This window comes from Struthio camelus, chromosome 5 (genome assembly GCF_040807025.1).
Source record: "Struthio camelus isolate bStrCam1 chromosome 5, bStrCam1.hap1, whole genome shotgun sequence".
NCBI classification, from domain to species: domain Eukaryota; kingdom Metazoa; phylum Chordata; class Aves; order Struthioniformes; family Struthionidae; genus Struthio; species Struthio camelus.
In genome coordinates this window covers 77,241,253-77,302,200 of record NC_090946.1, presented here as the reverse complement: position 1 = coordinate 77,302,200, position 60,948 = coordinate 77,241,253, and the positions used below count along the sequence as shown (strand labels likewise).

The following is a 60,948-nucleotide window of genomic DNA, read 5'->3' as shown; positions in this document are numbered from 1 at the left end:
CTTTAGATACCAATTAGCATGTGAGTAATGATTATTTGAAGGTGCCTGTCTCTCTCCACTGGTTCAAGTGGACAATTAGCCTGGACAATTAGCTTGACTATATGTCTTACATTTAGATGAGTATTGCTAGGTGATACAAATCACAGTCCAAAGCAATTGCTCATATGTTTCACGAGACTGTCTACCGCAGAAAATGTACATGGGAAATTTCTAGCAGCATCCTGTGATGGAAACTTACAATTAACCAGGTCCTCGGATAGCTCAGAGTGACACAGAATTATCACAGATGCTGATTTGAAAGGTTCACTAGTCTCGCACAGAGAGGGATTCAAATGGTTTCCAGTGATGGTACACAACCACAGACGGTATCCAAGTTCACGTGACAGAGCTGGCTCAGTTACCAGAGGGGCCACTCAGTCTGTGACTTCATGCGCTGGAACAGGGGTCTCCAGAGGTACAACTCTTGAGTGCCAGAGATAAACTACAGCCTTGGGGAACTGAAACGTTGATAGGGGCATACGTGGCCCTGTGACTCTAGGTGCAGGCATTGTGGAGCCATACAAATATTTCTATGTAACTTGAAGATACGCTCAAAACCCCTTATGCTCAAACCCTTTCCCCTCCTGAGCTGGAGAAAGATTATTTCTAGGGCTACATGAAAGAAGGCAAATCCTTTACTGCTAGCCACTTTCTAGTCTTAAACTGTACATAAATATTCCTCACTAGACTGATGGATCTTCCAGGACCCAAGATGCTTTTTGTCTTATTACAGGATCTAGAACAAACCACCAGTCTACCAGCTTTTTAGGCTACAGAGTAACTTGACATATATTATTTCCCACCTACATCAAATATTAGTGGAAGACAGTAAGAGAAACGGGGAAGATAACTAAGGGAACCTGAAACAAAAAGGTCCTGCTTTTACTGACCTTTTGCATAGACTGCATGTGAAACACTGAAGGAAGTAGAGCTTTTTCACTTATGGATCAAGAAATCTAAATCATGCAACATGATAGTTAATATTTGTACTAAATGTTCCCTCTTAAAGGAGGTACAAAGTTATGATACCTCAGGCTCCACTTCTGCGGAAAGTTTCACCAGAACACCAATTTTATAAAAGCTGAAAGAATTAAAAGGAACAGTGGGTAATATCAATGCACAGAGATTACAGCTGACTCGTACAGAATGAAATAGCCTTTACGATGGAAAGTGGTTCCAAAATGCAGTTAAATTGCCATGGGATCCTAGTAACAACTGCAGTCTCCTACTCTATTTTTATAGGAAATTATGTCATTGGGAACATTGTCCTAAGCTTAACTGACAAAATAGGGGATTTTTTAAATTGAGAGTTTTAATGAACACATTGGACAAAATACACCTCCCTGAAAAAAACAAGTGTGGATAGGTGGTAAATATCTACTTATTTGATACATAGATATATACTATCCACCTAAATACTTTTTAAGAGCTGTAGCAGGAAGCAGAATTTGGAAAGAAAAGGCTCTAAATAGAAAACATCTTTTCTCTAAAAAATATACAGTAAAACAGCATGTCTTTTAAATGCGATTTCTTATGCTAATCAAAATTCCTTGTTCCAGATAAATAAATATGATTCTTCTCAATAATTCAGACATGGTTTATGATGCAGTGATGAAAGAGTTTCACAATGATTCCTATTACGTCCTCCTTTACTGCGGAGCTAGTGTCTCTAGTGACTACAGGTCCCAATCATCTGCATCCCATCTCGATCTAGAGCTAAAGGGAAAAGAGAGAGTTGTATGCTGGGATATGTAGTCTAAACAGCTACAAATAAAAGAGCTATATGTTTCATGCAACTCTGTTTTATACTACTTAAATGCGATGTGATGCTTGAATTTCTGGTAAATGTTTATTACCAGTGTCAGTACAACAGGCTAGGCAAAATTAGAGAACTAAATAAAAGTTACACTTTAAGAAAATATGGTGGTAATTTGACTCCATCCAATTTCCCAAGAAAAACATATAAATAGAAAATGACAGCAGCAAACTCTCTGCTGTCATTACATTCCTGCAGCTTAAATCTAGGGCATCACACGAAAGCTAGACCATGTTTTTGCTCACTTGTATTTTAAAAAATACAAAAACCTAGACATAAATACTAAATAGAATCTAAACATACTCCACAATTGTGTATAATTCAAAGTGCTAGATTTATTACAGTATTTTGTGTGTTTATGTGTGTTAGAGAAATGGAAAAGGAGGGTGAAAACTTAAATTTTCGTTTAAGCGCTGAGCTTGAAGCGTGGCTGTTTATGTGTACATAAGCACATGCCTGCAAGAACTATTCTGTACAGCCTCTCCCTTGTTTGTATATTCTAGAAAGTTTGAAAACAAGAAATGCAGTTTCTAAAATCTGAACTGCATCGAAATTGCAACTGATTTTCTTTGGATACCACGAGCAAATTCAAAATCTCATTGATGAAGACTATGGGAATTATGCCATGACCTTCCAAAATCTCCTCTTCCATTGTGGAATACACTGCACTGCTTCCCCCCTCCCTCCCAATAGTTTCTCCAAATAATTTGTCTTTAAATTTCCCTATAGGTTTGTTTCCACTAACAAATTCGGTTGCATTGCACTACCGTTCAAAGGTCTGAAATAGTTAACACAGCACTGAGCACAACTGAGTGGTGTCAGCGTCACGCTAACAAGCATGATTTGACTGAAAACAGTTGAGATCGGGTCCAAACATACCATTCAGTCGCAGTCAGCGATGGGAGCAGGAGATTTTGTAATCATACTTAAACACAGTGAGTTTCTCTGTTACTGGAAAGCCCTACCACGATGAGCTTTTGTTATATTTGTTAACAGCGTTTCTAGTCGACTCCAGGTAGGGCTTTGCTGTTTGTATAGGTCTTCTCTGTGCAAGAGCCCGCAAAGAGCTGACTTCAGTTGTTGGCACGCTCAGGTTGAAGCTGTGCTGATTGTATCTACAATGGCTACAGGAACGTAACCAGCAATTTGAGGGCTTTCCAAGCATTCAGTTTAGTGAAACCTTAACATACGGCTGCTTGCTCTGATTACTGTCAAAGACAAGATGGAAACTAACTCCAGTAGACAACCTTCCTGATCCTTTAGCTAAGTACCCTCTTCACCTTTCCCGAGCACCCTGTCTTCCCCTCTGTAACCAGTTTCTTCTCCAAAGTGCCCAAACTACTGTACGTCCCTCATCTTCTCCTTGAAAGCAACCCTTTTTACATCCACTCCGCCTCAAAAATCCTCAGCTTGTGATTTAACGGTGGCTCGCTAGAAGCGGCTGCACACAACGCTCCCTCCACGCAGTCATCGCTTTCCCCGCCAGGCCCTATTCCTGCAGCAGCCTCCTTGAAAATCCTCCCCCACAGCCCTGCCACAGCCACCTCCCTTCCCCCTTCCCGGCTCCAGCCTTGGCAACTGGGAGACGTTTCAGCATGGCTGGCTAGCTGCACGCCATGATCCAGGAGGGCTGACAACAAACTGCTCCTCCGAGGTGGGCACCCACTCGTCAGCGAAAACAAGATGGGCAGAGGCTGGAGAGCAGCGTCCGTGCAGGAGGTAACGGCCTACGGGGGAAAGGGGGTGGGGGGAAGAGGTTTGCCTCACAACTTGTCCTCTAAAATAGGTTCCCTGTGCAGGACCGTGGGGGATTGCTCCCTGAATGCGCTCCCATCCCTTTTGTCAACAAGCCAGCCTTCATCAAAGGGGAGCTGCAAATCAATGGGATTATTAAGCCCATTATGCGTTCATTACCGGTAATCCACTGCTGGTTTTGCCAGCAGTGGTGCTTTCAGCAGGGCGAAGCTTGCGGGGCTCTGCTCTAGCCGGGTAAGAGGCTATCGCAGCATGTCCCTGCACCCGGGCGCCTGCCCCGCGCTCCGGGGACGCCACACGAGCAGGGTGGCTTTTCCACGGCCCGTCCCCCACCTCCCGCTTTGCCATCGCCTCCCCGGGCAGCTGAGGCACGTTACTCAGCCGGGCAGCCAGCGGGAGCCGCCAGCCCCAGAGCAGCGTGTCCAAACACCCTCCTCTCCCCCCCCCCCCCCGCCGCGATGGCGGCGCTGCTGAGGGACCGTTGCCGTTACCCTCCCCCTCCTCCTCAGGGGCCGCGCGCGAAGGGGGCGGGCGCACATGACGTGCCCGCCCGAGCTCGTGCCGCCCCGACGCGCTGCGCGCATGCGCACAGCATGCCCGGGCGGCAGAGGGTGATGTAATAGCTTTAGCGGCCTCGCTCCCCGCCCGCCGCCCGCCTTGGCAGCGCTCGCAGCCCCAACATCCGGGTATCCCGCCCGCTACGCCAGGGGCGGGCTCTCGCCCCGAAAAGCCGTTGTTGTCGTCGCCGCTTCAGCTCCACCACCCCCCACCCCCGCCCGCACTCCGCGCGCATACACACACACACGCACCGCCGGGGGTGGGGGAAGGCTGTGCGCACGCGCGCGCGCACGGGCTCCCGCCTCCCCTCCGGCGCGCGCGGCCGCCGCGGCGGGGTGGGGGAAGGGCAGCGGCGGCGGCCGCGGCGGGTCGCTTTCCAAGGCGGGGACGCGAGCGCGGCGGCGGCGGTGGTGCTCGGCGCGCCTGCGCAGAGGGGGCGGCGGCGCGGTGTGCGCGCGCGCGCGCGAGAGAGAGAGAGAGAGAGAGCCGGGGGGGGCACACGGTCCACGGCGGTGCGCGAGTGGGCGCGGAGCTCGGGTGGGGGGGGGGGCGGCGGCGGCGGCGAGGAGGAGAGAGGAGCAGGGGCGACATGAGCGCTGGGCTCCCTCTAGGCACAGAGCCGCCCTCCGCAGCCGCCGCCTGTGAATGAACTGAGGCGAGGCCGCCAGCCGGGTGTCCCCCCCCCCAACCCCTCCTCCTCCTTTCTCCCCCCCCCCCACTCCTTCCCCTTCTCCCCTGGCCCGCCCGCCGCCGGCCCCACCGCGGACGTCCCCGCCTGCCCCCGGCCTCCCTGCCCCCACGCGCCTTCGGGAGCGCGGCCCTGCCCGCCACAGCCGGTGCCGTCCGCCGCGGCCGGGGGGTAAGTGGAGCTGCGCAGTGCGGGGAGCTCCGGCGGGCCGGGCTGAGGTGAGGGGCGGGGGGTGGCGGCGGCGCCGGGCTGCGCCAGGGCCGCGGCCGCCTGGGCCCAGGGGCCTGTAAACAAGCGGCGGCGGCGGCCTGCGCGGGGGTAGCGCTGCCTCCGCGGCGGAGCGCAGGGTTTGGGGGGGGGTGTTCGGCTTGGGGGGGGGGGTTCTTCCCTCATGCAGCCCGGGTGAGGAGCGCGGCGGCAGCTGGTAGCGGGTCGGGGCGGAAAGAGAGAGGGAAATGGGAAGGGGTATTGGGGGGGGGGACGGCGACGGTGGTGCGAGCCTGCTTGGGATGCTGCTGCGAGGAGCCCCGAGGGCCGAAGGTGGCCACGGGGCTCTGCTGCAGCCGCTGCATTGCAGGCGGCATTGCAAAAGGTTGTGGGGGGGGGGTGGCACGGGAGCCCCTTGAGGTTGGGCAGGGGGAGCGGAGGGAGGAGGAGGGCGAGCAGAGGGTGTTGGGCCTGGTTCAGGTAGTAGCAGCTTTCCTTCCTCCCTCCCTCCCCCCCGGGCGATTCAGAGTTCATTTAATAATGGCTATAAACAGCCTCCTCTCCCATCGCCACCCAAACGCTTGGGGCACGGCACTGGGGGGGGGGGGAACGCATCTATTTATAAAGCACCCCACCCTAGCGAGGGTCAGAGCATCAAGCACTCCCCAAATAGTGACATTATTATGCAGCAGGCAGTTTTCTCTTGCCGGCGCCTGAAAGGCATTTAAAGTTTGAGTGAGATTTCGATGCCTTTGAAAACAATGTCAAGTGAGCAAAGGTTACACCAATGATCTGTAATCTGTCATAGTGCGCATGTTAAAAGTGGATACAAGAAAACTGTCTCCTTGAGTTAAAAACTTGTCTGATGATGCAGTGGATAATTGGGTCTGCGTGTTAAATGTCATCGATTCTGAGACTGTATCTAACTTTTTTGTCCCGTTAATCTGTATAACAGTAGGTACGATGCAGCTTTAAGACTGGCTGCAGGTTAATTCTTTTGGAAGAACTGATTTCATAGGCATCTGTTGAATATGTATTTGTATTTATTTTGTGCAACTAAAGGATTGCAGTGTCTTAATATGTATGACAAAACTTTGTTGTTACAAAACTAACATTTAAGTTTACTGTAGTATTTGTAAGGAAGTAACTTACTTTTGATTTGTACCTTTTGTCAAATGAGAAAGTGTTGGTCATTACGGTGACCTGTGCGGTAACCTTAAGGTTTAAGATTCTGTATGTCATTCAAAGGATTTTTATTAGTAGTAGTAGTATTATTGTTATTAGCAGGCGGCTGTCTTAAAACAGATACTGAGAGCAGTAGGTTTGAAGGTCTGCCTTCTTCAGTGGTAGGTGATATGTTTCTTTAGATTGTGGTGTTTAACAGTAGAGCATGTAGAATCTTTTCATAAAATACAAGTTCTAACTCTTGTGATTCTAGCAGATGACTCTCCAAATACGAGATAGTGGAGCATTTTTCCTGCCTGTACTACTTTTACTGGTTAGGTGGATTACTGAGGATTTGTGAAGCACTAGTGAAATTACAGATGACTACTGTTTCATAGTTGTTACTCAGGACCCTGTGTGAATTGCCAAATTATGAAGAATTGTGAAAGTTTTACCCGCATTTCTTCTCTGATAGCTTTTCTTCTGGTAATATTCATAGTTTTTTCTGTCGATAATATCAGAGAAGGGATGGCAGAAAAGATGTGCATTGAGGAAGTTTTACTTCTTCCCTATCCAGCATCTGTGTGAGTAGCAACCAGAGGTATTGAAGAAAAACAATTTTGGTAGGCATATCAGCATTTCTCACTGCGGTAGTGACAGGGCTGCTCCTAAAGCTGTCCCTTCTGGGCCTTTCCTTGTGGGCCTTACATCTTGTCTATGAGACTGGTCTAAAAGTAAAAGACTTGCTGATATATCATGCCAAACATTAATGTTTTCTTCACAGACATAGATACCTGATAAATATAGCTTATACTGGAGAGAGCTGATTTATATACTGTCATGCTCTTCTGGCATAGCCATGTTTTTCTAGTGTATAGACAAGGCCTGCGTATGGTTAATAGGTTTAGTCCTCTGGTTGGTGGTTGCCTAGTAAATCTTTCCCCTTGAGGTATAGTATACCTGTTTGCCAAGTATTTACTTAGCTGTCTATAGTTAAGCTTGAGATACTTTGTTGAAACTGAGGAGGAGAGCTGGAGATGCCAAAGGACTGATGAAGTTTGCAGGTCTAAACAAGCAGAACTCACTAGGTGCAATTTGAATTAAAGCAGAATACAAAAAGACTTTTTCTATCAAATCAAGCCGGTTGCTTCTTATCTAGAGTGCAGCTTACATAGTTAAATTGAGTCATTCTTGCTGAGATAGCGTTTTAAGAACTATCGTTTAAATGCTTAGATAGTTAACTTTGGCACAGTATAATTTGCAAACTTATGTAACTGGTATGTTTTTGAATGCAGCTGTCAATAAAAGATCTTCTTGCCCTTTTCCATTTTAGGGGAATTAGCAGTGTAAAGCAGCTGCTTTCACAAGACGACCTAAATATAAGTCATTTAACAATAGCATTTCTTACTAAAATATTAATGTTAATGTAGACTTAATTTTACATGTTCAAGTCTATTCTAACTTTTTTTTTTTTTTACATAATTGGCTAAGCAGAACTGCATTGCAATTAAGTAATTGAGTAACGCAGGTTATGCTAGTAAATAAGCAAGTTCTGGAATGGGCGATACTGTAAAATAATTGTATTCATTTTGTCTCTGCAGACCTACAACTCATTTTAAAGACGTGGATAATAAGTGTTTAATGTCAACATAATAGTGTCTTAGTAGGGTTACACCTGAGCCATACAGCATTTATTCTTAGTATTGAATGTGGTCCTTTGTAATTGCTGCTGCTCTTCTCTCTGAAATGATACCTCAATTCTTTGAAATCTTTTGAAACATTGATTTATTTGTATCACTTGTAACTGTGCTTTAAATGAGGCAATATGCAGTCTCATGAAAATTAAGCTAATTTTGTGTATTACCTTATTACAGATACCAGTAAGAATTCAGCAGTTTTGCTTACAGTCCCCTGTTTTATATCCTAGTGCTGTTCACTTAGTCTTGGATCAGAAATACGCTTCAGTAAAATTTAAATACTTAAGTACAGTGCTCTTCGTTGAAGGAATACCAAGTTGCAGAGTCCATGTAAATGATATGTAGTGCCTAATGTTACAATGTTTGAAAGATCCAGGGGTTGTACATAAAAATGTAGTTTGAGAGCTGGTGTGTAAATACATAAGTTCCTTCTTAAATTATGTTTTAGGTCACTGGTGTGGATCACAGTGGAGATGGCATATATCCTTGTTGCTTCTTCATGTTTCTCCTGTTATCTCTCTGTGAAGGAACAATATAAGATTTATATTGCTGGATGAAATCACTTAAATCTTAAGACTAGCAAGAATGTTTAGACCGGGGAAGCTGATCGGGACAGGAGAAGAAAGTAGGATACCATGCTAACTGAGGGAGTAGACTGGCTTTTTTTTTTTCCTGGTTAGAGATAATACCCTGCTGAGTGTTATAGGTGTTAAACCAGTACTATAAGGTCTGCTCTTCTATATTTATCTTGTGCTGGACTGTACTCCTTATTAAATGACGTACTAAGTTACAGATGTTTATCAAGCCCCTATCTTATTTCTTTTTATTTTTCTTTCAGTGTTTAAACTGAGCAGGCCTTTGTTTTACTGGGTGTTGATTTCAATTTTTGTTTTCACATACCAGGAAAATTAACTAATGGATATTTCAGCTTGCTACTGAAGTCTACAGAACACAGAGTGTTTATAAATATATCAAACAGTTGCTCAGATTTTTTTTTTTTTTAAGAGCCCTTCTGAAAAGGTGTTTGTAACGTGAGCAAAACAATAGAAACATGTCCTTCAACTACATGTAATTCAAATGAAGTATACTTTTATTGCTTGGAGTATGAACTCTGCAGCAGTGTTCTAGCAAAGGAGCATCTGAAAGGGACGTAAAGGGAAAACAAAGTTGGCTAATCAGGCTTCAGTACTCAAATTTAGAGAACTGGTAGAAGTTTATGCATAGAAGAGGAAGTAAATTAGCGTCTTTATTGCGAACATCTTAGTTTTCAGTGCAGGTAAGAATAGCTTAATACATATTAAAAAAGACCTCTGAAGTCTGCTAAAATAATAGTTTACAAGTCTGAGAAACTCAAGTGTAAAGTGACTTGTGTTCTGATAGCTGCAGTTTAAGTTAAGCAAAGCACTTAAATGTGCGTACACTGATATGCAGTGTACTACTGAATTATGTGGGACCGCTCAAATGTACAGTGCATAAATGCCTTGCTGGATTGTGACCTAGAGGGTGAAATGTGCTTCCATGTTTGTGTCTCACATGTAGGACTTTCTTTATCTGTACACACTATTCATTCTAACTACTGACTGCGCTTTTGATCTGGAACGTGAGTGACAGTCTGTATTCTTCTTGGCCATATATCATAACTATTTGCTTGTGCACAGAATTCAGCTATATTGTTGACTTGTGAAATACCTTAAGGAGGCAGTAGTCACTAGAACTGTGTAAACTGTGCCCTAGCATTGTGTATTGGAGATGCTTTTGAGGAATTCTCCGGTTATTTGATTAGTTCAAGTAAAACCCAATCTTTGGAAAGGGGCAGAATGCAGAGAAATGTGGGCATGTTAGTAGTGAGTATTAGGATTAAACTGCAGGAACATTTCATGAAGAAAGAATCAGTTTCTATCAGCAAATAATTTTCTGGTTCCCCTAATCAAATATAGTATGTGTTTAGACTAGTCCCTTCTTACAAATCTGTCACTCTTTCTGTGTTAAAGAACCCTTCCAAGACTGCAGAATGAGGTACTCTAAGCTTAACAAATGCTGGCATTAAGACTGCTTATACTTTAGAAGAACAGTTGAATGCCACAAAGTCCTGATTTCGTGGCCAGAATATTTAGAGTTGCAACGAACTCGGATTTGAACTCAAGCAAGGACTACCTCGCTACCTTGTTCATCATCACAGGCAAATTTGTCAACTCGGAGAAAAACCTTCTGTGCTGAAACTTCCTGTCTGCGTAATAGGACTATGGCAATAGTTTTTTCTTGATTTCTTTTTTTTTTTCCCCCTCTATTTTTACATAGTCTTGGGAAAAAATGCCTGCTTTACTCTACCAGTTATCCTCTATTCTTTTTCTTGTAATGAGATAGGAATGCTGGGGATGTGAAGGCAAAATGGCTTTGTAAATAAAAGCTGTATGTGTGTGTACAAATGAACAAACTCCAGCTTTTCATAAACTTTGAGGATATGACTTCCAGGTCTTAATACTTTTCGTCCAGCATAGTTTTGCTGTCATTTCCTTGCAAGCAAAGCCATGTTAGCTGTACACTTCAGAACATTTCCTACTTTATTACCATTTTATTCCTATGTGTCATCAGCAGGGCTTAAGTCTCTTGTAAGCACTTGTGCTGCTTCTTCTATATCCTCACCAGAATAGTGATAATGTTACTGTAATTAGAACCTCACAAATAGTTTCCTGTGAAACAAAGCGTCTGGGAAATTGCTTATGTATCTTATTTTGAATTATTTCATAATATTGAGAAGTTGGCTAAGCAGGAAGTTTTCGAGCTCTAATGTGCAAACATCTCCCTCTAATCATTGGGCATGTACTGGCTGTGTTTTGTCCAGGTACTTTATTTTTATCTGCTCCCAGGTGCTGCCTGTATAAACTTTATTTTCACTAAAATTTTATGCTTCCATAATGATAATTATGCCGCTCATGAGACAAATCAGAAATAGGTGGCTGATGGGTTTTATTGACATTAGGAAAATCTGAAGTTCCTGAAAGCTTTAAAAAAAAGAGCAGTAACCTGGCTGAGCAGTTTAGAAGATAGAGACTAAAATCTCAGAAGGAGATGGTGTACCCTTTCATGCATTCATTTTTCATTGGAGTATATATTAACTTGGCCTATATTAACTTTAGGTGTCCTTTTTGGGGAGGGTGTCAAACAGTACAACTTTCTGTAGAGCAAGATGGTGGGATTTTTAAGGATTTGTATGTATTTAACCTCTGTATCACCACAGGCAACAATACTGAGTTAAATGAAGTAAAAAAAAAAAAAAAACCCAAAAAACTGATGGTTTCGTGGACATTAGTCAGTAAATGAGAGAGTATAATTCTTTACAGTATTTCAAGGGTAGTTCAATTAGTGCCCTTTGTGTTCTGTTTCTAAGTTATTATTCAAGTCTTCCTTTGTTTTTTGGAGTTTCAGTTAATAATTCCATCAGGACCTCTTTCCATGGAGCTTTTTTTTCCTAGAGTATTTTAACACTTCAGCTAAAACACTGAGAAAGACAGGTCAGCAGTAGCTTGACTTTTCTCCAATGCCCTTTGAGCAACCTACTAACCCTGGTCATTCTGATAGGCCGTTCCATTCTAGAAGTTGGGCAGAGAATGTGGATCACGCTCTAGTTTTCTTAACCTGTATTTCCTAGTTTGTGCACTAAAAACACCCAAATCGACTGTAATCAGCTGTGTTGTGCAAGCCGGTTAATAATATATCTTATTTTTCTCTAGCCCAGGGTTACTAAACAGGTAGAAACCACATCGGGCTCAGGAAGTCCTGGAGCTGCAAATGATTGAGGGCTGCATATTACAGGAAAACGTACCCCGTTCTTATGTTCTTACCTCTGCATTCACTTGTGGCCGCTGTCAGAGACAAACTACAGGGCTAGGTGAACCTTCACTCGTGACTCGCTGTGACTGTATTTCATGTTCTTACTGCCCAAATAACTTCACTTTCCTCTTGGGTGGTGGGAGGACAAGCTGGGACTCAAATTCTACCTGATTCTTCTGAATAGATTTAGATAGAAAGCTTAACTTGATAAAAAGCAAATTTTTTTTTCTCAGAATCACTATGAAAAAGCAGTTGAATATTGCAATTCTTTTACCAAAGAAAACATTCCTCTGTGAATCTTCAGCATAATTTTTATGAGTCGCAGATACTGTTTTGTTTGTAATACTTAACAGTGAATGAAGATGCCAGGACTCAAAGCTGTGAATGAGAGATTGAAAAATAAAGAAAGCTTAAAGAACCGTTTTATGTAGCTGCTACTTGAGGCTTTTGATATGTTGAGATCTGTTCAGTTCTGGGCTTTCTGTGGCTTACTTGGTACTCAAATGAGAACTGGAGCTTAGACCCACAATGCCTAGGAGTGGGATAATGTTCTATTATGATAGGTAACAGTAGCAGAGCGCTCTTGGTGTTGGTGTTATTAATACCAGAAAAATTGCAATTCAGCTTCTGTGGCTTACTGTAACTCCATTCTCTTCTACATGTTGTCTTTTTCTCTCTTGTCTTTTCCCTTTCCCCCCCCCATACCTCCCCCACATGTGCGTTCTCTTCCTGGTGAAACTAATGCTGCACGTAGCTTTGTTGGAGTAATGGTATAACACTTTATACTTTTCCTGACGTTCGCGGTTTGCTTAGAATGCTTATACTGCTTGCTTGCCTTTCTCTGTCAAAAGTTTTGAATCTTACTGGATCTCATTTATTGACAAACAAAAAGAAATGAGGGCTTTATTCCTCCCAGGTTCTGTCTGCATACACTGTTCCTTCCTTGGATCATCTAGTTTCTTTCTACAGCACTTGCCTCAATGGGGCTTTGATTTTTTTTTGGATGCAGTGTGCAGGAGTTTGTGCTATTAACAAAGCCGTTGTCTAATCTCTTTCTCTAAAATGGATGTATTTTGTTTATCTTCCAACACTTCTAAATCAGAAATTTTTGAAAATGAGCTATAACCAGAAAGGTGCTGAAACTAAACCCCAGCATGGATGTGTTTTCTGCTTATTCAAATTTTCAAGGACCTTGGGGTTTTTATTCTGCTTCTACTCTTCAGACAGAGCAACATATGAATTTATGCAGAGCTACCTCACTGATTTTCATAATATTTGTTAATACCATCTGAGTTGTCTGCACAGTTTTTCATAGTGATTGGACTGCTTATACTTTGATACTTTTGCCTAATTTTTTTTTCCTTGTGCTCTCCTGCATCTACTTTCTAATACAAATATTTGGAAGGAAGCAAGAAGCCTTTCTGGGCCAAGGGACGGTTATCTCACTGTGTTCTGAGGGTGCCAGTCATGGTAGGATCCTGATGAGTGACTGATAGTTTAGATGCAAATTGTATCTCCTCTCAAAATATAGTGGGTTTTTTGTTTGTTTATTTTCCCCTCCTGGCAGTTGTCCTGGTGATTCTGGAAAGAAGTGTGTTTTTTTTTTTTCCTTCTTTAACTGACCATAGAGCAAAAATAAAGTAACTCCATAAAGGAATCCCGAACCTGCATCACCGTCTTTTCAAATGTCTGCAGTAACAATTTTTTAGTAAGATGGATTATCTTTTTCCATGTCCAGGGCTTGCTTTTTAGAAAGATTTTATATATATATAATATATATACACATACACACATGTGCATACACATTTGTGTGTGTATGTATATATATATATACGTGTGTGTATATGTATGCATCTTTTGAGAGAGTTTGAACCTCAGCCAGCATACATGCATATCAAGAATAACAACTCCTAGTTTAACCTAGGAACAGGTGTAGTTGTCTGCAGGAAAGGTAGATAACAGCAGAGAAAGGTCTCTTAAGAAAAAGCTGAGAAGTGTTTGGAGAGTATTGACTTAGAAATGATTGCCTTCTGTGTTACAGAAAACTTCTGGAGGCTCTAGCAATCCTGTCCTTAAATCCTTTTCTCCTCCCACCTCGACACCTCCCTTCCCCCCCCCCCCCAAAAAAAAAAAAAAAGAGTGAAAAAATATACTGGCATAGGAAAACAAGTGGGGAAAAATATGGGGAGGCATTCAGATAGGCTGTTAACCCTTAGCAAGGAGAAGGAATTTTAAGCAAAATAGAAGATATCTTTAAAAAGCAAGCTCTTGGTGAAATGGTATTGCCTGTGGCCTGGCTATTAAGAGGTCAGAACTCATAGATGGTTCTGCATCAGAGGTGCAGTGATCTAGTGTTCTCTGCAATGGTATGAAGTTGTCGGTGTAGGCAGTGTTTCCTTTTAATTACGGAGAAAGAGGGAGTAAGCAGGAAAAGGTGGAAACAATTCATACTTTCCCTTCTTCACACAGAGTCATTAACGTACCTTTGGAGTTTTTTTTTTACGCTGTCCTTCACTTGCTTTCCATGTGTAGATGTTCTTGCCTGTTCCAAGGCCTGTTTCCTGGAGCTTTGCTGTTTGTCTCGTCTCTTCATTTTCTTCAAACTTAGCTTTCCAACTGTCTGCGTTTCTTTGTTATCTGCCATATGCTGTGGCTCCAAATCTGGCCTAAAACAGAAAAAAGTTAATGAGACGTTATTAAAAACGTTCTTACTTGTGTGGATAGTTTTTTCCATGTTCTTATATTTGCAACTGTTCTACCAAAATAAAACACATATACAATTATATCACCTGTAAACAACTATTCTGGGAGGAAACAATGTGTGTTAGTACATGTTCATTAAAGTAGTCCCATTTCTGTGTGTTATTTCTTATCCTATTTCTTTTTCAGAGACAATTTATGTTTCTCTAAATGGGCAATCTATTCCTGCATCTAAAAGTACGTGTCCAGAAACATCAATGCTAAGTTTCAATACTTTATTGATGGTGTTGAACCATGAACACCAGAACTCAATCATACAGCCTCCAATAGTTTCTAAATAGTTCCATTGGCAGGAAGCTTTTTCATGACTTCATTTAGCCCATGACTGTGGTGTATTATGTCCCGTTATGTGTATGTGTTCTGTCTTATTTTAGTCATTCTTCTAATCTCTAGGATGATCTCTGAGATGTTATTTGTTAACATTAATTGATTTGGGGCGTACAGTATGTGTTGTGGATTTTCATTCAACGGGAGCTAATTTTTGAAAACTTTTTCCACGTTTACTCAATTATATGCTGACTGGTTACTGCATGCAACCTACTTAAGGGGGAAAGAAAGTACTACAGATCAGACTGGAGCTGAGGGGATGGGATGTCCTTTTTCTACTCAGTAGTAGTCTGTATGATTTGGTGACTTGCTCTGTGTCCTGTAGTTCAAGTAAAGATCATAATCTTGATTGTGTGTGCTCATTACGACATGGGGGGCATAACATCACTTGGAGAATTGTTCCAGGAAATTGAAGTAAGAGACCTTTGTATGCTTAGTTCGAACAAGTACCTGTTACTTCAACATGGCTCATATGAGCAGCTTGTTCTAGTGAGAGAAATACAACTTACGTTTGTTTAAAAAGGATTGTTGAATTATATGGTTAAAATGCAAGTTTCAGATGGGGGGGGGGGGTCGTTGTTTTTCTTGGACAAGACACTCAAACCCTCCTGAATTCTTTGGGAAATTAGACTATCTTTTAACAGGGATGTGTGGAATTTTATTGACTGTCCTTTGTGAACAATTTAAGACTTATCTTCATTTGAACTTTCAATCAGATGAATAGCAGAGCGGTAAAATTTATTTTCATGTGTATCAGAAGGCAGTATAGTTGTGCTGTCTGGATAGCACAATTTGAGGGACAAATGAAGGGGCAAAGGAATTTCATGCATTCCAGTGAAGTATCTCTAGTTGTCCATGGTTGTTCATGGTCCGGTATACTAATTAAGCTCCTTTTCTTTGCCACTCTGTTCTCCAATTGCATCTAGTTTCAAGGTTTTTAGCTACTGACTCCTTGGCATGCTCCATTCATTATTTCAGTTTTGTTCCTAATGCTGCAGGCCTTTGAATTTTGGCACTCTGGTGTGTTATCCAAGATCTTGTTACTTGTGTGTGTTGTGTTCTTCCCCCCACTCCCCCTCCTTTATCCTCTATAAAGTACTCTTGCTTTTTTTGTCTGCAAACTGCAACTTGAGTTTTTTGGGCGCTTCCTGTATAGACTGTCCTTTAGTTTGAATCCACAAAGTCAGCATTTTAAGTCAGGGTTCAGAGGCACTCAGCGATGTATCTCCTTCGTATTTATACACATAGGTCCATTTTCACTTAAAAAAATTTTTTTTTCTTATTACTCAGAAACCTCCCTAATCATTCTTGGAAGCCAGAAGCCAGGAACTTTGTTTGTAGATGGCCCTTTCCTTGTAGGAGGAACTACTGGAAGCCATAGATACCGAGATGATGAGCAAGGAATCTACTGTGGTTAAAATCAGGATTTGGTTGAGTAGTCATTGAGACAGTTGCGTTGCCAGATGATGTTGCAGAGTTACCATTTCTGAGGAAAACTTTGCATCTCCCCTCCCTCCCCCCAGCACACTTCTGCCATGGTTCTGTTCAGAGTTTCGCTGCTCTAAGGCAAAAACAAAGGGTGGCATAAATTTGCCTTTAGATATGCCCCTAAACCTCACACGTAGAGTGCTTTTTCAGCTTTAATAGAAATAGGAAGGATATCTGTCTCCAGTAGTTGTATACGTGGTTCACGCATCCTGCAAAGTCAAGGCTACCAGAATAGAGGACTGGTTCTCTCTTCCCTTATGGAACTGCCATTTTCTCACATTGTTGCTGAGCAGTTGGGCTGGGTTAAGAAGGGCAAAGGGGAAGGGTACTAAAATTATATGGAAAATGAGGGTCTTAGAATGAGGAGTCCTTTCTAGAAGATGGCTGAAGAAATATAAAAGAGGACTGACTTAACCATGTTTGCATCTAACGCTTCTGGGTTGACTTCTCTCCTGTTAATGTTGTTACACAACAAAGTCGTGCTCCAACTTGGGAAATTGCACTCCTATACATTAGCTCTGATTTGCACAGTGTGTTATATGTGCTTAACGAAACATGTCATTCCAGCCTAATCAGTTTAGTGCACAAACCACCTCGTGAAAGAGTGAAAAGAGTGATGTATTAGATAGGCACTGATGCGTGAAGGATTGTGCTATAGATATGGAGAAAAGAACAGGTGTGAAGGGTGTTTTCCCAGTAGGAAAAGGAATATGGTCGTCTTCTGGCAGCCTTTTTTTAGGATTTTGTACTCTAATTTAAAGTAAAACTTAAAATTGTTGTTACTTTGAAACTCTCTAAATTTAATTTTTAAGCCACGTCTAATGGGGGGAGGGGAAAAACTGTGGCAGATTGCTTTCTGACCTTTAAGAATTCATAAATCAGTCATATTAAACTCCAATTTTCTGAACAAAAAATGAAATTCTTCAAGAACTGTAGGCTTGGCATATTCACCCTACCCACAAATAAACTGTGCTTTCCCTTTTGATTTAATTAGGACTTTTAAGAACTAGCCTGCTAGTCTACAGGTGTAGATTTGGCATTATCGTAGAAATATCGTTAACTAGAGTGTTGCAAATGAGGTAGCCGCAGTCTGTTACTGTGGCTTTTAGAATGTGAGTACGTTACGCTATGGGCTCTGAATAATTTCCCAAGTAGAAGTTACGTAACTGCATTGTGGTTATCCTTCTGTCTGATTGTGCTCACCTCTGCAGTGGGTAGCTTGCACCCTTAAAGAATCATGTACCAACATCTCACCTGTAAGGCTTAATTTAGAATAGCAACAGCTTTCCCTTTACCTCCTGGGAAGGGATAAGGTAACTTGATTTTAAAGGCAGAGTAGACTTGTTAATTTTTGAGGCATCTTGATAGTTGTGTATGATTTGCTAGAACAGCATATGACCTGTCTGTATGCATCTTTAATTGTGGTTTAGCTGACAAACTACTAAGAAGGAAGAACAATTTGCAAAGCACAATTCTGTTTGAATATTTATACGTACTAATATTGAGAGATTAGAAGGAGGGCTCTGCCTTTTCTACTCCGAATTTGACAGTGCTCATGGTCAGTTTGACTAGATCTTCTGTTCTTCTTAATGCTTGTGGGTGGTGGTGGTGGTGGTGGTGGTTTTTTTGGTTTTAGTTTTTTAAAATACGACAGTGAAGAATGTAAAATACTTTGCAAAATATGGTATTTGTCAGGGTAGCTTCTGATCTTTGAGCTGTGAATTAAGGTGAGAATACTGAATGACCAAGTTTTATTTAATTACATCTTCAGCAATGAGAAAGTATTAGGGTTTAGTTTAAGTCCTACTGCTGTAATGGAATGAATAAAGTCTGTTCTGTCCAATAATTCCCCATTTGATTTATGGCAGCAGTCTGTAATCATTTTGATCACTCTGACTTCATTAGAGTTGTATGTGAATATAAAAAGGCCTAAATTATTTATATATGTATTTTTCCTAGCAACTGCAGTAATGTGAACCTCATGCATATGCTTAAGATACAGGGATGAGTGTAGACTGCATTTTGTTGGCTAGTTACAGTTTGTGTGGGCATCGTGTCTTGTGTTCACTTGAGAAGAGACAGAATTTAAGAGCAGAGGTTGGCGTGAGAGGAAGCAGAGGTATACTGCTGCTGACCTCTCTCCGTTCAGCTAAAGTACGTGTGGCTTCTGTTTTTGTTAACAAAGTATATGAGCAAAGGAGCGTGTGTTCAGTCCCTGGGCATCACGCAAGAATCACTGTTGTGGTGAGAACAAATACAAACATTCTTTGGTTGTTTATTTTAACATATTCAGATGTTTCAAAAAGGGGTTATAGTTGCCTGGAAAAGACCTAATCTGAAAAGCTTTGGTGGATACATATTTTTTCATTTATAAATGGAGGTGTATTAGAAGAAAAACACGTTATCAAAAAGTGCTGGTGTTACCACTCAGAAAACTGATTCGGTGTGCTCTGCGTACAGGTTAACCTTCCAAAACATCTAGTAAATTGAGATTTTTTGCTAGTAGAGCAGCTTAGTTGGGTCCTTAAATAAAATATGTCTTTGAGACTCTTCTCACAGTCCATTTTTGTCGGCTATCTTCAAATAGAAAAGCTTGTAGTCTTAGTCTATTACCTTATATCGTATAACAGGGATTCGCACGCTGCATGGTGCTTCCTGGGGCAGAATTTGCAAGTATGTAAAATGTGTGACCTGTTTTGTGTGGGTATTTGTGTGTGTGTACGTGTGTTTGGTTTTTTTATGAATGCGCAAATAAACCGATGTGGATTAGAAGGGCGGGTTGAATGGTGAGGGTGTGAGAGCTGTCAAGATAAACCAGTCATTTTATGCTGCCTGCAAATATAATTCTTCATCTCTCGTGTTGTAGCAAATATACTCATCCTAATGATGGGAGGAGGAGGGTAGGGTGTGCAGTGTATTGGTCTGGCTTGAATAAAGAAGCATGAATTTGCAGTACTTGTAATTTTTTTTTGTCTAGATTCCTTTAACTTGTCAGGGGCAGTTGTCTTTCAGTGAAGCATAAATACATTAAGGTTTTAAGTAAATCTGCAGCACAGACATCTGAGAAGCTTGCTGTGTAATTTAACTGAAAATCTAAGGATGAGCTTTCACAAGATGGCTGAGCCAAACTAATGACTTGCTGCTGCCTAAAGGGACAGCTGCTCTGTTGCTTCTGTGTCTTGCTCCTGGTTATGCAGTCTTGCCATTTTCTTTATGCAGGCTCTGGCATTCATCGTGACCCTTCAGATCACTTTGTCTGTTAATAATAAACAAATAAATATGCTTCCCACAATAAGAAAAATAGCCAGTTCCCCTTCGCTTCCCCACCTCTGTCAAGGTAAGGAGGACTTTGTGACTGGGAGTCTAGGGGAATGCCACTGTCCTGGAAACGTTGAGCTCTTTGGTCTAGCCATCCCGGGGAGCATCACTTTTCAGATGTGTGCCAGTTAAAGTAATCTGAAGGAACACTTGTTGTGCATATCAATAGTAGAGGCTTTTGTCAGAACCATGAATGCTAGTGGAATACAAATTCTTGAAGTATAACAGGTAAAAAGACTTTAACAAAAAAATAGGGAGTACAGTTCAGCTAGTAGCAATGTCCTTGTTCAAATTAGATGAAAGCAGTGCAAATTTGCGGTGAAATCTTTAGATACAAATGTCTCCTTTATATCTGTGCTGTTTTTTGTTTTGTCATCCTAACATTTTTTGGACTTTCTATTATTTAATAGTTACCAATAATATATTTAAACATCTACCTATGTTCAACAAATAACATTCTTTTTTCTTTTTCTTCTTTTTTCTTTTTTTTTTTATTTTAGAACTGAAGGGAAGTCATCATGGGAGCATTTTTAGACAAGCCAAAGATGGAGAAGCATAATGCCCAAGGGCAGGGAAATGGGCTTCGTTATGGTCTGAGCAGTATGCAAGGCTGGCGAGTTGAAATGGAGGATGCACATACGGCTGTGATTGGTTTGCCAAATGGACTTGATGGATGGTCGTTTTTTGCTGTATATGATGGGCATGCTGGATCACAGGTTGCCAAGTACTGCTGTGAGCATTTATTAGATCACATCACGAGCAACCAGGATTTTAAAGGGCCAGATGGGCCACCATCTGTGGAAAGCGTAAAGAGCGGCATCAGAACAGGTTTTCTGCAAATTGATGAACACATGAGAGTCATCTCTGAGAAGAAACATGGCGCAGACAGAAGCGGGTCAACAGCTGTGGGTGTCATGATTTCTCCCCAACATACATACTTCATCAACTGTGGAGACTCGAGAGGTTTGCTTTGTAGAAACAGGAAGGTTCACTTCTTCACCCAGGATCACAAACCAAGTAATCCACTGGAGAAAGAGCGTATACAAAATGCAGGTGGCTCTGTAATGATTCAGCGTGTGAATGGTTCTCTTGCTGTGTCAAGGGCACTTGGGGACTTTGATTACAAATGTGTCCATGGGAAAGGTCCTACAGAGCAGCTAGTCTCACCTGAGCCTGAAGTTTATGAAATTGAGAGATCAGAAGAAGATGATCAGTTCATCATACTGGCTTGCGATGGTATCTGGGATGTTATGGGGAACGAAGAGCTATGTGACTTTGTAAGATCCAGACTTGAAGTCACTGATGACCTTGAGAAAGTTTGCAATGAGATAGTTGACACCTGCTTGTACAAGGTAGCCAGAATTGGGAGAAGTTTATTATGTTTTCACTATTAGAAGTTTATGAATCAGTTAAGAATAAGTTTTGGGTCTAGTCTATAAGTGTCATATCTTTCAGTGGTAACCTGACTTTGAAAATAATTATCAAGGTTCCCATAAAAATGGTGATGGGGGAGCACACAACATAAACAGTATGGCTTTTTGAGCGTCTTTGGTTGATTAGGAGTTCAAAATAACATACAGGTACGCTGTGATCACGGGGGAACTGCAAGCTGATGGAAACCTAAGGGCAAGCCAGGGACCATAACTGCCCTTTTCTGCTTCAAAGCATACCCTACGAAACCTCAACTCTTAAGTCTTAATTAGACTAGAGAATGGTCTTTCCCTTTCTCCCTCTTCTTTCCTGTGCACATAGTAATATTACTGTCTCAATTACACCAAGATAAATGCAGAATGATTGAACCTTGAAATCATATATTTTGCAGTTTAAAATTTTTGATTGTATGAAGATCTGACTTCCTAAGTTTGTTTTTTTCCTGGTTTAGTTACTCTAGTTCTTGTTCAGTGGTATGTGATACGGCTCTGAAACTAATTCAAGTAGAAGAAGATGGGGCTGTTTTGTTTAACAGATCTGGTTTTATCTACAGTAACTTCCATTAATGTTAATAAATTGTAGGATGGTGCAGTTATAGAAGAGTTTTGAAATATTTACTTTCATAGCTTGTCACTTAATTTTCCAAAGGCAAGCTTAGTCATAGCGTTGATTTAAAAAAAAAAAAAAAACAAAAAACACAGTATTTTTGATACTGAAGAGACAAGACGGCATCTTGACTCCTGACACATAGCTAACAAGGTCATTGTTTCCCTTTTGGAAAATAAGCAGTCCTTTTCCAACATTTGAGAAGATTGTTGATGCATATATTTTTGATTATAATTTTTTCTGGTAATCCTGAAAGCGAATACCAGGGTATGAACACTACCTTGCTGATGTTGTAAGCTTTGCAATAGCTAAATGATGTCAGCATCTCCTCATACATCCATACGCACCTGTATGAAGTGCTTCCCTCTGTTCTTAGTCTTGTTGGCTTCAGTGAATTTAACCAATGGTAAAAGTTAAGTGTGTATATGAACGTTTGTAGATGAGGGCACTTGGGGCATTGAAAATAAACTAAACAGTTACTTTTCATATGCAGAATGTAGTTGCTTTTTAATATGTTCAGGTGTTAGGGTTGTGTTTAGTTTGAGTTCTAAAAGTTTGCATTTCAAAGAACACTTTTTTTTTTTAATGCCCAAGCAACTGCCTTTACAGGCCAGAGCTGCTTTCAACTGGTCTTTTAAACAAACTCTCAATTTTTGTTTGTAAAAAAGAAAAGAAATACACAACCTCTCTAAGCAATAGCAGTGGTTTTAGGTGGAAGCAGTGTCTGAATTGAACAACTATCTAATTATTGTTTTTAGGCAAGCAAAGGTTTTGTGTACTCATTTAATATTCTAGCTGTTTTCTCAAAATGATTGGATGGTACTTCAGATGGAACACAGCCTTAATTACGCATCACTTATTGGTAATGTCAGTTTAAAAAAAACAGTGGGCTGTCTGTAATTGGCTACTCATAGTTTTCAGATCATAAAAGGAGAAAGAACAAAATGACTTAAAGTAGTTTGTGCAGAATGATTGAGCAAGCAGACTTAGGGAATTCCGTAAGCAAAAAGAAAACTGAAGGTTAATACTAATCCGTAGGAACAAAATGTATTCTAATGTCATGTGATTGGTAATTTTTGTGTGTGTGAAAATGCATTTATATGGATTTAATCTAGTGTGTATTTATTCTCAAAATCATTTTTTCTTTTCCACCAGGGAAGTCGAGACAACATGAGTGTGATATTGATCTGTTTTCCGAATGCACCAAAGGTATCACCAGAGGCGGTGAAAAGAGAGGCAGAGTTGGACAAGTACCTGGAAAGCAGAGTAGAAGGTGGATCATTTAAAAAAAAATAAGTAACTTTGTTTCTAAACAGACCCCCTCTTCCCCTTGAAACAGCTAAACTCTTAACCCATACAGGCTTCCTAATAAACCTTCAAGTGCCATTGGCCATCTAGTGTACATCTCTGAAAAAGGCACTCATATACACCTGCTGTATGTCCCGATGATAAAATTCTGCTATGAAGGTGCAGCAGCCTATAGCCCTGAAGATTGTTCAGGATGGCAGAGAAAAAAAATCATTCATGCCCATGGGTCCTTTGACAGCACTAACTTCAGACCAGTAAACCCTGGTTCTTGTCCCATGGAGTTAAATGAAATACTAGAATATCTGGTAAAGTGTCTATGAAGATGGCAATTCAAGTGCCATTTTTTTTATAGCTATGTACGAGTTCCATGCTTTCGCTGTAGTAATATTTTATTATAGGATTCTTCAAGGGTTACAGCTTGATTACTGTCATCTTAAGGGCAACAGCTAACATATACTTAAAAATACGTCAGAAGTTTGTCAAAGCTTATCTTTACACATTCACGATGAACTAAAGTTGAGAGCACATCTTATTCTAAAAATAACTTTGAAAATTTTGTTAAATCTGTATTTCTGGACTTCTTAAACTTTCAACATAAACAGCAAATCTTAGGCATTTTTGATCACCTAACAACAATGGTATTTCAAATCAATTCAGTGTAACAGATTTCTCATTAAAACTGGATTATAGTGCCTTTAGGTGTTTGAAAATGAACACAGATTGGAGTTTGTTCCGAAACATAAGACACACTGTGTGCGTTGTTTGCATAGATTAAGTCTATTTTTGAAGTGGACTCCTCTAAACCTATGTATTACAAGTCTAGTCTTGTGTTTATGCTCCAGGAATCCTTAGTAGCACGCTGGGCACGATAGTGGAGTTCTTAGCAAGTGTGGTACCAGTGATTAGTGAGCTACAGGAATATATTGTGCACTTTTTTCCTCTAATTTGCATGAAGATAAAAGTGCAACTTCTGAAATTTTGTAGTCTTGCCTACATGAGGACTTTGGGTTCAGACAAATTAATGTGCAGTTTGCAGCGCTTATGACCTTTGTAGATGCTCCTTCAGAAAGTATCACCTTTTTCGAAAGCCTTGTTCCTAACGTCTCAGTGAACTGCAGTGGTTTTGCTCCTAACAAACATCTAGACAGACAGTATTTTAATTTCCCACTTGCCTAATTGGGAAAGTTGGTGCATGTTAAGCCATAGTGAATCTTTTTGACACTGTGTAGCAAGGACATCCACATGCATGATAGCACCATGTGAGTTAAGTGTCAGATGGCTCTCTCCACTTCAAAGCAGTGAGCAGCTTTGCACACAGACGCTTAAAGAGCTTACTATATATGCCCACTCACAAAATTGGTGGAGAACAAGTATGCTCTGAATTCACACTTTAATTTACACCAGCTGACTCTCCCATGTTGGCAAGTGTTACCTTCATATCTTATTTTATCCCAGTTCAGACAAACTAATGACATGGAGTACGAGGATGTGTTCAAGTTAAGGGTGCATCTTCAGCTGGCCCTACTGGCCTAGATATGTTACAGCGAGGAAGGTTAAGTCTTGTGCAGACACCTCAGCAAATGAAGAACGTAAACACTGGAACCGTATGTGATTGTTGTACATACAGTGGTGAATTTGGTTGCCAGTACGTTGCATTTATACAAATACAAAATTTCAGGAATTAATGATATGTCAGACTTGTACAGAGGCAGAAGGATCCTATATATAGTTACAAAGCACTTTAATACTAATGTAATGGGGTGATGTCTGAACAATTTCAGAAAATATATTGTACTTCCCCTCAAAGGTCAATGCTTCTTTTTTCAAGTTGTCCTCAATCTTTTGCCTAATGTTGCACAAAGATACTATTTAAATTTATGAGTATGTAGTAAACACTATTCAACCTGACTGATTATCAGCTGTGTATGCAGAACTTGATCTTGTAGCTCTTACTCATGAGGGAAGTTAAGAGGCTGAACTAAAGTAGAGCTGCAAGAACAAGTGTTGATGGACTTTTAACTTAATCATTCTTATGCAATTAAATTGTTTCATGCTGTAAATGGATTATGCAGTATTAGCTAGTAAGGTAGGACTGTTACAGTATCTGAAACTTTCAACACTACAGTAAATAATCCTACTGTTATCCTAAGATGCTTGAGGAATGGCGGTGCTTAATTTTAAAAGCCTTATTTTCAGCTAAAAGAACTAGAAAATGTAAAGACTACTTTTAGAGTTTTTCTTACTAATCTGTAGTATCAGTTTAAAGCTAAAATCTATTAAAATGGAAATTTGGTGAAAATGCATATTATGTATTTTTTTTTTTTTTGCACTTCAGTATTCTGTCTAGTCCAACAGGTAATGAGATTTGATGCTTACTAATGTGCATTTTTTCCGGTTGATTAATATTAGTACTTTTCTTCCCTCAGCCTAGAATATATCTTTATACTGTTAATAAGTAGTGAAAATTGTAAGATTGAAAAGGGCTTAGTACTAATGATAATCTGAACAATGAAAGGCAATTCAGATAAAAAGAAAAAAAGCGTAGAAGGTTTCCTACTTACCATGTTACTTAGGACTCTCCTTTTATTGATCTTGATACGTTTGTGGTCCAGCTTCATAACTACTCTAACTAATAATGATAGACGAAGCAAGTGTGGAAAAGCATCTTTGTGCCATTACTTGCGATAAATCAGTGTTACTCTTAAAATGTCTTGTGAACTTCTGGACAGAAGTAATCAGTCATTCCAAAATACATTGCTGCTATTTGCACTATGTGAGTTACCGATGTGTTGACTCTCTTACAAAACTTGACAAGCGTCTTGTTCCGTTCTCAGTTTTTTTACCTATAAGCATTCAGTTAGTAGATTATCCTTGCGATATTTGTATCCATAAAGAGAGAATTTTAAGTTAGCCGATATATGTTCCTTCCCATATTTCCACGGAATCTGAAACTTTGACTTTTACTTAAACTTTGTGTGGAATTCCCATTCAGAATATGAGATCAGTAGATGTATTTTGAATCCTTTATTTTAGGGTTGTAAGAATGTTTTTCCTTTATTTGATGCCATGAAATTGTATAGAAGGTTTAAAAGTAAATTAAAAGGAGGTTAACAAGATGTATTGAAAAAAGACAATTTCAATAAATTAAAAAGAGCTAGCAGACCGACTCCATTTGTTGTGTCATCAGTGTTCATTCAGTCTGTATCTGTAGTTCTATCAAAATACAAATGTATTAATTTAGTGGAGACTGTATGTTAAATGTACTGCAGTTACAGGTTGTGAAACTGTGTAGCATAGGTAAACTATAAATTCCTTATTTTTGTACAGCAGAACTCTAGCTCTAGCACAATGTAGAATATACTAGATGTTCAGAATTGCACAATAAAGGAATTTGGCAAACCAAATCTGAGATCTTTGCTTCTTATTCAGATTTAAGAATGTTAGATTATTTACTAAATGCTAGATGGTAAAATGAATTTTGGCCATAGACTTTGAGGAAATGGCAAGTTTCTGAGGTATCTAAGGTGTGTGGTGTCATATATTGAATTTTTTCCTACTTACAATGTAGCCTTTGAATTAAACAGCTTAAAGCTTTGTGTTGCAGTGTTTGACGCTGACTGAGGACTAGACAGTGTTTCCACTGTACCTTGCAAATAACTCATACAACCTGACTTGCAAAATTGATTATTTCCATAAACAAATGCGGCCTTGAAAAACTACTGTATGCACAGAAAGTAATGCACCGTTTTTTAACTAAAAAGAACTGGACACATTTTGGTTTTAGAAGCTTTTAATGTGCCTTATCTCACTTACTAAATTATGAAGCTGAAGCTTGGTATGCTATTTTGTTTTTATCATTTACAGTAAAAACTGACTGCTAAGATACCTCTTTCAAAAGCGGGTACTGATGAATTCCTGCTACTCATTAAGTTGTGTAAATGCTTTAGTGCATGAAGAATAATGTGTGTGTGTGTGTGTTTGTATATATATATGTACACATTATTGTATGTGTGCTGCAGTATTCACTTGAAGATCAGCACCTCCAAGTCATAATTCATATCTTTTAGAATTCTGAGTTCACAGTTTACATAAAAACTGAGATGCATTTTTTTAAAAAAATTCTCTTGTTCTTTAAATAGGGATTTCATAAAACTTGAAAATGACCCTTCAAGGGTGGTAAGATCTAAAAGCTCTTTTGAGTTCAAATAAAGTTGTGTTGCTATTTCAGAAAACCAGGCCTAAGAATAAAGCTAAATTAGTTTTGTAGCAATACTTGGGTGTGGCTACAGTACAAATTCTCTTCACTCAAATTGGGATGGATCAGCTTTAAATAATTGCCTAATATTTGCATATCCCCTAAAAGAGTTGAGGATGGAACTGTCACTTAACTCCGTCCCTGGCATTTAATTTGTAGTTATGTTTTTAATGTGTGCATGTTACTATCATGCAGTGAGGTACAAGTATTGGCTTATGTACATACAGCTATGGGATTTACTTTTGATGTATTTAACCTTTTTGTTCCTTCAAAATACTATGTTTTCTGTCACGGCAATAACTTTCTAACTGCTATTGCAGTGTTAAGGCTGATGTTAACATCTGCCTCATGCTCAGTGCATTTTGTTGGGAAGATAAAATAATGATATAGCAGTAAAGCCATTGCAAAAATTATTCCCACTTTTATTAAGTAGTTATGTATTTCTAAAATCCATGTGCATGTTAAAAGTTTGCAGGGTATCTTATCAAATCCATTACAGGTTCGTTCTTATGGTACCAAAGTTAGTTAACATTTACCGTGTTGAATATGGTCTGTAATTTTTTTTATATTAAAGTTAAGCTGCGTTTTTATAAAACTGAGTGTTTCAATCTTTGTAAGTTAAATTTGGACTGCACTTACAAAAAAAGTACTTCTGATTCCCAGAGATCATAAAGAAGCAGGGTGAAGGAGTACCAGACTTAGTCCACGTGATGCGTACGTTAGCAACTGAGAGCATCCCAAACCTCCCGCCAGGGGGTGAATTGGCAAGCAAGTGAGTTCACATTAGTGTAAATGTGGTTTTTGATTTAAGTTGAAACTTAACTGTATGGCCACTCTTAAAAGTGGGGGGAGGGAAGAAGGGTTCAGGACAGAAGGTGATCTGTTCTCCAGTTCTCATTCTTGAATTTTTCTATACGAAAAGGAAAAGCATGAGAACAAAGTAAACTGTGGATCACTACTAAAACTAAACATCAAACTGCAGTTGTGGAAAAGACCGAGGACTTTTTTAAGGGTGGCCTAAGTGTCTGTTTTTTGTAATTAACTGGGTTTTCTGGGTGGGAGGTTACATTTAAGGATGCAAAAATAATACCATTACTTTAGTAGTAATTTGATAAATAGTTCCATACTTTGTCAAGAAGCGATGTACTTTTGATATTTTGCTTGGCAGCTTTCTTTTCTTGTCTGTAGCTAAGGCAATGTTGCAATTCCTAAAAAGTTTGCTTTTTTCCCCTCTCTCTGCTTGTGACAAATCTGAATATGGATAGAAGTCTATCAAAAAAGATAGGTGAGATATTAAATTTATAACTCTGTGTAGGCTGACTTTGTCCTTAAAGAAGAGTTTAGTATTCGTGCTCTTTGGACTTCTAAATTGATGCTCAACCTTTGAGGAAGCAGTGTGTCTAGCTTTTTTGCACAACAACAAAGTGCATTTTGGACCAAAAGATTTTTCATTGATCTGTACTGTTTTAAATTGGATTGAACAGATGTGCTATGGGCTATCTATTTTTAATCCTTCAGACCACAGTTTTTATATTGTTACACTGAAACGTGAAGAGTCTAAGTGTCTAATGGAGTAAATGATGTCTGAACTTTAAAGATGACTCCCACAGAACAAAGTTGTTCGCATAAGAACTGTTTGAGTATGAGACGAAGGGATGGCAGTTTTATATGTAATAGTAGTGTCTATTTAGGGTGTGTTGCTGTCGTCCTGAAATACCAATAAATCAGTTATTCATGAAATATGGCGTGCACACACAGATTGTTTATCTTAATCTTCTTTGGCTAGCAGTAGTATCAAGGTTGTGAGAAAGCGCTGAAGTCTCTGAAGTGACTGACTTCAGTAGGATTACCTGCTTAGGTGATGCTAGCTTGAACAGGGATTGACAGAAGTACAGGTTTAGTTGGGTGTTAGTGTAACTCAAAGCAATACTGCCAATTTGGAAGGAAGATGACGCTTTTCAAGAAACCTGCCTTTATTTAATATCAAAGATACCTATTGCTGAAAGATCAGAGAAACTCTTCAGTTCATGCGTGCAACATCCTTTGTGTGTAATTGCTTGTTTTTATTGCTTTAAATTCCGCTTGTTCTTCCATGCCGTGTAATCATTCACTAGAACTATGATATTTACACTGCTGCATGATAGTATCTGACTTTTCAATGCGTATTTACTGGATGATTATAAGGTCTCTCGTCTGCTTTTTTTTTTTTTTTTCTTCTGATGCCCTCCATTGCGACTCCTCTGCATGTATTCGTGAGCAGTTGTTGAGCAAGGTTGTTCCTTGAAGCTTGTATTGTATTGCGGTTGTGGTCTGCTACTTTGTCATACTTCTTTTTGCAAAGAGGGGATCTGAAAGAAAGTTATTTTTAAAGTGAAATTTATACATCCTGTCTCTTGCTCCCTTCTTTCCTTCCTGTTCCCCCTTTAAAGTTTATTCCTCATGTGCTAAGTGTAAGGCAAAGGCTTCCTCTTCCTTCAGTCTCCCAATTTTTAATACTATTAAACAAAAACCAAAAAACAAAACACTTTTACCCTATGTAGAAACAGCTCATGTTGCCTGTTTACCTATTGTTTGCAATTTTCCTATATTTTCTAGAAAAGCCAGGAATTCAGAAGACTAGAGATATCGATCACAAATGATCTTAACTATGCTAAACAAAGATTTTTTTAAAATGGAGGAAGCTATCAAGATGCATGAAATGTTTTTGCTAAAAATCAGACAGACTTCTCGGGATGAAGAAAAAGTACCTAAAACTGCCGTTTTCTGTTTTACTTCCTTCTGGGGAAAAGTTACAGGAGACTATTGGACATGTTATTGGAAACTAGTATTGCTTCATAAATAACTTTACCAGGATTTTAATGGAAAGTGCATTTCAGAATTTAATGAGAACAAACATGTATTTTAGAATGCAATTTCAGCACACCCGGAAAATACAAAGTTGATATTCCTTTCTGAAAGTGTCATAGTATATTGAGTACTACTGCAGTATTCCTCAGGCACACAAATGAGCAGAGCATTCAACTTCCATCATGTTCTCTAATGCCCTCTTTCAGAGACAGACACACATCACCAAACTAAAAAGCACTGCAGCCTGATCTGAGTGTCAGATTGTGCTGTTTTCTTGTTGAACTCTGACCAGTATTCAGCCTTGTTTTTCTTGAACCTAAAAGTTTTAAAGAATGAGGTAGCTATGTATCCATGTTTAATGAAACTTCGTACTAGCTTGCATTAAACTTGGTTCTGTGAATTTAAAACCTTTTAAATTTGCAGCTTAAATTACAATTGTACTTCAGGAATTTGAGTTGAGGGGGAAAAAAAGACACAGCCTTAAAATTCTGTGTTTTTTGGTCTAGGCGGAGTGTGATTGAAGCTGTTTATAACAGACTGAACCCCTACAGGAATGATGACACTGTAAGTACCTTTTCTCTCGCATTATCTCTCTCCTACCCCCCAGTAATTTTAGCTGTTTATGCAGAAATGTGTTGCTGATTCTTTGGTAAAAGACCCCCTTTCCCCTAACCCTATCCCTACCCCTCAAAAGGAAAGTAATAGCAATGTTGTGTTCTTTGGACTACGTCTTGTGATTGTTTCCTGATGGCTTCTGCTGATTGTAGTCTCAGAACTCCAGTAGGGTTGGTTAGTTTGTCTTCTGGAATTTCATGACTTGAATCCTGTCTAGGTTTCCAAATGCTCTTCTACCAAATGGTGCAAAGAGTTATATATTTTTCTTTTTATGGGAGACCTCATTTTCCCCCACCCCACTATCAAGAAGGAAAGTGGTGTACTTGTGGATTAAACAAATTTATGACTGTCAGTTTTTATGATGTATTCACTTTCCAAACAGAAAGCATAAGCACTTTCTCGCTCGTAAACGTGGTCCATCTTATAGCATGCATACAGTTCAGGTTCTTTTGATATGTCGGTGATTAGAGAACTGTTACGTAAATCCACCGGTTAGCTTTCATGTCAATAGCGGGAGGAAAAAAAACAACTGTAAAATATGAACAGTAATCTCGGTTGCAATTAGATCACTGGGAGCAACATTCAATCATTGAAAGTGCAGTACTACTTAAAGTAGTTAAAATGATCCTTTACTTACCACCAGAAATTACTTGCATGCTTAACTGTGACACAGAAGTGAAATATGTCCAGGCATACATATGAAGTGTGCACTGGCTTTACAACTGAATGCTACAGTTCGGCAGTTTTCATTTATAATACATTTAGCATAACACTTCCTAGCTACTGGCTGATAAAGGATGCTCTACATTCAAAATACCTGCTATAGTATATTACTCTTCTACAAATATACGGTACGGACTTCTTTGTTTTCTGCTGATGTTGGCAACTCGGATACAGGAAATTGCATACTGAATGGTTGGCATGTAGCTTCTGTGGGGTTTTTTTACTTGCTACTGCTTTTATTCTTCATTCTTGCACTTGAAGCAAACATTTATTTAACTACTCTACTTTGCTATTTTGTTCTTTAAGGGCAGAACTGAAGGATGATTTTAGTGCGTGTGAGTTTTCCTGTGTGTGTATGGGGAGGTGTGTGTGTGTGTGGGTTGTTTTTTTTTTTTTTTCCAACTACACCTCCATGCTAACTGTTCTTCTTTCTGGCTTGTAGTGAAGAAAACTGTTCTGTGCACAAGTTCGAATTCAAGGTGTCAAGTTTTAATGCTAAGAAATTGTTGTATGTGGCATTGCTAGAGACGTAATTAGCCTCTTGCCTCTCAAAAGTATCAGTAAGGCAGTGCTTTTTAACAAGAGGGAATAATATTTCTATTCCTGCAGTCTTAGTAATGATAGGGAAGCACAGCAGTGAAAGCACCAGCATGGACCATTGTTAAAGCCCATCATGGTTCTTAATTACTTGGGAAGACAGTAATGCTAAAATAACCAGACTGCTGTGTATAAGCAGTCTGTTCTGCTGCCTGTGCTTCTGCCTTAGCTGTTGCTCGAGCTACCGAGCTGTGGTCACACTTCTTGGTTGTGGTGTTATCGTGCATACCCGGCTTAGTAGATCAGATGAGGCAGGTGCAAAAAGCTGAATGTGAAATATTCTGAGCAAGGGAGAAGGAAATGGACACAAAGGCAAGTAGATTAAACAGCACTTACTAGAACTTAACTTGTGGTTTTGTACTAGGTTTTTTTATTAATCAGATAACAGGAATCGCGCGTTAAGCGTTTTTCAGGAGTGCAGTAACTACACAAAACCCGCTATTGTCTGGGAGCATAAATGAGCCAAAGTTGCAGATACTCAAGGTATTGAACGTGTAGATGTAATGCCATGCAATGTAGCCTTACAGTTATGATTTAGAGCACTGTATGTCTCTAGTTCCAAATTTTTTCTTAGGTAGGAGGTTTTCTTCCTCCTTGTAGTTTTACTACAATCCAAAATTAGCGTTTAGTTTACTATTAAGCCTTCTAATTATAAGCGTTAAAATTGGCCTGAATCATAACAAGGTGCAAGTTGATGACTGAATCTTCCTATGCAGTAAGGAAGGGCTGGAAACATAAAAGATGGTAATGATAACAGATAGCATGAAGCACTTCCTGTTCTTCTAACACATCTGTTTATTTCAGACTACTCTGGAGATATTTTTGAATGCTGTTCCTAGGATATTATTTTGGGAATTGTTAAACATCTTATAAAACACTTGGTTGGATTTAAAAATGTCTTGGTACTTAAAGCTTTGTTAGTGAAGGGTATGTGTTTCTCTTATACACTTTGTAAATGTTATTTCTGAAAAGGGAAAGAAAACAGGCTCCTAAAATTATCCAAGTTTATTTACCCTTTTCAGTCTGGATTATCCAGAAACTGCTGTAACTATGGGCACTCCAGACTTTAAAGGGTTCCTTCTTTTTTCTTTAAGGACTCTGCATCAACTGATGATATGTGGTAAAACTGCTCATCTAGCTGTGGAGTTCACGTTTCATCCTTCAAATGAAACTGCAGCCCAACCTCAGTTACCCTTCTTAACATCCATCCTCAGCGTTAATTAAAGAAGGGAATATGATGTGTTGGTGAGAGTGACAACAGCAGAAAACTACAGCAGTACGACGTCTAGCCCAGGAACTGATACTTTTTTGTAAAACAGACTTCTGTAAACGTGATTTCAAACCATAATTCATGTTGTAAATCAGACTCCAGCAATTTATGTTGTATGATTTTGTTTTTGTAAAGTGCAATTGTCTTTGTACAAAATGCTCATATTTAATTATGAACTGCTTTAAATCACTATAAAGGTTAGAAGAAATGTTTGGCTTGTGTGATGCAACAATATATATCCCTTTAAATACATGTTGTGGTTTTGGATTGCAAGGAGCAGCAGCCTAGCCAGCTAGGTGCTCGAGAGGTGCACAAAACTAAAGATAACTTTGTTTTATATGGAAGCTGAATTTTTGGGCAAGTTATCACAAATTACAGTGTGTAAATTTGCTTGGCAATGGAAAAATAACTAACAGAGTAGTGCACATTCTTCAACAAATGTATTTCTCTTTCTTGAGGCCACTCCTGCTCTCACGTTGAGCAAAAGCGAGTTCTGATTTTTGACTTCAGTGGGAGTTGAATCATACCCTATTAATAGCATCATGTGTTCATTCGCATACGAACCTTGGGAGTAGAATGGCTTGATTCTTCGCACCTCTTTTTTCATTAACCCTTACCTGAAATTACTAATCACTGAGTATGAACAGGCAACTTTCTACGTATGGTAGGAGTCTGCAGCATTTTTACAATCCTGATTGGCTGGGTCTGCTGCTGTTCCAAGTAAAATACTCTGAATTCCATTTTATCAATAAAGCTTGATTTAACAAACAAGAAATTTATCCATAAATGTGTAATTCCTTTTTTCCTGCCTTTTAAAATGTCAGTGCCATTGTAAATGATATTTCACATGTGGAAAAATATTTTTATTAATTGGTAGCCCATTTTTAAAATGGGAGGAATTTTGATTATTTCCCAAGACGTAGCCATATGCTAGAGGATGAAGTGGGAGTAATCTGTTACGCTGATTTTTTACAAGTGTGGGTTTTTTTCAGGCTTTTTGTTTTTCCTCCCCGCTGAAGATGTGCATTGGTTTGAATTTGCCTACTGTTTGATAAAAATACGTTTGTCAAAGCCTGACAATCTTTAACGTTTTATGGTGTGTGTTTTTAATTGACCCACTTAGGATGAGAGATTAGTGGTTAAACAGTACTTGTGATTTGAAATATAGCATGTTGACGATATTTACCTGTTGTTTAAAATTCTAATTTAAAATTTTATAAGATAATAAACTAATTTGATTTAAGCTTAGCTTTCTCCCATTGAACATATAAAATTAAGTTTTCAAGTCAGTCGTGTTTGCAAAACTACTGTTTTGTGCACCTTGTATTGTCTTTTTGGTTGAGAGTATTGTATTTAATATGTAGTTCACTTTATTCATTTAGTAGGCAGATTCTCCAAATAGGAAATCAGTAAAACAAGTAGATTGTAACATTTACTGCAGTTAAACAGAATCGAAACTTGGTGTATAATTACTTTTTGATAGGAAAATGTAGTATGATGCATTTTGCTATATTTGTCTTTCCCTAACTTTGAAATATACATATTTGTATATATAGCCTTAAAACTAATACAGAGTTAGGGAACTCTGAACAGTGAAAAAGTAACTTATAGTGTCTTGGAACTAAGTATAGTATATACCAGCAAACTTTTCTTTTATCCCTCTTGTCTATGTGGGGTGCTTAACGTAACTTCATTGTATTCAGTTTGTAATCTGTTCAAGCATGAATGAAGAAAACATAAGCACTATTTGTATTTATAAATTTATAGCAATTTTTGCTTAAAGAACCAATTCCTTACCTACCTACAAATAAATGCTTAAAATGTCTAATTTTGTTGTAGAGTGCAAAACTATAATAATGTTAAGTTACAGCTTCACAGGCACCTAATTAACAAGCATATTTAATACATGGCATATTAGTACAGAAGGCTAAACTTAATTTAGGACTAGGCAGATGAAGTTCTGTCCTCTTTTTCATGTAGACTAAAGTTTAGTTTTGGAAACTGCAAAACCTGGAACTGGACCGTGGAAACTTTGAGTTAAAAAACTTTAAAAGTCACAGGCAAAACTGATGTAGAAAGCCATACTTCAAACTGTAATCACTTAGATTGTCTCACTGACAAATGCTATATTTGAAGCCTCTTCTTACGAGGTCTCCTAAAGGTTATAAAGAAAATAATTCTTCTGCTATGGCTACAAGCGCTGTAACTAGGTTTTGAGGGTAGTAGGAGAAGAAAGGCTGTCTCAGTCCTTTCTTCTGCTTACGTTCAGTGTTTTGATGAGGTCAGAGCACTGAATCTATTATGTATGCATAAACACTGCCATTTTAGATACAGATTTTGATGACGAAGTGTATGAATTAAGTATATAAAGCATCCTAGAGAAGAGGCAAGCTGTACTTTTCACTGCTCTGAAAAGAAAAAGGCACTTTTGCACCTTTGTGCATCTCCTTCTTGCACCAGAAACTTTTTTTTAAATGCTAAAAACATTAGCACCTCAGGGGCAAGGCAGCAATTTTTTTGAAGTATTGTGTGCTATTTATTTCCCTCTTGGAAAAAGATTCCTGTGTGACAAAAATGAAAAATGTGTGATGTTAAAAGATGTATTTTTAAATACATGTTCAAATAGGATGGTCCCAATTTGCTTGTTTTTTAAAAGGAAATGTTATTTGTAAAGCTCCTTTGGTTCATATGCCATGCAAGTTTCTGTTTTCCTTTTACATTTGACAGCTTCACTGGTTTCAGTTTCTGTGAGTCTTGTTATAGTCAGATTAAATGTTTCACTGATCATTCTGGGAAAATACCTGTACTGCTTTATAGACAACTGCTCAAATTATTCTCACTAATTCAGCATTGAAATGTGTTCAAGACAGAGGCTTTTAAAATGTATTTTAAAAAACATCGTTGGATTAACTAAATGTAATTACATTAAGCATGGTCCTAGACTTGCCAGGCTTTATAAGTCCTTTGTAGCAGTAGAGTCCTGTTACGCATGGTGGGGCAGAAGTATGCCTGTACCATGCAGGTTACAAAGCCAGGGCCTTTCTGGTTACAGAGCCGGCCAGTCTGCCAGGCGTGGTGGGGCAGAAGTATGCCTGCACCATGCAGGTTACAAAGGCAGGGCCTTTCGGTTGGCTTGCTCTTACCTAGCCAGGCAGTACCACTACAGAGAGCTTGGTGCTTGGCCATCATTCGTCTTAACCTTCCAGCACAAGTCAGAAACGGAGAGAGAAATTTCATCTGCTTGTCATTAAACTGCTGAATTGTGGTAATCCTAGGATGAGTCATACCAGCAAGATGCCTGAAGAATATTAACCAGCAGATGAGTAATTATAGCACTTTACCGCGATAGTTCATGCAGGTTCCAAAGCTGATCATTGAAAAACGTACTTACAATATTGACCATTGCAAAGCGTCCTTTAGATTGTTTAACTGCAAGGCTGCTATTGCTCGGTTCAAGAATTGGAGACTTAAAAAGGTAATCTAACCAATTAGGGAACAGTTTTCATTGCAGCTAATTCCCTGGTAGGAATCTCATCTTACTTTGTTACACTGGGATAGGATAGACTCTAGTGCATTACATTTTTAATAGTTTGTGAACTAAGGATACTGTTTCATGGTAAATTTTTATTAAGCCTGAACTGTTGCCATAAGTCTTCACCTACTGCCCCTTTTGTAGCCGCGGTCGTGCTTGTGTGGCTGTGAAGTTAGGAACAAAAAATCCACCTTCAGCTGGATAAACTGATAATCCAGCTATCTAACACCAGTACCAGAGCAAGATACAGGGGGTGAAGACAGCTCTGAGAGCAAGGGAATGGTTGTACCAGCCCTTTTGCCACAATCTGGGAAACCGCACCCTAAATTCAGATAATTGTCTGACCTGCATAGGGAGTATCCATGCCTTTGCTTGCAGATTTTTTTCCACAGTAGACTTCAGACAAAGGTTTTGCTTTGGTGAATGTTATTTTTCTTAAAACTGGCTTCGTGAAATTTTGGTTTTAACGTCCTATATAGGAGTTCCATGCTGACAAACTTACTTTTTGTTAGCTCTCTACAAACGTAGGTAGTTCTGTCCTAAGAGATCAACAGCGTGGCTGCCACAATTAGGTTAGTGAAATGGTTGTTTTAGTTTACCTCATTTTAACGTGCATCAGGATTTCAACATGCTAAGATGTTCATCTTAATCTCTGCTTGCCACTTTCTTGAATTTTTATGCATGCTTGACTTGGTATGTTTAAATTTCGTGATATTTGAACTTGGCGTATCTGTAATCAGCTAACCATTAGTAAAATATTGCCCTTCATCATTTAACAAATACTGTATTTAATAAAAAACTGATGTACCTTAGGTTAAGAAACAGGGAAATGTGTAAAACTTTACCTGACAGTTTTCTATAGAAAATGGAATTACTCTGTGCCAAGCTTCATTAGGTGTAAAAATGATATCTTCTAGGTAACTAGTATAGCTCCTTGTCCCTACAGCTACAGATGTTTGAGATGATCGTAACCTGAGCCTTTACATACCAGTACAGGACTATGAAGTCTCTGGCTGGATAGAGGTTTAATTCTTTAATTGGTAAAAAGAGGCTCCATGCATGTGAAGTGCCAGGATGCTGTAGTGCATGAGTCAAATGCTATTTTGGCTGTGAACCGCAAAACCAATGTAAAAACTGAGCAAAATTTGGAAGTAAAACCTGGCATAAGTCCCTTTTACTGACCAGCCTATGGTATATTGCTCAAAGCATCTCATCTTGTGGTGAGCTCTCCCTGAACTGTCCCATACCAAGTCCACAGGTCTCTACAGACTTGGGCCTCCACCTTCTGATGCTCTTTGCAGTCCTTATTTTGCTAAATTTTTATTGCTTTGTAAAAGGGAGAGCAGTAACCTGGGCCATGGCATTTGTTCACAGAAGTTCAAGAAGTTGCAAGAAAACTGTTAAAAACCTTTCTTTACATTGACCATTAGGTGCTTTCAAATAGAGAGTGAACATACAGCATGCTAAAGTTGAGTTTATGTATTCTCCCACTGCAAACTTCCAGAGAAATCTCCAGATGTTTCTACTATTTACTTTTAATATGTGAAAAAAGGGTCGAATTGCATAACCTCCTGATAGTGTCTTAAGTCGTTGACCTATAGTGAGCTAGGTTTAATGCATATTCCTGTTTGGGTTTGGTTTTATTTGTATTATTTGAGGTTCCTTTTGATGAGCTGTAAAGCATTTTTTCCCTCATGTTGACACTGTGCTAAGGTCCTTACTTCCAAGCTACGAGACTAGAGTGATAATCGTGTCTTAGGAAATTGGGGTTTGGGATGAGACTTGCTTTAAATACAAGAGGAAAACCCTAGCCTTGCAACCACAAAATTTGGGAAAGTGGGCTTAATTTTAAAAAAATGCCTTTTATAGGATTAATGAAATAGTTTTATCCTGAATGATTTGAAGCTTCAGTAGAGGTGGGATGATAGGTCAGATTTCTAGCATGTTTATTGTTTTACATATAGCCAGATTTTCACATTTAACTCATTTTGATTACTGCCTGAATGCTTTTTAAAATATCACTAGATATCTACTTTTTTAAAATAAAACCGATGGTGCTTACTACTGTGTAACCAGTAATTTATTTGCAACAGTGAGTATTAAGTCAGGTAGTAGCATTTTCCTTTAAGAGCACTACCTCTGCAGTACTCAAGTCGCTTGATGGCATTGAGCCAAAACTGTAATTCACTCTTGCTTCCATTGGTTGTATGGCTCTGAAGAACTGATGGGAGTTGTTTTGTTTTTTGGGTTTTGGGGTTTTTTTTTTTTACAGCCAAAATAGACAGGATTCTCAATATATATTGTGAGTAAGCCTCCAGAGTAAAGGAGGTCGCCGTTATTTCTTTTGAGAAGCCATACATTTGTAAAGAAAATTGATAAAGCTGGGGCTGGCAAGTCACAAAACATTATCTTATGTCACTGCCTGTAGATTGAGGTCTTCAGGGTGTAATTTTCCTTGTATTGCTGAATTCAACTCAATTTGAGCAAAGGGAACATTTTCCCTGTTGGGATTTCAGGCCAGAACGTAATATTTGTGTTTGGACTAGAGGAGAAAATTGAAATAAGATGATCTTGAGAAACTCAGGCATATATTTAACTTCACATCTTACTGAAGTTGATGGAGCTTCACTCACAATATATAAAGTTTTCACATGTATAGTTGGAGACTCACCTGTCCTATTTTTGTTGGAATTAGAAAGAAATGTAACCTATTCAGTTTTGGTATTGAAAAAGACTTTCTGGGCGGCTAAAGGGGAAGAAGATGGTAGTGTTAAAGCAAAATGTTAGCTTAATGGAAAATAACAATTTCCTAACTCTTTAAATATGTAAGACAGCATTATTTTTATTTGAAAACGTTGAACACAATTTATGAATTTCATTCCTTAATGTGGTGCTTTTAATTTAAAAAAATAAATACAAAGGTGGAAGCCAAAACGAGTTGCCTGGGATGGGGAAGTAAGGAGGCCCTAAATCTGTGGGAATAATGTGCTGAATTTATATAGCAATATTTCCATGTCTAACGATAGACCTATTGAAAAGATCTGTATTGGTGTGTTTAGGGGAACTTTTATTCTTGTTGAATATTTGATGCTACGCTGTCAAGTCTGCTGCAGTTTGAAACTTCCAGGCTTTTAAATTGGGAATTGGGCATTATACAGTAGAGTCCCTGGTACCTGAAATGCTGCAATACCTCTTACCACGCGTTCTGGGGGCTCACCCCATGTAACCATTTGATGCTGGAAGTTGGGATTTCCTAGCATACGTTTTATTGCTGGTATTGCGGTTCACCGTAACCTTGAGTACGGAGAGTTAAGTTGAATTTATTAACCAGATCTAACTCTTTGGTGCCAGGAATCTAGTTTTTAGGGTTAGCGCTAAACTGTGCAAAAGTTTGTCAGATAGTGCTAGATAGGTCAGTGTATGGGAAGCTAAACCGCCAGTGACAAAGGGTTGATAAGAGACAAAAGTCTAAATTCTCTTAGCCAGGGAGTACTGGATATTTGAAAGGTGTGAAGTCAGGTGTGATTTCCAGAACTGGCTGCTTTATAAATCTTTCAAAGCAGAGATTTTGGTTTTTTAGCATCTGTCTTGTTACTAAGACCGTGTACAAACATGCTGAATTAGAGAGTTTTCACCTGTCTCCTCACAGAATTGACTCCACATCATATCATCAAAGTCTCATTTGTAGTGACATGCTGTGCCTGTCTTTTTAGAAAATTCATGACCTCTTTATATCTATTTTGTGGAAAGTGTAACTTTTTCATTGATGACCTGTATAAATGTGTGTTACGAATGGAGAGATTTAAGCTTGAAAAGCATGTTTGCAGAATACACAGCTTCATTATGGAATTTATAAATTTAACAGAGTAATATACAAGAGCAAAACTATTTTCCTTAAGTAGAATGTATAACAATATATAATAAATTATTCTCCACATAGTTCACCCACTCTTTACAGTTTTACACAATTCAAACTGTGTGTTTACAGAAAGTTCAATAAATGTATATTTTGTACTATGTACAGATTCCTGGTCCCAAAGAAAATGTGTGAACTTAGTTTCTAACTTAACTTTTGAGATTGTACTTTTTTTTTTTTTTTGGTTTGGAATCAGTTGAACAAACTGCATTATGCCTGTTGATGGTGGAGGCTTGCATTTGGAGTAAGTGGGAATTGGAAATATTTCTAATCTACAGGAGTGATTCCACTAAATAAAACAGGCATTACATCGTGTTGTGTGTATTTGAGTGGTATGCTATAAACCTGTTTTATTGTCACTAAATTACAAGCTCTTTATCAGACCTCATTCAGTTTTCCAATTCAAGCTCACTTTATTAAAATGGCATATTGAGTGCTTGTTTTGCCCATTTCGTTAATCATAGTAGTAAAAATCCCTCTCTTACTGTTTTTCGCCTTACGGGCTGAAATTCCAGGACAAAGCAGCATGCACCTGGCTACAGCTGGGGTGTTCCCAAGAGACAGCCTGGTCTGGGGATTTCTAAGGAGTTAGGGATGAAGGTGCCCAATTTTGGGAAATTTCAAAGTGACACAAAATATATCATCTGTCCTGGTTCAATACTTTAAAGGACAGGACTGGCTTTTGTAGTGTAATTTATAGAATTTAAGGATGACAAAGTATTAAGTAAGTCCTTTCACTGGTTTTAGCCTGTACGATAGACAGAGAACTGGTAGACTTCTGACATTTGCTGTCAGCGGAGGGGGCGGGAGGGTGTTTTGTTACCACCAGCAAATTTGTCCTCTAAAGATTCAGCACAGTCCCTTTAGGGATTGAAAAGTGAAACTACTGAGTAGCAAAATAAAGGAATATTTTCTGTGGGTTAATAAAATTGAATTGCTATGTACAGAGGAATATTCGAATGATTATTAACCTTATTTCACTCTTCATGTGGAGCAAACACGGGAAACAAAACATATCCCTTGGTTTTCTAGCTCAAAGCTTATAAAAAGAATGTTTTATCCCCTCTATTTGGAAATTTGTGGCGGGGTGGGGGGGTTCCCTCAAAGGTGAAGAATAATACATTTTCGAATAGCACTGTTTGTTCATTTCAATTTTTTTCTTTTTTTTAATGCTTGACAGGTAATAATAAATTTGAATGCCATTCTAGGTGCTTTGATGGAAACATTCAGCTAACTTAAGATGTTCATTGTGGCCATATTCAACTGGACAGCCTTTTACCTTGGCTAATTTAAAAGAGGTATAATACTCCCTCTAAGTCATTTAACTTTGTTTTCAATTCTGGATTTTAGCAGTTTTAAAGAGATCAATCTAATGCAATGAGATTCTGAAGGAATGAATGTGAATTTGCCAGCAAAGTGAAAAGTATAGTTTACAGTTAGCGGTACAAATAATTAAGGCTATTATCCCTGCAAACATGCATACACAAGATGAGTTTCTGTGAGTAGAGTGAACTCAGTATGTGCCTCGTATCTGTGAGCTCACAGGGCAGGGAGTTCATCAGTATGACTAGTATTCATATCTTGACCACGTTAATTTGCAATAAAATCATCAATTTTATTCCAAACTTCACAATATTTTTACTAAAAGTAGACCTTACAATTATCTCCAGCCTCTCAAAGATCCTACTTATGAGTCACAGCTGACTTTCTTATGGGAAAGATGTATTTTCTTTCCCCATTAGCAACATTTTCTGGTGTTCATCCTCTACTTTAAGAATAGGTTTGCTGGCCAGGTTTTTAATCCTATTAAACAGGACTCAAAACTTTGCTCTGACCTACTTGTCCTCAATTAAAAATTTGCCGAATGCATGTTTAAACCAGCGAGTTTTCTTTGTATGGTAGAGGGGATATGAATTAAGCCTAAGTAGCTCTGTGCGTTTTCTTGCTTTTAACTCTACTCCTTCATAATGTAGTAGAAGTGTCCGTGCCCTATGCAGCCGAATCTCTTTAGGAAGTATCATCTTGCCAAAGCTGCGTCATGGCTCTTCCCCTTTGCTCTGAAATAGTATCACAGAGTTTGCTGCTGGCTCATGAATACCAAGTCTAATTTGGTGAGAAGTTACCTTCCTCTGACATTTGAATACTGTCCCATAAACTATAAAAAGATGTTGGATGAAACAGCTGTGTATGACTTATTTCAACAAAATAAGGTATGTTACAAGCGTGCAACAGAAGGCATTCAAGGAGACAAAGTCTTTTTTTGGTCTGTTTTTAAAATAACCTGTGTTATCTGTAAACTCAGGTCTGGACAGTAGGAATAGGATTTTGACATGGATGACCTCTGTGTCTTTTGCAATTGTGCTCTCCCCCCCCCCCCCCCCGCCCATATTTCCTACTTATCAAAATTACTTTTTCTAAAGGGCCAGAAAAATTTCAGTAATTCTGTAGAATATAATATATTGCTTTTGTAGTGCCCAACACCTGCCATGGATATAGCGAGAATCTACGACTTGCAGAATAGAAAGTGACACAATCAATCAAAATCAGTCTTAATCCTTTTCCTCCGCATTATAAGTATGCCTAAGAGTTCTCTTCAGAGATTTTTTTTGCTGTCATTGCTGTTTTTTCTTACTTTGGGGATTTTAATGTTGACCTTCAAGTATCTATCTTAGCTTGCTTTCCTATTCCAGTTCCATACAGTCACCTAAGTCACCCTCTAGTTGCTTGTCGTCAACTCCCGGTGATGAATTGGGGGTCGCCAGGATTTGAAGAACCAGTTTCAAGGAAAAAAGAACACAGAATGCTGTTTTCAGAAGACTTTTACTGAAAACATTAGCAATGGAACGTACAGAATGAGTCCAAATAGTATAATGCAAGTATTTCATTACAGAAGTACATTAGCATGATGATCTTATAATCTTAGAACTTACAGTTTCAGTATCAAGATTTTTTATTCTTCTATTAAAAACAGTAATGGGTGGCCAGCCTAATAGGGCTGAATCTTACCCCAGTTTCAGACATTAAGCTGGGCGTGAGGGTCTCAACCTTCAGCCTAATTTTTGTATTCCCTAGTTAGACAAACCAGTAAGGTCTTGTTCTGTGGTTGATTCTTGCTTTGCATGGGAAAAGCACATTCCTTCCGCTACCTTCTGCACACACCTGATTGCTTTGATTCTTCTTCCCTAACCATCTCTTTTTGGCCTAAAGCTTCTAGAGCACTCTGTAGAAGTCTATAAATTCTCTAAGTATTATCGTATCCCCTCTTGCCTTTTCTGTGTACATTTTCAACTTTTTTATATATTAGGGATAGTTTGTGCTTTCTTGCTCCGACACCTGGTCTAACAGAGTTTGAGGCTCTTAGATACTGCTAAAAAGCTGCAATCTTTCTATTGGCTGTACCGGCAGCCAGTTTGTGCTGTAGTATGAATACCTTGGCTCAGCTTATCTGACAGCACTTAGGCATTTTTTCCATTTCCACTCAGTAGGTCTCGTGCTGGCAAAATCCTACAGCGTATGATGAGCATTAAGGCCCAGCTGAAGCCAGCGAGACTCTCATGTGCTTAGAAGTAAGCCCTTTCATATGGTTTTGTGGCACTGAACCCACCGTTCATTTCCTCTGCTGTTGCTATCGGTCTTTATAAAAGAAAGGGAAACAAAAGAAAGTGCAATTGGACAGACTGCATCAGCAAAGAAAATTAATGGAGCTACTTTTGACCTTTTTTTTCTTTTTTGACTAAATCTTCAGTATTGCTTGATTTCAAAAGGTTTTCCACTGCTGCCTGGAACATGTGTTTAGTCTACTGAGCTGCTGCTGAAGTATCACATTCTCCTTTTTTAAGAACGTATACTTTTCAACAATGTAGTGCCTATGTCCAAATTTTATAAATTTTCTAGAAGCGGTTGGCTCAAACCTTATTCCCAGTTCCTTCACCTCTATTGCTTTTTAAAAGGTTTTAGTAAGATGTTTAGCATAAATATCTTATTAGTCTTTCACGCACTGATAGAGAGAGCAGACCCAATGCGTGTCTATGAACAACCAAGTTCTCCTGCTCTAGTGAGGGCAACCAAAGCAGCTGTAGGAGGCTGTTTCCTCAATTGTAACGTGGTAAGACTAACCTTTCTATGTCTACGGGAGCATCATGAATGCTAATATGTATAAGGTTACTAGCTAGTGCAAAATGCCCACATGGCAGATAAATCAAAGTCCAGCTGTTTCGTTTGCTGTCAAAATCACATTGCCTGGTTCTCTCCTGTGTTAGGAACCTTGCTCAGAGGCAGCAAAACACTTTGTTCTCATGCTTTGGCTGTGGCATACACTTTCTAAACAGAGCAGCTTTAACTGCACAGTACTTAACAAATCCTGAGGTGTGGGAGCTTATGTGCAAAACAGGAAGCATTGGCAATTATAGCTACCAGATGAAACTAGCCTCGTTTCACCACTCCTGATTCTCCTGTGCTTCTAGCTAGAGAAAACCTTAAGACAAAGACACTGGGCAGCCCACCCCTCCAGGCCAGCTGTCTCTTTTGACATATATTTCATTAGGCAGTTGTAGTTGCTGAATTACACATGTTCTTTGCCTATTACATGGTGACCCCTAGCACAGCTGGTGATGTTTTTTTTTTTTTTCAAAAGGGGAGGAGGACGAACAAGAATCACCTATTTTGATCTCATGGGGATCAAATCTTTATGGAAAGAAAACCAGTGGTTTCCACGTCTGTGCCTGATCTGAGGAAGAATGGCTGGAAGGGGCTATTGCTGCAGGTTCTCCCTCGTGCTAGCCACCGTGAGGATCTTAGGCCAGAAAACCTTACAATTATTAGCTCAGAGAAGATTTAGCTGTTTTCCTTTGGACATGCATAGATAGGGTCATTGACTCCATTCAGCTGAAGGCTTTCTATAATCGATTTTCAAAACAGGCTGAGGTCGTTGCATTCGGTGCCCTAAGGCATCCCAAGGATTTGTGTATGGTGTGCTTTGACCTGATTCTTTTCTCCTCCTCTCTCCCAACATCCTGAAGTAGATTTGCTCTGCTTTGTTGTCCTTTGCAAGCATCTGGCGGTGGGGCAGTAGAGATTTGATGTGATCTTTTAATTAATTCATAGAAGTTGACATGTAGAATGTGCTTTTGTCTTTCCACCACCCAGCCTTTGGTGTCATTGACCCAAATTACAGCCCTGATGGGGCCTTTGCATGATGTGCTCAAACGGCTTGGGCCTGTTCTGGCAGCACATTCACAAAAATGTTTATGATGCCACAAGACCAGACCATGGGTTTCTAAGAGTTAAAGAAAATAAATGTTCTGAGTACTGCTCTTTGTTTCTTAGCAAGATAAAGAGCTGAATACATTGCTTCCCATAGATCCGTGGTCTCAGCAAATTAACTGAGCATTCAAGAGAGCTTTCTTGTTCATTACTCTCACGTGAAAATATTTTTTTTTAATTCAATACCTGCATGTGTTAAAATGTTTATACAGATCCACATATATATATATGTGTGGCTGGTACTTTACATTCAAACATAAATGGAAGATACTAAACCAGTGCTCGTCCCAGTGGGAATTCAATTTAGAAACAAAAGTGATTTCACACAAATTAAGAATAGGGGGAAATTACAGTGAGGAGAGCCTTAGAACAGGAAAAGAAGAGAAGTTCTGTGGATTAAATGTTAATTGGTTAGATCAATATTTGCATATATTGCATAATATTGATTAGTATTTGATAGAAGTATGAAGATGGGACAACTACTTTTTAAAATACTGAGTTGGGCAAACTAGCTTATTTCACGTATAAATGTCAAATATGGTCTATGTTTAAATGCAGTCACTCTGCTGTCAAGAACAGACATGTAAAAAGTCTCTAAAGAGTACCGCAGCGAATACATGCCTACATTCCCGTTTATTTAGGAGCATAATCTTTAATTGCAGAAATGCTTTTGAAAACTGTATTAGCAATTCTCTCCACTAGCAAATCATCTACTTTCTTTGCAGAACTGAACAATGGAGAACTGACCTAAATACACACAATTATGCAGGAAAATTTGCTTTGGGGCACAAAATGGAATTGTAGGCAGGGTATGAAAGTTAATTTGAATTTCAGACCAAGTCCCAACTGTTGCAGAATGAAGAGTAAAAGGAAATGCTTATATTTCAGGGATTTTCCCAGCTAGCTGTGAATAATCTCCTTTTTATAAATGGGACCATTGCTTGTAAAATAGGCTGTCACCTACTGAAGTTTTCTTACCCTCTTCCCTCCTATGCTTCAAAAAATGACCTACCTGTTCTCAGGGAGAGTTCTAGGACAGTCTCTCTCTGCTGGTTAGTGGTGAATGCTTGATCTGGGTTGTTGCCACTGTATTCTGGCTACTAGAGTGCTGAGCAGCTGAAAATGTGGCCAGCATGAAGACAAGGTCCAGACATCTCATCACCAGCACTGCCCTTTCTCTGCTCTCCTAGTAGAACTTTGGACAGAAATTTCATGATCTAATTTCTGCACTTGCTTTCTCTCCTTCGCTGCCGAGAGGATACACTTGCCAGAACAAAACCAAAACAAGCCAATACAAAGCAATGCCGTATAAGAAATGGGAAGAGGCCAAAACTGTCGGTTTCTCTCAGCTGATTATAATGCGGAAGGGGAAAAAATAACAGAGGAAACAGAAAAGCTAATAAAAAATCAAAAGCTAATGGTCCCATAATGACCTAGGAGTTGATTCTATAGCCTCTGGGCAGAAAATAGTTCATTGCATTTGCAGTGTGCTCCAAAATCAGGATGCTGCAATATGGTATGCCTATACCTATGCCCTGCAGTGATCCTTACTTAGCAAAAACCTTCATCTCTTGAGTGTGAAACCCATTGCAAGGGCACGATGTCCCTAATGCTGCTCTCCAGCTGTAAAACAGCACTTCCTCTTCTGGAAGCATAAGCAAGTCAAAAGGTGAGAGGTGCTTAGGGAGGTGGGACATACCGACATGCTCTTTTCATGTCTGGGTCCCAAGTCACAGTTTCCAATGAACCTGGAAACTCTAAAAATGCTGCAGTGCAGCCTCTCACCTATTTCTGCACTGCTCCCTTCAGCTGCTAGGGGTGAGGAAAAACCTCTGAGGGTGGTTGTAGAGTGGCCTGGGGAAAGCATGGAGAAATAGGCAAGCAAAAGCTTGATGATCATTTAAATACTGAATAGCGCCCTCGTCCCACTGGTGGGCCAGTTTCCAACAGCCTTTGGGATCAAGTACAATGATTTGCAGAAAGCAGAATTTATTACTTTTTTATACTGTTCCGTACTAATTTAAAATAACTTTTCTGTGGGAGAAATATCTACTACATCAAACAGCTAGGACTGGTATTTCAAATGCCTTAGAAACGGAATTTCCCTTAAGAAACGTGTTTTCTAAAAAGCTTTGAGTTACAGTAAGTACCATGACAGCATTCCTGGATTTCACTTGCTAACAGCAGCCTCAGTGAGTGCACAGATGGTCCTGGGCTTGTCCGGGTGTCCTGGCTGCTGTATAGGCAGGTTTATTGGGAGAAAGGGTGGAGATCAGGAAGGAGGGGCAGATCTTCATTTGCTCCAGAGGGGAGCCAAACTTCTCCCATGTAACAGGCTACATCTTGGGGCTGTGCCTTGCTCATGCCTTAATTTCTTTAGGAATAAATATGCTTGACCCTACTCATATGTTGCAGTTCATACAGATGAAGGATATAAAAACCAAGTGATGAGATGTCTGCATTTGAGACATTTGCCCACTTCCCCTTCCACCCTGCAGAGCCAGAGGAGGCCACGAAAAAAGACTCAAGGACATTCCTTCTGCCTCTATCTAATTTCTGCCTTGATAGGGATCTGACCAATATTGCGTCAATTAATTTATTTCCTGTTAAAGCACTTGTTTCAGGGCACTTCAAAAGCAGGCTACCCAACTCTTTTGTAGATCAGCGTCTCCTTAACGTATTTTACAAGCCAGCAATGGGCACACTCATCTCAGAAGGAGCAGTGCTCTAGTAGTGGTACGTCAGACAACATAAGGGGTTTTGGCAGAAGGCTGTGCTGATTTTAGCAGTCACGTGCTGGTATAGTCAGCAGCACGTAACTCTCTGAAGTCTGTTGCAATGCTGCTGCTTTAGGGATATTCAGAGGAAGCCTCTTTTGTACTGCTGCCCTCTCCTGAATTTTCTTTGTGCATTTGGCAACGGATTAGAAAGGAAAAGAAAAAAATCACAAAAATATACTGAATTCCTTTTTACCATTTAGCTGTTGGGTGACAGTGTCCCTTTAAATCCAGTACCTTTGACTAAGAGGAATGACATTTCCAAAGAAAAGATTACCTGATCTCTGATTACCTCAGCCGACTTCCTCTCCCTGGCTGTCCAACACATGCTCTGTCCTTGAGGCCCAGAAACACACCCTGACCCTGACCCTTCCTTTCTCTGCTGAGGATCTCTAGTACAGTGCCTGTAAGACCAAATCAGATTTTACACCTCCTCCTGCCGGAGAGATGCCAAGAGCGCTCTGCTAACACAGAGTTGCCACTAGTGCAAAGCCCCCAACGCTTCTACCTGTCTAAGGTAGACCCCATACCCTAACGTGGCTTTCATGGCACAAAGCATGCGGCGAAGGTCCACCTAAGCAGCTTGACTGACAGGATCAGGACTCAATGAGAGAAGAAAGGGATATAAAGGACAACATAATGAAGCCCAAAAACACGGGTATAAGTTCAAGGGTCTTATCCTGCAGGACCTGTAGAAGAAAGGTTCATTAGGATGGATGCGGTTGCTGGAATGGGAGAATCACTCGATGCGTTACAGATAACATGGAGGAAAGTTCAGAGAGAACAGGCATGGCACTGTGAGTTACACTCCCAAAAGCCACTGAGTGAGCTGCACGTTCTCACTGAGGGTCAGGTGAGTACTTACCTGCATCATGATGACAGTGCGTCTTCAGTGCTTTTGAGAAAGGTTCTGAGTAGGCACTGGTGGGAGTCCATGGGGAGGCAGCGGGCTCAGAGCTAGATCAAGGCAGGGTTGCAAGCTGTTCTTCAGTGGTCAGGGTAGAGCTTTAAGTGTAATGTCAGGGAGGGAAGGCAGCAGAGTTATGCTCCATGTGAGAACTGGAGAAAGGCTGCAGCACAAAAACATTAGGAAATACATACAGTGGTCATGAAACAGACACAGACTAGTTGAGGTTGGAAGGGACCTCTGGAGATCATCTACGCCAACCTCCTCCCCCCTGCCGCTAAAAACAGGGTCAACTACAGCATGTTGCTCAGGGCCATGTCCAGTCAGGTTCTGAATATCTCCAAGGATGGAGACTGCACAACCTCTCTGTGCAACCTGTTCCAGAGTTCAAACATCCTCACAGTAAAACAATTGTTTCTCATATTTAAATGGCATTTCCTTATTTCAGTTTGTGCCTATTGCCACTTGTCCTTTCGCTGGGCACCACTGGATGAAGGGATAGTGTGCCTCCTCAGCAAGTTTTCTGATGATACCAAACCAGGAGGAGTGGCTGATACACCAGAGGGCTGTGCTGCCATTCAGAAGGACCTGGATAGGCTGGAGAGATGAGCAGACAGGAACCTCATGAAGTTCAACAAAGGCAAGTGCAGGGTCTTGCACCTGGGGAGGAATAACTCCATGCCCCAGTACAGGCTGGGGGCTGACCTGCTGGAAAGCAGCTCTGCAGAGAAGAACCTGGGAGTCGTGGTGGAAAAAAGTTGACCACGAGCCAGCTATGTGCCCTTGTGGCCAAGAAGGCCAATGGTATCCTGGGGTGCATGAGGCAGAGTGTTGCCAGCAGGTCAAGGGAGGTGATCCTCCCCCTCTAATTCAGCCCTGGTGAGGCCTCACCTGGAGTACTGTGTCCAATTCTGGGCTCCCCAGGACAAGAGAGACATGGAGCTCCCAGAGCGAGTCCAGCGGAGGGCTACTAAGATGATGAGGGGACTGGAGCATCTCTCTTATGAAGAAAGGCTGAGCGAGCTGGGCCTGTTCAGCCTGGAGAAGAGAAGACTGAGAGGCGATCTCATCAATGTGTACAAGTATCTGAAGGGAGGATGTCAAGAGGATGGGGCCAGACTCTTCTCCGTGGTGCCCAGCAACAGGACGAGAGGCAACGGGCACAAACTGAAACACAGGAAGTTCCGTCTGAACATGAGGAAAAACTTTCCTGTGAGGGCACTGGAACAGGTTGCCCAGAGAGGTAGTGGAGTCTCCTTCGCTGGAGATATTCAAAGGCCGTTTGGACATAATCCTAGGCAATGTGCTCTAGGTGAGCCTGCTTGAGCAGGGAGATTGGACTCGATGATCTCCAGAGGTCTCTTCCAATCTCAACCATTCTGTGATTCTGTGAGAAGAGTCTAGCTCTGTCCTCTTTACTCCTCCCATGAGATATCTATACACATTGATAAGATCCCCCCTAGAGCCTTCTTTATTCCAGGCTAAACAGTCCCAGCTCCCTCAGGATCTCCTTATGTGACAGATGCTCCAGTCCCTTAGCCACCTCTGCGGCCCTTTGCTGGACTTGCTCCAGTATGTCCATGTCCTTCTTGTGCTGGGCAGCCCAGAAGTGGACACAGCACTCCAGATATGGCTTCACTAGTGCAGAGGAGAGGGGAAGGATCACCTCCCCCAACCTGGTGGCTAATGGAGCCCAGGAGCCTGTTGGCCTTCTTTGCCATAAGGGCTTATTGTTGGCTCATGTTCAGCTTGTCCACTAGGACCCCCAGGTTCTCTGCAAAGCTGCTTTCTAGCCTGTCAGCTCGCAGCCGGTACTGGTGCATGGGATTATTCCCGCTCAGGTGCAGGTCTTGGCATTTTCCTTTGTTGAACTTCATGAGGTTCCTCTCTGCCTATTTCTCCGGCCTGTCGAGGTCCATCTGAACAGCAGCACAACCATCTGGTGTATCAACACTCCTCCCAATTTCGTATCACCTGCAAACTTGCTGAACGTGCACTCTGCCCCATCGCCAGGTCATTAATGAAGAAGTAAAATGGTATTGGCCCCAGGCTCAACCCCTGTGGTACACCATTAGTGACTGGCCTCCAGATGGTCTTCATACCATTGATCACAACTCTTTGAGCCCAGCAGTTCAGACAGTTTTCAATCCACCTCACTGTCTGTTTATCTAGTCCCTACTTAATCAATTTGTCTATGAGGATGTTATGCAAGAGTATCAAAAGCCTTACTAAAGTCAAGATAAACAACATGCACTGCTTTCTCCTCACCTGTTGAGCCAGTTATTTCATTGTAGAAGGCTATCAGGTTGGTCAAGCGTGATTTCTCCTTCGTAAATCCATGCTGACTACTCTCAACCATCTTCTTGCCCTTAGTATGTTTGGAAATGGTTTCCAGGCATGACATGTGAGTCACTGTGTGGTGACCCTTCTGCTGGTGCTCCTTTCTCTGTCTTCTGGCCTCCTTGGTTGGAGGTCAGACTCGGAGCAGTGCACTGACATTTTTAAAAAGGAAAATTTGGGGGCAGGTTCACAAGAAAGCATTACCAGACTGTACTGCGTATTCGTTAGGAAGCAGAATTGCTTCTGAAAGGAAGTGAGTGGGGCTCCCACTGCCTGCACTCCATCCATCTAGGTGAGACAACAGAGGCTGGGAGATGTAGGGAGCAGTGCTAATGCTAAACAAGCAGGAACGTCTGCCCTCTAACATCCAGGACTCATTTAATCTATTGCACATGCTTTTCAGGAAAGGGAAGCAGTGAGAAGCCATGGGAGAGACAGTGTTTGCCTGTCATTGTTGTTGCAGTAGTTTTATTTACATCCATGTGCAGACCGTGACCTTGTAATTGTTCTTGGGAGGGAAAGACAGGACACTGATTTGGACTGGTGAATGTGGTTGTGCTGCAAGCCTCCTCTCATGCCATAGCATATGTGCTAAAAAGTCTAGAGCTAATAAGGGGGAAGCAATTAGATTCCCTTCATCCCCCCTGGTTCATCCATGCCTGAACTTGCTAAGACATCAAACCAAATCAAAGGATAGGAGCTGCAAACTGAAGCAATCCCACTCCTCGCTTTCCTCTCATTATTGCTGTCACTGTTTATTTGTTTTACAGCAGTGCCTAGGGGCATCTGTCACGGAGCAGGCCAGGCCAGGGACAATTACCGGCCACACACAAAGGGACAGGTCCTGCCCCATGTGGATGCAACAGGCAAATGCCAGCAGCTTCTGTGAAACAAAGAGCCACTGTAACGGCTGCCACGAGACCTGAGTGTTCACAGCACTTCTATTACTGCACCTGATCCTGAACACGCAGCCATCAGCAAAGTCGATGGCAACTGCATGCGCAAAAGACTAGACTACGCAGTCTGAATCACGCGGACTAGAGCAATCTTCTGTTAAGGGACTGGGAAAGGGGGGTGAGCACTACTTGAGTTAAATACCCTCCATCAGCACTGAGGATCCTGCCGGCTACAATCTTCCATTAATTTAAACTTTAAATAGCACCAGCAGCGTTTAGCAAAAGTAACTGCACAAAGCGCTGTGGTTGTGCACAGCCGTGGGCTGCCGCAGGTGTAGCGGTCTCCCAGCCACGCTCACAGTTTTCATATGACCCAAAGCCTTCTGTCACCAGAGACCCTGCAGTCAGCTCTGTACAGTCGCCTGGGGTTACAGGCAGGGAGCACTAATGCTCTTTGTTCGCTGGGTAAATTCTATTTCCCTTCTCATTGTACTGTGCTGCTTGTCAATGTAATGTTACACCCAGGGTAGGAGACTTTTACAAAGAAACTTCAGTGAAGGCTGGCAAATTACAATCCTGCACTTGTGAATGGAGACGTCATAAGAGATGGGCTGAAGCAATGCACCTGGTGTAAGTAATTATATGCTTGAAATCCGGAAAAGAGGGCTGAAGGCAAGTTAAATGCCAGGTGATTGTTTTGGATAGTAAAGGAAGAACTTTTCATGCAGGAAGAGCAAATGCCCTGCTCAGGAGTCTGCTGGTGATGGAACGATTAATCTCGTCTCTTTTCCTCCTCATTCTTTACTTTGGGTTTTTTTTGTTCATCTTCCACTTCCTCCCCGTTTTGTTCTCGTTTCCAGACCAACACCTGGAGGTAGGGCTGTCTTAGGAAAGAAACCCCTCTGTGGTTTATTCCAGCCACGATTGTATTTCACATAATCTGGGTCCTCATTTTTCCCAACTCCCCTTTGATCTGCAAAGCAACCCCCCCCCCTTTAAATGATTGGAGCAGGAATCTGAATGCCAGTGATTTTGCTTTATCGGCCATCTGAGCTGGATTTCTTGGGCTGTGCTGTGCTCAACTAATGTTGTGAGCGATGGTGAAATATGAAGTACAGAAACACATCCATTCTTGGGAGAATAACCCTGCACTCTTTCTTTCAAGAAGAAAAGGCGAAAAGGATTTGTAGGGGCCTCTGCATAAAAACTGGTGCTCAGTAATGTTTTGGGTGCACATAGACAGTCACTCATCCTAAATTCTTGCAGAATTGCACATCTGCCACTCTGCACACCAGGTTCCCATGTACAGCCTCACTATGCTCAACGCAGGTAGGAAGAATGATGTACCTGCACTCACTGCTTCTCCAATCCTGGGGGTCATCCTGCAGTGAGCCACATCTTACCTGTCCAAATGCTGTTTTCAGTTATACTGGTTGCCATTGGACTGATATGGAAGCTGTTGGCCCTTGGACAATCCCAGCCTGACTTGCAATCTTACCTCTCCAAAAGAGCTGCCATGATGGCGGAGAATTGTGATGATGCTTCCATGCCACTTCTAGACAAGGCGACATCGGCGAGAACCCCTAGAGGCCAAACACACAACGCTGAGCTTCACTTCACGATGTTGGCATAGTGAAAGGAGCTGGTTAACAAGTCTCTGTACTTGGGCTCAGGGAAACATGCTGTGTGTTACTGCTCTTCCAGATGATATTTTTTTGACCCTGAAAGGAACAACATGATAGAACAGGCCTTGTGCAGATAGTACTAATGATGGGAGGTAACGCAACCCATTAGCAAGGATTATTTATGACCCCTTAAAGCAGAAAAATGTAAATTCTAAAACAAAGATCTGAATTTCCATCCCATCTTCTTTTTGTCAAGTGCTTTGTCTTCCCAATTTCAATGTAAAACACTAGAACAACAGTTATTGTACTTTTTCCCACTGTGTGATATTTCATTTATCTATTTATCTATTACAGTTCTTCCTTCTCCCTCCCCCCTTTCCCCTCTCCTCCAGCGATCACTGCAACTCAAGGGGAAAGGGTCAAGGATTCTGGCCAAACCTGTTTCTAACTAAGCAAGTGAAATCCTGCCCCCACTGACACTGCTGGCACATTTGCACTGACTTCATGTGGGCCAGAGTTTTACCAAAAACAGAGTTAAAACTGTATTTTTATTGATTATTTCAGAGTGGGCATTGGTAAAGAAAAGAATTAGGAAACAAAGAAAAATTCAAATACAAAAGAACCAGTGCGCCAGCTGCAGTGCAAGAGCAGATGTAAGAAAATATGCAGGCTGGGGGCTGGCCCCTTTGAAACTGGAGTCAACAACACCGAAGCAGTTAAACGTTAGCTGATCAGCTGCTCCACCACCCCAAATCTGAAGCCACTTGAAAGAGTCAATGTAGAGTTCTTGTCTGATCCTTAACAGAACCCCATGGTGGCCTTATTCATCGTGCCAGATCTGCCTTTATGAAGCATGCTTCAGAAAGAGTGGTTTCTAAATAAAAATAATTTTTATTCCTTGCGTTTTCCTTAAAAGCATTTTATTGCTTTTCATGTTTAACAAGTCTGGGAAAGCAGGGAGGCTGGTGAAACCTGGACAATTCCACGCTCACAATATTATTTAGCTCTTGTCATGCTCTGTTTCTTCATGTAGCCATTACAAGTGACTAATGCAGCGACACAGCACTGAGCATGGCTCTCCCTGGGGCTGGGGATCTCATGTCAGGAGGGTACGATCCAATTCACATTGAGATGGATACATTAAATCTTTTTACTCTATGCCTTGTCAAAAAAAGCCGATCTGCCTGCTATCAAATGCACTGAGAGCGCCCCAGCCCATAAAAGCAGTTTTATGTGCTCATTGATACAGAATAGATTGTCACTAAACCTTTCAGGCATTGTTGTCAAGGTCAATAATACTGATCTATTTTAACACAACAAGGGGGGAAAAAAAAAGGAATTCTATCAAGATATGACCTTTAAAGGACCTCGTGCTTTGAGAATCAAAAAAAAAAAGTGGAAAGGATGTGATTTTGTTACCTTTGGGCTTATCTAAACTGGCAGTAATTATACACATTAGCAAGAAAATAGTTCAAGAAATGATTTCATTAGTAGCAAGATGTTCTAACCAATAAAACACACAGTGCTCTAATTTGGTGAGTTCACATAAAGACATTTAAAGTACGTTTTTCCAGCTGTGATTTTTAGCAATATTCAGCTGATTTTCTCTTCATGGAGCACGGAGATCGCACATCCAACAGCAGTTGGTAGTGATTGTCCTCGCCCTTCGCTCCCGCTCCTGTTACCCTATGCATCTCTTCTGCTTCAAGCTGATGGTGGCAAGGATTGTGCCTGCCTCTGCATGGGGCTTAGGTCTCGAATGGGCTCTTTGTGCACCACAGTGCCAGAAAGCATCCAGTGGGGTCACACACAATGTGCGTGCGTTGTTGGACAGTCTTCAGCCATGAAGAAGGCAAAGCAGAGACAGTGCCAGTGAAATTATTACCCCATCCAGGGGTCTTTAACCAGATTCAACATGTATCTTGAAAGCAGTTCAGTTGCTTTAAATTCAGTCTCAGATCTCTGTTGGACCTGCTCTTTGTATTGATATAGACACATGAACTCTTTATCTTGCCCTTTGCAACCTCTCCCAGGTCCCTGAGACTGGCGAGCAGGGCAAATACTCTTTCTTCCAATTTTCTGTTGAACATAAGCAGACTTCATTGTGCTATTTTGCAAGTTAACACTGCTAGGTATAGACCTTGGAGCCTTGTTTTAGGTACACAGTTTTCATCACTGCTCTTCCTCCCTTTATTAGAATGAGAATAACTGGGCATGGCGTTACGTGTCTAAACCTGTGATTCACTGCCACGGAGCTCACACACAGGTTACATTAGCCAGCACCTACAAACATTGTTGTACCGAATAAAAAGATCTGATATGCACAATCACCAGGCTAGTTAGCCTTACTGGGGAAGAGCTATAGGTAGGAGAAGAACAAGTGCACAGCACAAGCGCAGTTTTCCAGATAGCATAAATAAGTCCCTGAAGCCTACTTTGCTTCAGGGAGCTAATTTTTCATGTGCCACCAACACTGGCTTTTTCGCTTGACTTGATCTGTGTTGTGGCATATGCAGCAAGCCTTTCTCCCTTCCTCTATGTTACATTTATTTCAGGCCAGTATAAATACATCTCTGGAAATCTGGAGAGAAGAGAGTCTAAAGGTCCTTCTTTTGAAAAGCTCATTTTACACAGTGTGCTCAGAACTGCCCTCCTGGAGCCTGCAAGAAAAATCCCTTCTGTTTCTGAGATCTAGTATGTTCACCAGTAGGCCCTCCCTCTTGCCTTAGCTCTTCTCTTCAAGGTCTCACCATCAGCAGTAGCCGTGGTTAATCACAGTTCTCATATCTCTTGCAACTGGACGACGAAATAGGAGAGTGTTGCCACAAACATTGTGGCATCTTTCCTTTTGCACAGGGTTAGCCAGTATTTCATGATTGGGAACTGATCAACAAGAACCTGGCTCAGAGATCATTGTAGCATTACACTGATGCTCTGAAGTCAAGGCTGAAATGAATTTCCATCTCAAGTCCTTCATTCTTTGTCACTTAAACTTCTCTGGAAGAAGCCAGACTCAGACCGACTGCTAGTGGTGCTCCTCTGCTTGGTCTTATCACAGCGGTGAAATCTCTGGCCCAGGATTCTGCCACCCCAGGTTGGGTTCCAGGCTGTACTGTGGATTTCCTTTGCAACAAAACAGTGGAAGGTATTTCCTATGTCACTGAGCTAAACTTTCCACCACGGGGAACCAAGTCCTGTCGTCCTGTTGACAGACAAAGAGAAAGACAAGAAATGAAATGGCTGTTAGCCTTTTGGATTATCTCAGCGTATAAATGGACAGACATACTAATGGATGACATAATTAGAGTAGTGAGTAATCACAAAATAGTGACATTTTCATAGCTTGGGAAAGTCTAGACTCTGTGTACTGCTTGGTGCCAGTTAAGATGAAAAATGGTGGGTTTAGCAGGTCAGCTAAGATATTGGTGCCTAACAGAAATACTCCATGAAACCCATGCATTATACTTTTAAAAGAGACACCATATATGCAATTACATGATGAAGTTTAACAGAATCTGTAAGCTCTGCCAGTGTCCTGAACCATGAAAGCTGTAGATATTTATAAATGTCAGCAAGATCTGCAGTGAAACTGTAACTTTGGCATTTACTTCAGGACTTCATTACTATTTATTATTATGTATAAGATCATAGATTTGAAAGTATAAATAGAGGAATTTTCTGTGGACAGTAGAAACATGGTTGAGAATATGTGCATCTAGGAGGCAAGTGGAATATCTGATGCAAAGGAAACATTAAACAAAGGCTTTTTCTTGGAAATCTTTTTATTATAAACTGTAGTTCAGTTTATGTTTCGGCCATCACAAACAGGGCCCAGGCACAGGCAGGGAGGAATTACATAACTTTTGTTTATATTTCCATTATTTTAGTTGATGCATTTAGAACAGCTTGTTAAATTAATCATGACTCATGGTCCAGTTCACAAAAGTTTGTAGGCCAGTTTGTTCTCCTACTTGCAGAACTTAAACACGATGCACTTAAACCTGGGCTACTCAGCAAATTTTCTCTTCATTGAACATATCGTGTGCCAAGTGCCTCCTGCCCTTGTACTGCTCACAGGTCAGTGTAAACCAGGAATTCAGTGTCCTCAGGACAGTTCCTGTAGCAAGAAGGGAGTGAATGCAGTTGGGCTGTTTTTATACCAAAGATTTATTTTCTCTATATTTACTTAAATAAAATGAGTAGTTTTATTAGGAACTTTCCTCTTTGATTTTAAAGCCAAAATTGCCCTTGCCTCTTTTTCCCCTGCTATTCAATAGCCCGCGTGTTTCTCAGGGAATATCCTCTTAGTTCCCTGGAATTTCCAACTTACCCACTAGTTTGTATCTGTTCTTCAGATCATCTGTCCCCAGAAGTAAATAAGGTTCAGCTTCAAAGAGTGCAAAAGAACTTGTCATTTTCTCTCCAGGTTTCCAGCTGCTTTAGCTCCTTCATATTATCTCCCTGACCTCACTGTCAGGTCTCATGTAATCTCCAAGGCCCACGAGCAGTAGCAGCTCATGACATTGCAGCATAGTGCTGCAGCCCTCTCCTACTTCCCGGCTTTCTCTCACCACACGCTAGACACAACCAGCCGTGTTTTTTCCACAACGAACGTGGCAGAGGGCTTCTTGCGCAGCAGGAAGGCTGTGAGCAGCCCAGGGACAGCCTCACCACGGTCCTGCCCTACCTCTCAGCTGCATGAGGCGTGCAACGCTGTTAGCCCTCCTCTTCGGCTTTGCACCACATGGCCTGGTATCCTGTGATGGGTGGTGAGTGCTTGGGCTTGTATACACACCTCTGCAAAGGGGCAGCAAAATCGCACACGCAGCTCCTCTCAATTTGCCGTGGTCAGTAAGTTGTGGCACCACCTTCTGTAATTGTCTTAAACCAGGAGTTTCCAATTTAGAGGCAAAGAGACAACCCTCAGCCATCAAATTCTTGTGGACCAATCAACTTTTAACCAAAAATCCCATTGCATAACATGGTTGCACGGACCAAAAACCTCACCTGCCACTCGTCTAGACCAGCCTTTTTCAACCCGGACAACTGTGGGACCCTGGGCTACTTCTGGAGGACTGAGGTGAGGTAACAAGGAAACCCTCTTCTCAACAGGCTTAAACTCACTACAAGGGAAATCCATACCTCCACTGGAAGATGTTAGGAGATCGCTGGATCTATAGGGAAAAAGTTAAATACAAATACTGAAACACTATACCAGCTGTGGCGTCCTTGAGCTGCTGAAGTGCTAAACTGAGACACTGCAGTACCAGGGAAAACAAAGTCGAATGAGAAATAATCAAGGAGCAGATGCCACCTTCATAGGCAAACCTGTATCTGAGGAGCAGGAAGAGGAAGAGGTACTTTAGTAACAACGCAGGACGCAAACCTCTGAGCCCCAGAGCTCCGCAGGGTCCCCAGGTAGAACTGGGAGAAAGACTTAGCTGCAAAACCTCTCAACCAAGACAAATAGCAGTAAACAAATCAACTAAATTTGCAGGTTCAGCTACTTCAAAACTTTAGTTTAATTTGCGAAGTTTAGTTAACTAGATTTAGTTAAACCATTCATTAAAAATTCATTTTGCCATTAATAAAATTAAACATTTAGACCTCTTTGGGAACCTTTCATTTTGAGTTCCCTTAATTTTTAGGAAAATGGCTTCAAAGAACGTTAAACAAAGCAAAGGTTTTTGCATTTCAAGTTAAACAATAGATATGGCTAAAAATAAAAATGAAATGCCTCACTTGGGCCTGCAGGAAATGCGTTTGATAGATCAAAGAATTTGAACTGGGTGGAGGAATGAAGGGAATCAAAACAGCAGAATCCCCATTTCTGTTCCAATTTAAGATTTTAATACTCGAGATTTTTTTCAGGCTTCACCAGCAACACAAAAGCTCTGCTAGTCGTAATCTGTTCGTGTTCAGGAACTGTAAAACGGTGGTACCTCTGCAGCTCAAAGAAAAGTGACATCCTGCGAGGTAAAGGGACCTGCTTCCATCTCAGAGGGGAAGTCAGAGGCAGCCGCAGGGCAGCAGTTCAGGTCCTCTGGGCCACCCTTTGCACTGACCACGTAGCACCCCTCAGGGAAGGGTTTAATCCCTCCAGGCACGCACGCCATGAGAAACAATTTACCCCCAAAAAGATGCCTTAAGAAACCAGAACAGTGACCCAGCTGAAATGCAACCCGTCATCTCAGTTGACCCAGGTCCGTCCACCTCGTCGTCTCTTCCACCGGCGACCTTATTCGCCCGGTGCTACCGGGCCCTCCTTTCTGCTCCGCTGCGCCGTCTAGCCAGCGAGCGCGCGGGACTAACGGAGCAGCCGGCACCTGTGACGCTTATTTTACGCAAGATGGGGGATAAGTCAGCCAGGAGGAACCCCTCCATGCTGTCCCA

The 60,948-nt window shown here is 40.7% G+C and overlaps 1 protein-coding gene across 3 annotated transcripts; it reads left to right on the top strand.

Annotated features, from left to right (window-relative positions):
* Nucleotides 1–3,271: 3,271 nt before the first annotated feature.
* PPM1A (protein phosphatase, Mg2+/Mn2+ dependent 1A) lies at nt 3,272–36,233 on the top strand. 3 transcript variants are annotated; one of them, XM_009670696.2, is made up of 6 exons: nt 3,272–3,574; nt 20,149–21,000; nt 22,841–22,958; nt 27,912–28,020; nt 30,602–30,659; nt 33,125–36,233. In XM_009670696.2, exons 2-6 carry the CDS (start codon nt 20,167–20,169, stop codon nt 33,152–33,154), a joined length of 1,149 nt encoding a protein of 382 aa, XP_009668991.2. In that variant the 5' UTR covers nt 3,272–3,574; nt 20,149–20,166; the 3' UTR covers nt 33,155–36,233. The 3 variants fall into 3 exon arrangements, with proteins under 3 accessions (XP_009668991.2, XP_068803483.1, XP_068803484.1); XM_068947382.1 differs by lacking the exon at nt 3,272–3,574 and adding an exon at nt 4,602–5,027 and having other exon boundaries at nt 33,125–36,094; XM_068947383.1 differs by lacking the exon at nt 3,272–3,574 and adding an exon at nt 19,549–19,667 and having other exon boundaries at nt 33,125–36,094.
* The last annotated feature ends 24,715 nt before the right edge of the window (nt 36,234–60,948 follow it).

Excerpts from the sequence above, each read along its gene's own strand:
- PPM1A (XM_009670696.2), top strand. The coding sequence starts at position 20,167 with ATGGGAGCATTTTTAGACAAGCCAAAGATGGAGAAGCATAATGCCCAA. Across the intron at positions 21,001-22,840 it reads TTGACACCTGCTTGTACAAG|GGAAGTCGAGACAACATGAG; the intron begins GTAGCCAGAATT and ends CTTTTCCACCAG. Across the intron at positions 22,959-27,911 it reads CCTGGAAAGCAGAGTAGAAG|AGATCATAAAGAAGCAGGGT; the intron begins GTGGATCATTTA and ends TCTGATTCCCAG.